Below are 71,797 nucleotides of genomic sequence, written 5' to 3' on the forward strand. Positions count from 1 at the left end.
AAAGGTTACTAGAAGCTATTACAACCAGAAATCAAGAACTATAAAAAATGAAGTCACCACAAGAGTAAATAGGGGTCGTGTTATAAATGGCTCGACACCCGCCTACTCTACAGTGTCCTCCTATGCTTCTTCCTCGGCACGGACCCGGACATTAGGAATCCCCATTTTTTCCATTCGAATGACATCGTGGACGGCTCTCGGTATGTCTTGGGCCTCCATAACTCGACAGTGGCTCACATCCACGCCAATCTTCGCAAGTAAGTCAGCCGCCTTGCCTTCTCGGTGGATGAAGTTTTATTTTTTTTATATTTTTTTTAACACACCCCAATGGGCGGAGGGTTGAGGCGGACCCACACCTGTGCATTACCAAAACCATTGGTTACAAACAAACATACACCGAGTTGCCCGAAAGTGACGACTCGCCAAGGCATGACAAATTAGAGTACAACGAGGGCCTCCCTAACAACTAGAGGTGGTCATCTATATACTCTCAAAATCCAATTACCATTTGATACAACCTTTGTATTCCCAACACTTCCGTCCATCACCTAGCTAAGGCCTGCAATAGGGATATCTCCGGTAGGTACATGCCCTCCTGGATCAAGGTCCTCGATGTGGCCATCTATCTCCCAGTTGGGGCGCCCACATGCGACACTCATGGAGCTAGAGCTCGCGTCATTCGCACCCGATGGGACACTCCCAAATGTCACCGTAGCAACATTCTCCTTCAAATGCCAATCATCAACGTGTGGAGCCTTGGTGTGCATATCGCCCTCATGCACTTTTCCTTTCCTCTTCCTCGACACCAATTGGAAGCCATCCTCATCCACACTTGGGTGACTCCTACTAGCCACTCTTGACTTCGACGATCCCGCACCCAATGTACCCTCGATGTACTCCGCGTGGTTGGTACAATCTTTGGGCTTCTCCAACTGTCCAATGGACGATGGAGTGACGGGCCGAGCATTCGCCTTTGGGCGCCACTCACGGTGGATGATCTTGGCAGCATGGCTTGAGAGGTTCTCCTTGTATGGTGCTCGGCGACCCTTGTCTCTACCCCGAGACTTCCTTCCCGCTGCATGGCAATCCTCTTTCTCATGCCCAACATGTTTACAATTATCACAAAACAAAGGAATACGGTCCCATGCCACTTTGTACCTCGAGTCTTTGCCTCGGATATTAAGGATGATCTCTTCCGTTGGGGGAGTAGAGATGTTAATCTCTATGATATGGATTGGGATAGGACGAAGGACCTGTTGGATATATTGATCCAAGAACCCCACATATAAGGTTTGGCAGCGGACTCCCTTGATTGATAATCTGGTTTGATCCACTTCCAGAGCTTGGAAAACCTCGACCCGTTGGCTATATGATCAGCCAAGAACCTCGGTACGGTTGAACGCCACAAGAACTTGCTCAAAGTATCTTGATAAGTTCCAAACAAGTGAAAAACTCTACAAAGAGAATTCAACTCACAAGACAAAGTCTATTTTCGTATTTGATCAATGGTCTCCTCAAATGACATGCTTACAAGCCTATTTATAGGCTAGAATGGACTCTTGAAAGTCTCATATCATTAGTACAACTTAAGACCTTTAGAATGACTCATAATAAGTGAAAAGTAACTCCTAAACTATTGGTGTGACTTTAGGACATCTAAAGTCACTTATTTAACTCAAAAAGTAACTTAAAAATGACTCCTCATATTGGTTGCTCCAACTTGGACGAAAATGCATCATGTATCTTCAATTTGGGCCTCCAATATGTGATATATAGTGACTCAAAACTTCATGCATTGGGCTGCCCACTAACTTGAATTAATATTCACCATTTGGCCCAATGTAGATTGGTCTTGGAATTGGTCTTTTATTTCATCAACTAAAAGCATCATGGACTCCTTTATCTTCTTAGCTCTAGCTCTTGTAATTGGTCCACTTTTTTTTTTTTTTTTTTTTTTTTTTTTAAAAAAATTAACTTCATATATTTATATCATATATATGAAGGAGGAAATTACAAATCAACTCCTATAACAAGGAGGAAAGACAAATTACGCCACCCAGGGTTCGAACTCGAGACCTCCAGGATGGACGCGGTATCCAGCACCCTTTACCGCTAGGCCAAGGGGCTTGGATTTGTAATTGGTCCACTTTGAATGAACAATGGATCCATCTTCTTGTCCTTGTAGATCAGCTTGGGTGTAGCTCCGTCACTCTACGCAAATCCTTGCGAAGGAGAGTCGACTTTGATGTATTGTGGCATGATCGGCTTGTAGTGGCTTGCCAAGGAGCTTACCGATTGCCAAGAGGGCCGATTCCTCATAGAGATGAGCCGGTATACCCAAAATGTTACACCACACGGCAACAATTGGCGACTCAAAGAACGTGTCAAAATCCGGCGCTCACTTGAACACCCTCATCGGATGGCTATCAACATACCAATTCGGACTCCCATTAGGGCAATTTAGCACCTTAGCATAATCGGCCACCTCTTGAAATTGGAGTAAAATATGCTTAGCATTCAAGTATTTCCATGTGAATGCTCCAACTAGCCCCATGCCACTAAGCCTTTTTTGAATTTGGATTGTGGACGGGAGTGAATGGGAGAACTTCCCGACAATAGCTAGCCCTAGCTTCTCCGAGAGAAAATCCGTTTCAAAATCGGAAAAGGAGAGCGATGGCGTACCTTCATAAGAGCCGGCTGTCCCCAAAGGCTTGGTCTTGCCGTCGTCCAAGGGGATTGGCTCGGGCTTTCGATTTGGGGCCGATGAACTCTCCACGGCCCCGGTCTCCCCGCGGTTGGAGTGATTCATTGCCGCCTTCCACACATTCGCCGGCGGTGTCAGCGTTTCCGGCGAATATTCAGGCGGTGCCAGCTTTTCCGGCGACGGCTCCGGCGGTTGTGCCACGGGGGCACGGTCTTCCATGCGTGCATCAGCCTCAAGGTGGAGGAGAGTAGCATATGGTGTTGCTTGTGAGTACAACTTGTCATTTTCCCCATTTGGAGCATTACCTTCTTCCCCATGCAAAGTGGTCTTTGTTTCTACCTCTTTTTGCAAGTTACATGATTCCAACACATCATATGCCACCCTATCATCTAGCCTAGGACCCATGTGATGCATTGTACTTGCACCGGTTGGGTGTTGGTCCAGCTCACTCCGGCTCGCCGGCGCCGGCGAAATTCCAGCCACCTCCTCGGAGTTGGGCATCTCCATTGCAATCTTGGGAGGGCGCCCTTCATTTGCCATTTGAGCTAACGAGCTCAACATCTCACCAATATGGGCTTGCCTAAGTTCCGGCGATCCCCTCCCTTCACCATGTGCCTCAGCGGCTAGGTTCTCTACCATTTCAAATGCCATCTTCTTTTTGGCCCTACAAACATCCGATCCAAATTCTGATCCGGCACAAGCGAGGCATCGTCGTGGCTTCTCCGGATGTGGCGTACCTGCCCGGTTTGTTTTGGGTCTTGCAATCGAGTGGAAGTTCCATTCCGTCAAAGAGAGGGGTTGCGTTGTGGAGCTAACCACCGTGATATCCCCCTCCGGTAGCTCACCACCGGATTTCACCATGGGATCAGGTGCAAGCACATGTCACCTCCGGACGGATGAGAGAAACCTTGGCCGAGAGACCGCGCGTGTCCCTCGGCTGCCCCGTCTGCGGGGAAGAAGCCTAGTTACCGTCGCCGTTGAGGAGTTTAGAGAGAGAAGGGAGAGCGTTTTTTTAAGTACCCCTTCTCGGTGGATGAAGGTTGTTCGAAGGGTGAGTAGATGCTTGTGTAAGGCCATGTGCGGCATGACTTGGCGAGTGTGAGCAGGCCCCAAGCTTTTTTTTTTTTTTTTTTTACCAAACACCCTCATGGTGGAGTGTTCGTGGGTCCCTCATCCCTATATTTCAAAGAGTGACGATTACAAAACGTGGCCACACCCGAAAGTGGTGTGTCCTCACAAACTTAAGAGTAGTATGCGGTCCCAAGCCACAAGCCCGGACCTCATCATACTCCCTTACAGAAAACAAAACACAATCAATCAAGGAGCTGGACCACTTGTTGTGCATCCGACTCAATCCAGATAGGCCGATTGAACTCCAGGGCAAGTTCTAACCCGAGTTGGATGGCTAGGAGCTCCGCCTCAAGGGCGGAGTGGGCCTCAAGTGAGGATGCGAAGGCTGAAAGCACTTTGCCCGTATGATCTCGGATGATACCACCTCCCCCGGCTTTATCCGACGCTTCCAAGAATGCACCATCGGTGTTGAGCTTGATCCAGGGGTCATCCGGCGGGTGCCACTTGATTGCCACTGCAAGCGGCCTAGGGCTCCGTAGTTCATCATGACTCGGGACAGTGATTTTTAGACGAACTCCCTTCCAATGCTTCTTCTTGTATATCCCGTTGGCCATACTATTCCTGATGTAGATTTGAACTTGCCAGATGACATTGAAAGGCCTAAATTGTACGGACTGGTGGCGGCTCCTATTCCATTCTGCCCAAATGAACCATAAAATGAGATACGGCATGGCTCTGCTTAGGTGTTTCTTGCCTGGTTGCCGAGCTCTTCTTGTCCAGACCACGAGTCGTTCCGGTATGGTGTCATTGATCCGAAGGGGTGGTGAGGAGCCCTCAAACCATGCGTCAAATTCCCTCCATATCCCGTGAGCCCCGTCCCCTTGAATGAAGAGATGTTGGAGGGATTCAATCCCTGGTCTATGTGGGCAGCATTGGCATTTGGACGCCAATTCCATTCATCTCCATTGCAGCTTTGTATCCACCGGAATGCGGTTGGAGAGAAGTCGCCATAAAAAGATGGCAATAGAGAACGTGAGGCCCGCTCTCCAAATATCGTCGAGGCCTTGCACAATTGGCCTTTGGCTTCGAAGGGTCTCCCAAGTAGTAGCGAGAGAGAACTCTCCATTGGATGATAACCTCCATATTGGTATATCCGGCCCATCCGAAATGACGGGTGTGTCGATGATCTTCTGGACGATGTGCTGTGCTAGGCCGGCTTGCGCTTGGAGATTCCGCAGCTTAGGCTCATCCCAGGCACCATCTTTAATATAGTCCGCCACATGAGCAAGAGGCCCTCCTCTATCATCAAAGCTAAGTTCTCTCAGGGGAGCCTCTCCTAGCCATAAGTCATCCCAAAATAGTATCTTTCCTTCTCCCACCACCCATCGAATGTGCGGTTGGGCCTGAGGCCGAGCCTTCAGCATCCTCTTCCACGTAGGGCTACCCCTCCCCAAGGGTCTAGCTGTAAGTGGGGAGACCTTATGGCAGTATTTAGCCATCAAGTACGTAGGCCAAAGGGAATTTTGTTCCCTGAACCGCCACCATAACTTGATGTTAAAGGCTCTTAAGACTTCCTTGATCTTCCGGATATCCAAGCCCCCTTCGGCCGTTGGTAGGCAGACCTGATCCCAGCTAATCCAGTGCGTCCTCTTCTTCTCATTAGTTGACCCCCAAAAGAAACGAGCCATTTGCTGATCCAATTGCTTGAGGGCACCACCCGTAGGCTCGATAGCTTGGAAAATATGTAGTGGGATCGCTTCAAGTGTGCTTTTAATCAGAGTAAGTCTCCCCCCAAAGGAGAGGTGTCGATGGGCCCACCCAGAGATCCTAGCCGAGATTTTCTCACGGAGGAACAAGAACATGCTCGTACGCTTCACACCCCGGTAAATAGGGACTCCAAGGTAAAGGAAGGGAAACGTACCTCGGACGAAGGCTCCTTCTCTTTGTATTGTGTTTTTTTTTTTATAAAGCACCCCGAGGGTGGAGGGTTAAGGCGGACCCACACCTGTGCATTACCAACAGCAATTGCAGCCAAAACAAACAACCATTGAGCCGCCCAAAAGTGACGGCTCACCACGACCAATTAGAGTACAACGAGGGCCTCCCAATAAACTAGGGTGGTCATCTAAATACTCTTAGCATCCCTATTACAATTATAATGATGCAGCCATCGCATCGTCAAAAACTTAAGTCCGTCACCTAGTTGAGGCCCGCGATAGGGGTGCCCCCACATGGGACAACCCCTCCCGGATCGAGGTCCTCGATGAAGCCCTCCATTTCCCGGCTTAGGAACCCACATGATACACTCATTGAGCCAATGCCCGGCTCATTTGCACCCGAGTCGTCGGCCCCAAAAGTAACCGTTGCTACGTTCTCCTTAAGGTGCAACTTATCATTGTGGAGAGCTCTGATGTACCCATCACCCTCGTGGACCTTTCCTTTCTTCTTCCTAGACACCACTTGGAAACCATCGTCATCTACCTGGGCTTGCACCCTCGGTGTTGCTTTCAAGCTAGGAGCCGCTTCCGCACCGCTCTTCTCTTTGTGTGTCCCCGGCTCGGTCTCCCCCTTTGGCATAGACCCTTGGCCCGGATCCGGGTTGTGGGTGCCATGCACGTTAGTTTTCAGCCTCCATTCCCGGCGGATGGGATTTGACGCAGAGTGGGGTCGGCGGGGTTGTGGTGGTCGGGTGGGATCCGTGGTGGCCTGCTCCTTTCTCCTCCCTAGGATAAGGCATGTTTCCTTGACGTGCCCAACATGCTTACATTCCTCACAAAATAGGGGAATCCGATCCCATACCACCTTGTACCTAGTGTCTTTGCCTAGGATGTTGAGGATGATCTCCACCGGTGGAGGCGTCGAGATATCAATCTCAATACACATCCGAGCAAAGGTGAGTCGGGTTTGGTTGAAGGTCGCATGGTCCACTTGGATTGGCTTCCCCAACAACTTGCCAATCGCAATGAGGGCTACTTGGTCATAGAGATGGATCGGGAGTCCCACCACCTTACACCAAACGGCGGCAATAGGTGTCTCAAAAAATGTGTCGAACTCCGGAGTCCATTTGAACACCCGCATTGGGTGATGCTCGACAAACCAAACCGGCGCTCCATTGGGACCATTGAGCATCCGGCCGTAATCTCGTACATCACGGAATTGGATTAGGATGTGCTTGGCGTTAACGAACTTCCATTTGAATCCATCGACGAAGTTGATGTTGGAAAGGGATTTTTGGATTTGTTGTGGTGTTGGAAGGGTGTGGGAGAACTTTCCGATAATGGCGTGCCCTACCTTGTCCACCAAGCACTTTGTTTCCTCGTTTGAGAATGTAAGCGAAGGGATCCCTTCACACCATCCGAATGTCCCCATCTCCGTGTCGTGATCAGCATCAAGGTTCACCGCGTCAGATTTCGGTGGTCCTCCACTATCCAGCCCGGCACCCGTGTTCGCGGGCTTTTCATCTAGATCTGGCTCAACAGGTTGGGTCTCGGCTTGAGCGGCCTTGTCCGTGATGAATTCCAGCGAGTGACCCAATGTCGGCGGACTCCCAACGGGGGAGGCCACGTCGATGCCTACCTCAGACGCCGAGTGCTTGGGTAGGATTTCCGGCTGGTCCCTGTCCTGGTCCAGCAGCTCGTCCGGCGGGTCCGACGGGTTATCCGGCGCCGACGGCATCCCGTTGAGCCCGGCCTCACCCCCTCCATTGTTATCCTCGGCCTTGAAATTTGTACCATCACCAGATTTGAATTGCAAGATGCTTTGACCCATAAGGGAGTCACATGTCTCACTAGCTAGTACATGCCTATCCTTTTCCGAAAATGGTGCAGCAAGAGTGGGTGGGTCAAAAAGCATGTTGGCACCATTCCTTTCCGAGGATGTGTCCTCGTCCAATACAGCTGCACTTGCAGCCGCCTCCACGCGCGTTGACCGGAGTACCCCTTGTGCAACGGCCTCATTCACCTCCGGTAATGCACCATCCAGCCGAGTTCCGGTCACGACTTCCGGCTGGTGCCTGGCCGAGCCGTCCTTTTTTCCCATGGAGAAACGGAGCTCCCCCGCGAGTAATGGGAGAACTCCCGGCACCACCTCAAACGCTCCGGTGCTGGCTTCAAAAGGGGCAGGTCGTGCCTTTCTCTTCCACCGGCCCTTCTCTCTCTCCCCGGGCAGGGAGCTCCAACCGTCTTTTCCGGCAATGGCGCTACCTCCACCATTAGTTCCGGCAATAAGCTCATCGAACTCAAAGACAATCTTCTTCCTCACCCTTCCGGTCTCCGTCAATGGCACACAAGCGCTGCGTTTTGTATTACCACCGTTTTTAATGGGGTGGGGAGTGGCTGACTTTTTCATATTCCGTTTCGCATTAGTTGGTCGGAAAACCCATTTCGGCGAGGGAGAGGGACTCGTGTCCTTGACCTCCTTCCCCGGTGAGTCCCTTCCGGGCTGGACCATGACCGACGTTAGGCCGGCCGCATATCCACCTCACCCAAAGGTGAGGGAGACCGTCGGCGTTGGACGTGAGATGGTTGGGGCAAGACTTTCTAGAGAGATGTGGGAGCTTCTCTCACTAGTTCGTTTAGGGTTAGATCTACAAGGCTCATGAAAAAATTTGGACCATTTCTCGATTTATGCGTGTCATCCATGCGCAGGGGCCATGCTAATCTTCTCTGTATCGTTCCAATTTTATCGGATGTCCCCGAAGGGACGTATTGTGTTTGTCCACCCTTCATGAGCATCGGCAATGTAGAAGTTGCTTTTGCCAAGGTTGATTTGTTGGCCTGACACCTCGGCGTAATGATCAAGGCATGCGCGTAGCCTCCGGAGGGGGTTCGCCGCCGCTTGCGTGAAGATGATGATGTCGTCTGCGTAGGCGAGGTGGCAGATCTCAATACTTCCCCGGGTTGCTTTGAACGTCATTTCTTTGTTGCCGAGGATGAGTTTATCAAATAGTCTCGAGAGATAATCCGCGGCAAGGACGAAAAGGGCGGGTGAGATGGGGTCCCCTTGCCTTAGACCACAGGTAGATTTGAAAAAACCCGCCGGCACCCCATTGACAAGGATTGAAAACCAACAAGACCCAATGCACCTTTTGATGAGATCCACCCACGGCTCGGGGAAACCCATGTGCTTAAAGACTTTTAGGAGGAACGGCCATTGAACCCGATCATAGGCCTTGGCCATATCGATCTTGATTGCAACATTAGGGGCCGGCGTGCTTCGTTGTAGCTCATGGAAGATCTCCTGTGCAAGGAGTACATTATCATTGAGAAGTCTCCCTTTGACAAAACCACTTTGATTGGGAGCTACCACGCGCGGGAGTAAAGGGGCAAGTCGCTTGGAGAGGATCTTAGTAATCACCTTATTTATCACATTACACAACCTAATGGGCCTGTAGTCTCCCCAGGTCTCTGGTAAAGGCTTCTTAGGGATGAGTACAATGCTTGTGGCCGTGAAACTTCGGGGAAGAAAAGCCCCACCGAAAAAATTGTCTAACCGCTTCCACCACATCCGATCCCACAATGCACCAGCAAGCTTGGAAGAAGAGAGCCGAGTATCCATCCGGGCCAGGTGCACTATTGGCCGAGATGTCGAAAACCGCTCTTTTCACTTCATCTGCATCTGGAGGTTCGGGGAGGGTCGCCAAAGACTCCGAGGGAGGAAGTCGGTGTAGGAGGCTAAGGTCCGGGTCCGTGGGTTCCGGGTTGCTTGGGGCAAGAAGGTTTTGATAAAACTCAACCGCCGACGCTTGGATGGCCGAGTCCTCCGTGAGTTCACACCCATTAACGTTGATCTTGTGTATACGTAACCGAACCCTCTTCTGCTTCACCCAGCTTTGATAGAATCTTGTGTTTTTATCCCCATCTTCCAGCCAACGTAGTGCCGCCTTCTGACGCCAGAAGTCTTCCTCCATCTTAAGAAGGAGGATGCACTCCGCAATTTGTTTGTTGACCTCCGTTCTATTCCGGGGCGAGGGGTCATCTTCGAACTCCGCTTGGGCCATCGCAATGCTTTCTTCACAGGATTTGAGGTTGGCGTGTATATTCCCAAATACCTCTCTATTCCATCGTTTAAAAGTTCTCTTGACCCTTGCTAGCTTGAGCTTCAAGTTGAGGAGACCCGTCGCCTCCGTGGGGGCCCCTCAATCTTCCCTCACCAAATCGCTAAATCCTTCATGTCGCACCCATATGTTTTGGAACCGAAAAGCTAAACCTCCCACGGGGGTATTAGGCATCTTGCATCGGACAAGGAGATGGCCATGATCCGATGCAATACGAGGAAGGTTCGTGATTCGTATTGCATCGAACAATTGAGACGCCACCTCACTAATCAACACCCTGTCTAACCTTTCCAGAAGTCCATTCTTAGCCCATGTAAAGTCTGATCCATCATACCCTGGATCCAAAAGACCACAATCTTCAATAGCCTCAGCAAAGTCCACCATTTAGGCCAGACGGTTTGTGTCACTCCCCGTTCTGTCTCTCGTGGAGAGGATTGTGTTGAAATCCCCTCTGATAAACCACGGCATTCCTTCCGAGATTTGGGTCAGCTCCCTCATTTTTTCCCACAGTGCAAGCCTCTCGCCTCTCGAGCATTTAGCGTACACGGCCGAGATCAAAATGGGTGTTGGGATCCGGGGGCAAGTGAACTGCCCATGCAAAAGCTGCTCCGAGTCATCCATCACCTCAAAATCCATCCCTTCCTCCACAAAAATCCATATTTTCCCATTGGCATTGGACCCCTTATATTGCATCCCCAACACTTTTGAAAACTTGTCCGGGTTAGGGTCGACAAGTGGCTCCATTATTGCAAGAAAACAAATATTATGAGATTTAATTATTCTTTTTAGGACGTTTTGGGTAGACGCATTTGCGATCCCCCTAACGTTCCAAAATAGAAAATTCAAAGACATCATTAACTAGAAGGGTTCGTACCCGGTGGGATTGACGCCCCCCCTTGGAATTCAATGATTTGGAGATTGCTCCCTCCATGGGATGTCTCGGCCTCCAGAAGAGCTGGATTGGCTTCATCTTCGTCTTCCTTGTGCGAGAGAGACTCCTGCCAATTTTCATCATCTTCCATATCATTCTCCATGAAGTTCTCGCGGGCTATGAGGGAGAAATATCGGTTAGTGCTCATGTGACTCGATGGTCCCGACCCCTCTGCCCCCGTGCGCACACTAGCCTTCGGGCTCATCCGGGTGTTGCTTTCCTTCCCCTTGTGTTTTCCTTGTTGTTTCCATTCCATGTTATTCTTGGCTTGCCTCGATTCATCAACGTTCTTCTTCGCGCCTATTCCTTCAAGATGTGGTTGCTTTGGTGATGCCATGTTAAGATTGTTGGGATTGTAGGCCTCGGCATCTCGGTTATGTGGCTGTCGCAAAGGATTTATGTTGTAGTTCCTCTTGGGAGGCCGCTCCGATGGCCATGCCGCATAGCACACCTCACTCTTGTGTCCCACATGTTTGCATTCCCGGCAATAAGACGGGATTTTATCCCACTTCACTTGCTGTACCGTTTCACGACCACAAATATCCAATATGATCTCCTCGGCTGGCGGCTTAGTGATGTCAATTTCGATACAAAGTCTTGCAAAGGAAATTCGTGACTTATTGGCCGTGGCTCAATCCACTTGGATTGGCGTTCCTAGCAGCTTACCAATGGCAAATAGTGCCGCATGATCGAATAGGTGGATTGGTAACCCGACCAGGTTGCACCATATTGCCGCAATAGGGGACTCACAGTATGCATCAAATTCAGGTGACCATTTGAATACTCTCATCGGATGCCGATCAACATACCATACCGGGGTGCCTTTGGGGCCACTAAGGAGCCGGGCATAGTCCGCAATATCCTCGAATTGCACAAGTATATGCTTAGCATTAATATATTTCCAAGTAAAGCCACGGCGAAATTTAATATTCTCAAGTGCTTTTTGAATTTAATGGGAAGCCGGGATGGAGTGAGAAAACTTACCAACAATAGCGTGTCCGAGGTTTGTGGCAAGCTTTTGAATTTCTGCCCCAGAGAAGTAAATTGCCGGCACTCCATTGGAAGTAGTTGCGTAGCCAATCTTTTGAATGCTCTCCGGGTCGAGACTTGTGGTCCGTCTATTGAAGAAGGTCCTCGGACCATGTCCGCCATGGACTTTTGGGCTTTGCCATTCCTCTCTTCCGGGACGCGGTGTCCCCTCGGGTTGTTGTGTTCGGCATTGTTTTCCTCGGTTTGGGCGTTCTCACCACCTTTCAATCCATGTTGTGCCAAGGCATCGCCCATAGGCGTGTCAATGGATGTTGTTGTGTCCGGCATCACATCGGGATTCTTGGTATTGGCCGAGACTCTAGTCATGGGCTCGGGGTCTTGGCTAAGACGGTTGGCCGACGTCGTCAATGTAGGCAACGTGTAGGCTACGCACGCATCTTTATGTTTCGGCCAATTCTCGAACGTAGCTCAGATCTTCCGAGTTCGTCCACGTTCAAGATGTGGGAAGTCTTCGCTAGGTGGCCCAATCTCTTTCCAAACGGTATTTGTGAGACTTTTGGTGCATGTCTCAATAGTGTTGGGGCATCCCGTCGAGTTGCGGCCGACCTCCGGCAGGTTTCCGGCCAGTAGTGGTTGCGCCGACGCAGTATCGAGTGTCTCCGACGAGTCCAAGGCTACTAGGTGTAGGATCTCTTTTACTTTTGGCTGCATTGGAGGGGATCCTAAAGGAACATCATGTGACTTACTAGGCGAGTATGGGACAAAGGCACTTTCATGAGTTAGTTTGGTCCCTATACCCATTTCAAGTAATTTGACTTTCCCATCTTCCAAGGCATCTTGTGTGTCTCTTCCATCCCCAACGGTCTCCAAAATGTCGCCGGAAACTTGGCCGGCCGTGGACTTTTCTCCGGCTACCCGGTTGTCACCATAGGACCCATCATGTGGTGCTTCCCCCTCGAGTTGGAGCAAGCTTTCGGTCTCAACACCGGGGTTGTGGCCCTCCTCGTCGGAGGTGGGGTTGGACGGGAAAATGGCCATTCTACACCGGGGTGGATCGGTGTCGGAGCTGGTGTCATTGTCGAAGAGGAGTTTCTTGTAAAGTTGCTTGTCCTCCGGGAGTGGAGAGGGAACAAACCGTTTTCGGCCATCCCCTTTGGTGGAGGGAGCCGGGGTGCTTTTCCTTGCTTTGCACCGGGATTTGGCGAGCTTGAGTTTCATAGCTTTGGTTAGGGCAGTGGGTGTCTCGTCCTCACACGACCGGAAGGTCATTTGCTGATCGGAGAGGTCCCGCGGAGCCTCGGCCCCTGGTTCGGGAACCGGTGGGGGGTCCGGCATCCAAGGCGGGGCCTAGTTCTTTGGTTCTGCCGAGAGTTGGTGTAGTGTCGTCGTGGGTGAAGGATAGTAGTTGCTCGTGGGATGACCGACGGCGGGAGTCAAGGTGTGTGACGATGTTGGGGGCGGGAGGGTGGGGTGTGACCAGACGGAGGGGTAGGGGGAAGACGGGTGGAGGGAATGGGCGGCGGGGGGAGATCACTTGAGACAAGGGAAGAATTCTAGAGAGAAGGGAGAGCGTCTCTCTCTAAACTTGGATGATGATGAGCAGGCCCCCAGCTTGGCCCTTTGATGAGATTAAGTGCTTGCTCGGCGTCCGATTCAAGCCTAATTGGCTTCCCGAGCTCCGAGGCCAGCTTCAAACCGTGGTGCATGGCGAGCAGCTCGGCTTCGAGTAGTGATTGTGCTTCGAAGGGGAGCGCATAGGTGAAGAATAACTTACCCGAGTGATCTCGAATGAGACCTCCTCCCCCGGCTTTTCCTGTTGTTTCAATAAAGGAACCGTCCGTGTTGAGTTTTATCCAGGGCTGATCCGGTGGTTCCCACTTAACCATCATAGCAAGACGCGGTGGCCTTTGAGGTTCGGCATGGCTTGGTATACTAACTCCGAGCTTCACCCCTCTCCAATGCTTCGGCTTGAGCCTGCCATTGGACATGCTGTTTCGGATGAATGTGAGGACCTGCCAAATCACATTGCTCGGTTTGAATTGAACATCGTGGTGGCGGCTTCTATATCTCTCTGCCTAGAGGAACCAAAAGAGAAGGTAAGGCATGGCTCGGCTTAGGTGCTTCCTTCCCGGCTGCTGCGATCTTCTCGCCCACACTCCAATTCTTGTTGGAATCGTGTCATTCGCCCCGAGAGTGGGGGTCGAGCCTTCGAACCACCCGTCGAATTCCCTCCATACTCTAATCGCACCTGCGCCTTGTATGAAGTGGTGTTGGAGGGACTCGGTACTTGGCCTATGTGGGCAGCATTGACATTTGGATGCAAGTTCAATCTTGCACCATTGTAACTTTGCGTCAACAGGGATGAGGTTAGATATGAGCCTCCAATTGAAGATAGCAATGGAGGTTGTGAGGCCAGCCGTCCAAATCTCCTCAAGACCTTGGATGATGGGCCGAGGCGACCGGATCATCTCCCACGTCGAGGCTAGCGAGAAATCACCTCGCCGTGATAGCGTCCATCGCGGGATGTCCGGCTCCCCGGGTAGGATCGGGGTTTTGCATATTTGATCAATAATCTGTTGGGGGAGTCCAGCCTGGTCATGAAGTACTTGGATTTTGGGGACGTCCCATGCACCATCCGTGATGAATTCCGAGACGGTTGTTGTAGGGCTACCACTCTCGTCGAAACAGAGCCCCCTAAGTGGGACATTGCCGAGCCATATATCATCCCAAAAGTATATCTTACCATGCCCAACAATCCATCGGATGTGCGGGTGAGCATGGGCCCAAGCTTTGGCCAGCCTCTTCCACGTCGGACTATTCCTTCCCGTGATCCTTGACGAAAGTGGCGAGGATATGGCGCAATATTCTTTCTGTTGTCGAGCCCCAAAAGAAGCGAGCCAGTTGCTGGTTAAGAAGCTTAAGGGTACCGGCTGTGGGCTCAATGGCTTGAAAGATGTGGATAGGAGCCGCCTCAAGAGTGCTCTTAATGAGAGTTTGCCTCCCTCCAAAAGATAGATGGCGATGCGCCCATCCGGAGATCCTTCTAGCAATCTTCTCTCGAATGAACATGAACATTTCCGTTCGCTTGACTCCACGGTATATGGGGACCCCCAAATATAGGAAGGGGAACAACCCACGAGCAAAACCTCCATCGCTTTGGATTGCATGCGCCCATTGCTCGTGTGCTTCGGCAATATAGAAATTACTTTTAGCGAGGTTGATTTGCTGCCCCGAGACTCCCTCATACCTGTCAAGGCACGCTCTAAGCCGACACAATGGTTTGCAGCTGCTTGAGTGAAAATAATGATATCATCGGCGTATGCTAAATGGCTGATTTCCATGCACCTCCTGGACGCTTTGAAGGTCATCTTTTTCTTGCCAAGAATAAGCTTGTCGAGGGCCCTGGAAAGGTAATCTGCGGCGATCACAAACAGTGCGGGGGAGATGGGATCTCCCTGTCTGAGCCCCCGAGTAGATTTGAAGAAGCCAGCTGGGGCGCCATTAATAAGGACCGAGAACCAACAAAAACCAATGCATCTTTCAATGAGGTCAATCCAAGCAGCCAGAAAGCCCATGCGCCGAAGTACCTCGATCAGAAAACTCCATTGCACCCTATCATAGGCCTTGGCCATGTCGATCTTGATGGCCACATTCGGTGCTGGGGAACGCCTTGCTAATTCATGAAACATCTCTTGGGCGAGGAGGACGTTCTCGTGTAGGAGCCGACCCTTCACGAATACACTCTGGTTAGGGGAAATAACCTGAGGCAAAAAAAGACATTGCATAAGCTTATGGGCCGAAAGTCGGCCCATGTCTCGGGCGTGGCCTTCTTCGGGATAAGGACAATGTTTGTGGCCGTGACACTTCGAGGAAGGTATGCCCCAAGAAAAACTTGTTTGATGGCTTCCACCACATCCGTTCCAATGATCCCCCAATATGTTTGATAGAAGACGGCCGAGAAGCTGTCCAGACCTGGTGCACTATCCCCGGAGATGTCAAAAACCTCTTTCTTCACCTCCTCAGGGTTCAGTGGGTAGTGTAACTCCTCTAGCTCTGTTGAGGGGGGGAGTTGGTGAATTAGGTCAAGGTCCGAATCCTCAAGCACCGGGGTGTCCGGGGCAAGAAGGCTCCGAAAGAACTCAACCGCCGAGTGCCGAATCTACGTTTCTTCCGCAATCTCCCTGCCATCCACATTGATAGAGTGAATTCGGAGTCTAACTCTTTTCTGTTTCACCCAGCTTTGGTAGAATCTTGTATTCTTATCTCCATCTGCAAGCCACCTTAGTGCCGCCTTTTGCCTCCAGAAGTCCTCCTCCATCCGGAGTAGGAGAATGTACTCGGTCATGTTCCACGGCATTTGGTCAGCCTCAAAATTGGCTTGAGCTTGCGTGATCCCTTCCTCCATTGCTTGGAGATTGGCGTGAATGTTGCCAAAAACCTCCTTGTTCCAAGCCTTAATGGCCTTTTTGCTCCTAGCTTAGTTTGGAGATTTAAGAGCCCACTCGCCCCGGTCGGTTGAGCCTAAATATCTTGAACAAGCTGCAAAAAGCCGTCGTGCCAGACCCACATATTTTGGAACCGGAAGGCACTACCCCTCGAGGGCGGCCTCGGCATCGTACACCTCGCAAGTATCGGACCATGATCTGAGGATACCCTTGGGAGATTAGTCACCCTCGTTACCTCAAACGCATTTGTCCATGCCTCATTGACAAGCAACCTGTCCAACCTTTCAAACAGGCCATTTTTAGCCCAAGTGAATTCTGCACCATCAAACCCAGGGTCCAGAAGCCTACAGTCTTCAATGGCTTCGGCAAAATCAATCATCTCTGCTTGCCGATTGGTTTCACTACCAACCCTGTCTTCGTGTGCAAGGATCGTATTAAAATTCCCTCCAATCAGCCACGGTGTTCCTTCCATCCGGGTTGATATCTCCTCAATTTATCCCACAGGGGATGTCGCTCCAATCTATTGCATTTAGCATATACCACCGAGATGGAAATATAGTTCGCCATGCGTTGCGAAGTTAGCCTTCCATGTAGGACTTGGTCCAAATCCTCCTCAATGATGAAGTTGGCTCCCTCCTCGGCAAATACCCATATCTTGCCGGACATATTTGATCCTTTAAATTTTAATCCCAGCGCCTTAGAGTACCGATCCGGGTCGGGATTAGTAAGTGGCTCCATTATAGCAAGAAACATGACATTATAACACTTATTAGTCTTTTTAGGACGTTTTGGGTCGGCGCATTAGCGACTCTCCTAGCGTTCCAAAACATGAGGTTGTAAGATATGATTAACAAGGAAGGGGCGTACCCGGAAGGATTGAAGGCCCTCCTTGGAATATGACGATCTGATGGTCATCCTCCCTCGTGTGCGTGCCGGCATCAATTTGTAACGGGGTGTCCTTGGGTTGTGCACCAACGGTTTGGATATCCAGTTCCACCGCATCCATCTCGCCACAACCTTCGACATCCAATTCCCCATTGGCCATGAGCGAGTAATACTTGTTTGTGCTCATAACATTGCCCATCCACTCGTCTCCACTCCTTCCATGGTTTGATGTGGGATATCGCCATCTCCATCTCGATCCCCCTCGTGACCCTCCTCGGGAGGTCGAAGCCAACTGACGAGTTGTGTCTTCATGTTCCCACGGCACATCCATTGATACCTCATCTTTCGATCTGGATCGGCTCTGCCCCATTGAAAATTTAGTGGCGGCTTCCTCACCTCGAACCGAACTAGTGCTAAGTTGGCCTTTTCCAAGCCCGTCATCTTCGTGAAGGTCCCCCACAATGTCTGGGCCCTCCCAAACCTGTTCCTCCCTTTTTTCCCCATTCGGCCTATCTTTCGGGGGTGTTCCCTTTCCTTTGTTTTTTCCTTGCCGTCTCCACTCATTGTTGTTGTTTGGCTTGGCCTCAAAATTTACTTGCTTTTAGGTTGGGCCGTTTCCGTCTTGAGTTGCTTTTTGAGGGGTTACATTGTTGTAATTTCTCTTCGGTGGCCTTTCAGTCTTCCCCACAGCATAGCAAACATTAATCGAGTGTCCGACATGCTTACACTCCCGACAATAGGCTGGAATATTGTCCCACCGCACTTGTTGAACCGTTTCTCTTCCACGAATATCGAGTATAATTTCTTCGGGGGGTGGTTTCGTGATGTCAATCTCGACGAAAATGCGCGCAAAGGAAAGCCTTGTTTTGTTCGCGGTGTCTCGGTCCACTTGAATTGGCGTCCCTAGGAGCTTGCGGATGGCGAAGAGGGCTGAGTGATCAAATAAATGGATCGGGAGGCCAACTAAGTTACACCATATCGCTGCAATCGGGGACTCACAATAAGCATCGAACTCCGGAGATCATTTGAAAACCCTCATTGGATGCCGATCAATGAGCCACACCGGCTTGCCCTACGGGCCACTAAGGAGCCTAGCATAATCCGTCAATTCCTCGCATTGAATGAGAATGTGTTTTTTTTTTCCAAAAGCACCACGAGGGTGGAGGGTTAAGGCGGACCCACACCTGTGCATTAAAAAAGGGGCAATTGAAACAACAACCATAAACACCGAGCCGTCCAAAAGTGACGACTCGTCACGACCAATTCGAGTACAACGAGGGCCTCTCTAACAACTAGAGTGGTCATCTATATACTCTTAGGGCACCTATTACAATTACTATGATGCAGCCTGTGCATCAACAAAATCCTGGGTCGATCTCCTAACTAAGTCCCGCGATAGAGCACTTTGTCCAATCTCTTTGCAAAAGGCTTAAGAGAGAGAAGCTCTCCCTTCTCTCTAGATTTCGTCCACTCTCCCTCCCTCCCTTTTGAGGGAGGTGAAATGTACTATTCAGCCACGACTATGGTGAAGGCCGGCAGAGAACCGGCGGTTTTTTTTTTTTTTTTTTTTTTTTTTTTTTTTTTTTTTTTTTTTTTTTTAAACACCTCTACGGTGGAGGGTTCGTGGGTCCCTCATCCCTATATTTCCAAAAGTGATAATTACAAGGCGTGGCCACACCCAAAAGTGGTGTGCCGTAACAAATTCAAGAGTAGTATGCGGTCCGATCCCACAAAGTTCGGACCTCATCATACTCCTTTCCAAAATACAATTAACCAAAAAGCTAGTCACTAGTGTCTCCCATCGTCTCATGATCAACTTTGATGCCCGTCCCCGTCTAGGTTTCGGATGTGCGACACTCCCATCTCGTCCAATCTAACCAAGTCCAACAGTTCTCTCGGTGCTGAGTTGTAGTGCATTCGTAGGCCACTGTCTTGGACTAGCCCCATCTTCGCAAGGAAGTCCGCCGCTTTGTTCCCCTCCCTGTGTATGAAGGTGGCTCGGAAATTGAGATGGCGTTTGAGAATGGTTAGTTGCGCCACCGCTTGCCGAGCTAGTGCCGGGCCCCATCCTGTCCCATTGACCAATTTGATTGCTTGCTCTGCATCTGACTCAATCCAGATTGGTAGGCCGAATTCCTTGGCTATATTTAGCCCGTGAATCATGGCCAACAGCTCCGCTTCTAAAGCCGAGTGGGCTTCAAGGGGTGTGCTGACGGCGGCGAGCATCTTACCCGAGTGGTCTCGAATAATCCCTCCAGCCCCTGTTCTGCCGTTCGCTTCATTGTAGGAGCCATCCGTGTTGAGCTTTATCCACGGCTGATCCGGGGGGTTCCATTTGATTGCCATGGCTAGGGGTAGCGCCCTGATTGCCGCCGCTTGTTGGGGAATATTGATTCCAAGTTTAACTCCCTTCCAATGTTTCGGCTTCAAGCTTCCATTAGACATAGCATTTCGAATGAACATGTGGACCTGCCATACCACGTTTTGTGGTTTAAACTGTGTGCCTTGGTGGCGGCTCCTGTTTCTCTCCGACCAGATAAACCAAAGGATGAGGTATGGAGTGGCTCGGCTAAGATGTTTCTTGTTCGGCTGTTGGCACCTTCGCGCCCACACTTCGATTCTCGTAGGGATTGTGTCATTGATATGGATGCGGGGGAACGGCCCTGTGAACCAGCCGTCGAACTCACTCCATACTCTGCGAGCTCCATATCCCTGGATGAAGAGGTGTTGGAGTGACTCAGTGTTCGGTCTGTGGGGGCAGCATTGGCACTTAGAGGCTAGCTCAATCTCCCGCCACTGAAGTTTCGTGTCAACCGGCACCCGATTGGAGAGAAGCCTCCAGATAAAGATGGCTATTGAGTTGGTGAGGCCTACCTTCCAAACATCCCCCAAACCATGGATGATCGGGTTTCGTCCTCGAAGTGTGTCCCATGTCGAAGCCACCGTGAATTCCCCATGCTTAGAGAGGTTCCACCTCAGGATATCCTGTTCGTCATGGAGGATCGGTGTATTAATGATGCCATCGATAACATGCTGAGGAAGGCCGGCCTGATTGTGAAGGAGTTGAAGCTTGGGCACATCCCAACCACCATTTGTAATGAACTCCGAGACCCGGGTGGTTGGTCTTCCCCTATCATCAAGACTAAGTTCCCTCAGAGGGCTATCGCCAAGCCAAATGTCATCCCAGAAATAGATGTCCCCTTGTCCCACTAGCCATCTTATGTGCGGTTGCGCGAGGGGCCATGCTCTTGAGAGCCTTCTCCACGTAGGGCTACTCCTGCTCGGCAATCTCAAGGTGAGCGGTGTGGAGTTGGAGCAATATTTTGCCATCATGTATCTTGCCCAAAGGGAGTTTTGCTCCCGAAAGCGCCACCAAAGTTTGATATTGAAGGCGCGGAGGACCTCCATAGTTTTTCGGATCCCAAGGCCTCCTTCATCAGTGGGCCGGCACATTTGTTCCCATCCAATCCAATGGGTCCGCTTCTTTTCATTCGTAGACCCCCAAAAGAATCGGGCCATTTGTTGATCAAGTTGCTTGAGGGTACCGGCCGTGGGCTCGACGGCTTGAAAGATGTGCAAGGGGATCGCTTCAAGAGTGCTCTTAATCAACGTAAGCCTTCCTCCAAAGGATAGGTGACGGTGTGCCCATCCTGAGATCCTTCTTGCAATCTTTTCCCGTAGAAATAGGAACATGTCCGTGCGTTTGGCACCACGATAGATAGGGACTCCGAGATAGAGAAAAGGAAAGGCCCCTCTAGAGAAGCCTCCTTCCGCCTGGATCGAGTTTGCCCAATGCTCATGGACCTCGGCAATATAGAAATTACTCTTGGCGAGGCTGACTTGTTGGCCGGAGACTCTTTCATATTTTTCGAGACAGGCTCTTAGCCGGCGCATAGGATTTGCCGCCGCTTGAGTGAAGATGATAATGTCGTCCGCATAGGCTAGATGGCTGATCTCCATGCATCTCCGGGAGGCTTTGAACGTCATGTCCTTTTGGCCGAGGATGAGCTTATCTAATGCTCGGGACAGGTAGTCCGCAGCGATTACGAACAGAGCGGGGGAGATCGGGTCTCCTTGCCGAAGTCCTCGAGTTGATCTAAAGAAGCCCGAGGGTGCCCCGTTAACAAGGACCGAGAACCAGCAATACCCAATACACCTCTCCATAAGTGAAATCCATGAATCCGGGAAACCCATACGGCGTAAAACTTTGAAGAGGAATGGCCATTGGACCCTATCATAGGCTTTAGCCATGTCAATCTTTACTGCCACATTAGGCGCTGGGGAGCATCTAGCAAGCTCATGGAACATCTCTTGAGCCAGAAGTGCGTTGTCGTTAAGGAGCCGACCTTTGACAAATCCACTTTGGTTTGGGGAGATGACCTGTGGGAGGAAAGGAGAGAGTCGAGAGGTGAGTACCTTGGTAATGATCTTGTTTAGAACATTGCAGAGACTAATGGGTCGGTAGTCGGTCCATGACTCCGGCGATGCCTTCTTTGGGATAAGGACTATGCTTGTGGCCGTGATGCTCCTTGGCAGGAAGGCCCCTCTGAAGAACTGGCGGTTGAGGCTGCTACGGTTTCATCTCACACGATCCAATCACCCCGCTCGCCGGAACGGAGTCTCCCTTTCATCCCACGGCCAAAGACGAAGAGGGCCGAGACTCCTTTCCCTGAGAGAGGCCGACGTGAGCTGAAACGCACAGGCCTTGAGACTATTTCGGGGGTTAGTCGAATCAAGAAAAAAATGATCTTCGAAATGGCCGAGGAGCTACTCGCCGGGAAAAATGATGAGGAGACGGCGTCGCCGCAAGGAGAGCAGCCTTCCGATGGGTATACGATGAGAACGTTTGCTCAAATGGCGAGGCCGGGCCCCTTCGAAGCAGCTACGGGTCACTTACTCCTTCTCGACCATGAACGGTATTTTGCTGTCGGAATCTCGGACGATGACCTAGTGGACCCACCAGTCAAATCCGGTTTTCAGGAGGTAGTTGAGCCGATGAAGGAGTCGACAGCAAAGATGGAAGAAAAGAAGAAGAAGATTGCAATGGAAATGCTCAACTCCGAGGAGGTGGCCAGAATTTCGCCGGCGCCGGCGAGCCGGAGTGAGCTGGACCACCACCCAACCGGTGCAAGTACAATACATCACATGGGTCCTAGGCTAGATGATGGGGTGGCATGTGATGTGTTGGAATCATGTGACTTGCAAAAAGAGGTAGAGACAAAGACCACTTTGTATGGGGAAGAAGGTGTTGCTCCAAATGGGGAAAATGACAATTTGTACTCACAAGCAATACCATGTGCTACTTACCTCCACCTTGAGGCTGATGCACGCATGGAAGACCGTGCCCCCGTGGCACAACCGCCGGAGCCGTCACCGGAAAAGCTGGCACCGCCGGAATCTTCACCGGAAACGCCGGAAACGAATCATTCCAACCGCTGGGGGACCGGGGCCGTGAGGGTTCATCGGCCCCAAATCGAAAGTCCGAGCCAATCCCCTTGGACGACGGCAAGACCAAGCCTTTGGGTACAGCCGGCTCTTTTGAAGGTACTCCATCGCTCTCCTTTTCCGATTTTGAAACGGATTTACTCTCGGAGAAGCTAGGGCTAGCTATTGTCGGGAAGTTCTCCCATTCACTCCCGTCCACAACCCAAATTCAAAAAAGTCTTAGTGGCATGGGGCTAGTTGGAGCATTCACATGGAAATAGTTGAATGCTAAGCATATTTTACTTCAATTTCAAGAGGTGCCCGATTATGCTAAGGTGCTAAATGGCCCTAATGGGAGTCCGAATTGGTATGTTGATTGCCATCCGATGAGGGTGTTCAAGTGGGCGTCGGATTTTGACACGTTCTTTGAGTCGCCAATTGTTGCCGTGTGGTGTAACATATTAGGTATACCGGCTCATCTCTATGAGGAATCGGCCTTCTTGGCAATCGGTAAGCTCCTTGGCAAGCCACTACAAGCCAATCATGCCACAATTCATCAAAGCCGACTCTCCTTCGCAAGGATTTGCGTAGAGATTGACATCTCTACTCCCCCAACGGAAGAGATCATCCTTAATATCCGAGGCAAAGACTCGAGGTACAAAGTGGCATGGGACCGTATTCCATTGTTTTGTGATAATTGTAAACATGTTGGGCATGAGAAAGAGGATTGCCATGCAGCGGGAAGGAAGTCTCGGGGTAGAGACAAGGGTCGCCGAGCATCATACAAGGAGAACCTTTCAAGCCATGCCACCAAGATCATCCACCGTGAGTGGCGCCCAAAGGCGAATGGCACTCCATCGTCCATTGGACAGTTGGAGAAGTCCAAAGATTGTAACAACCACGTGGAGTACATCGAGGGTACATGGGGTGCGGGATCGTCGAAGTCAAGAATGGCTAGTAGGAGTCACCCAAATGTGGATGAGGATGGCTTCCAATTGGTGTCGAGGAGGAGGAAAGGAAAAGTGCATGAGGGCGATATGCACACCAAGGCTCCACACGTGGATGATTGGCATTTGAAGGAGAATGTTGCTACGGTGACATTTGGGAGTGTCCCATCGGGTGCGAATGATGCGAGCTTTAGCTCCATGAGTGTCGCATGTGGGCGCCCCAACCGGGAGATAGAGGGCCACATCGAGGACCTTGATCCAAGAGGGCATGTACCTAGCGGAGGTATCCCTATTGCGGGCCTTAGCTAGGTGATGGATAGAAGTGTTGGGGATACAAAGGTTGTATCAAATGGTAATTGGATTTTGAGAGTATATAGATGACCACCTCTAGTTGTTAGGGAGGCCCTCGTTGTACTCTAATTTGTCATGCCTTGGCGAGTCATCACTTTTGGGCGACTCGGTGTATGTTTGTTTGTAACCAATGGTGTTGGTAATGCACAGGTGTGGGTCCGCCTCAACCCTCCGCCCTTTGGGGTGTGTTTGAATTAAAAAAAAAAAAAAAACTCCCGCGATAGGAATACCTCCACAAGGGACACATCTGATATGGATTGGGATAGGACGAAGGACCCGTTGGATATATTGATCCAAGAACCCCACGTATAAGGTTTGGCAGCGGACTCCCTTGATTGATAATCTGGTTTGATCCACTTCCAGAGCTTGGAAAACCTCGACCCGTTGGCTATATGATCAGCCAAGAACCTCGGTATGGTTGAACGCCACAAGAACTTGCTCAAAGTATCTTGATAAGTTCCAAACAAGTGAAAAACTCTACAAAGAGAATTCAACTCACAAGACAAAGGCTATTTTCGTATTTGATCAATGGTGTCCTCAAATGACATGCTTACAAGCCTATTTATAGGCTAGAATGGACTCTTGAAAGTCTCATATCATTAGTACAACTTAAGACCTTTAGAATGACTCATAATAAGTGAAAAGTAACTCCTAAACTATTGGTGTGACTTTAGGACATCTAAAGTCATTTATTTAACTCAAAAAGTAACTTAAAAATGACTCTTCATTTTGGTTGCTCCAACTTGGACGAAAATGCATCATGTATCTTCAATTTGGGCCTCCAAAATGTGATATATAGTGTCTCAAAACTTCATGCATTGGGCTGCCCACTAACTTGAATAATATTCATCATTTGGCCCAATGTAGATTGGTCTTGGAATTGGGCTTTTATTTCATCAACTAAAAGCATCATGGACTCCTTTATCTTCTTAGCTCTAGCTCTTGTAATTGGTCCACTTTGAATGAACAATGGATCCATCTTCTTGTCCTTGTAGATCAGCTTGGGTGTAGCTCCATCAACATCCTCCTGGGTCAAGGTCCTCAATGAATCCTTCCATCTCCCGCTCGGGGGCCCACATTCTACACTCATTGAGCCAGTGCCCGGCTCGTTAACGCCTGGTTTATCACTCTCAAATGCCACCATAGCAACATTCTCCTTCAAATGCCATGAATCAATGTGTTGCGCTTTGAGGAGCACGTCGCCCTCATGAACCTTGCCTTTCCTCTTTCTCGACACCAATTGGAATCCATCATCATCCACACTTGGTTGACACCTGATAGCCACTCTTGTCTTTGACGATTCTTCAACCGTTGATCCCTCCATGTTCCTCATTTGGTTGGTTCCTTCTTTGGCCTTCATCCATTACATGATGAAGTCCCTGCCCATGTGTCCACCTTTTGGCGCCACTCTTGGCGGGTGATCTTGGAGACATGGCTCGAGTAAAATGCCTTGGTCGGTACTCGGCGATCTCTACCACCACCCAGGTCCTTCCTTCCCGAAGCATGGTAATCTTCTCTCACGTGCCGAACATGTTTACAATTTGCACAAAACAAGGGGATACGGTCCCATGCCACTTTGTACCTTGAGTCCTTACCTCGGATATTGAGGATGATTTCTTCCGGCGGGGGGATCGAGATGTCAATCTCTACACATATCCTAGCAAAGGAGAGACGGCTTTGATGGATTGTGGCATGATCGGCTTGTAGAGGCTTGCCTAAGAGGTTACCGATTGCCATGATAGCCAATTCCTCAAAGAGATGCGCCAGTATGCCCACAATGTTGCACCAAACGGCGACAATCAGTGACTCGAAGAACGTATCGAAGTCCGGCGCCCACTTGAATACCCCCATCGGGTGACCCGTTTCTATGTCGGAAAAGGAGAGGGATGGTGTACCTTCAAAACAGCCGGCTATCCCCAAGGCTTTGATCTTGGTTGCGTCCAAAGAGATTGGCTCGGCTTTGTGGAAACTTTGCGTGGCTGGTGCTTCTTTCTCGGAACCCCACCCCTACACGAGAGAGGGATTCTTTCGCCGTCTTCCAAGCTCCCACCGGTGGCGCCACCAGCTTTTCCGGCGAGGATTCCGGCGAGGAAGCACCGGGGGGCCGACCCCCTTGACATTCACCATTGACTAGAGGGAGGGGGAGAGGGTGTGTATCACATGGGGTTGAATTTGAATTCAAAATGTCATTTACCAAGAATGGGCCAACATTTCCTTCCCCATGCAAAGTAGCTTTTGGCCTTTCCTTTTTTTGTGAATCACATGCAGCCATATCCAAGCATGCCACCCCATCTCCCTTAGGATTCACGTCAGGATTTGTACCATCTTTGACCAAATGGTTGGCCAACTCCATCCCCATGTGTGATTCACCATTATTCCGGCCAGCCGGCGCCGGAGAAGTTCCGGCCACCTCACAATCGGGTCCAGCCATGTCGCACGTTGGGGCATTCCCTTGTTTCGCCATTTGAGCTAGAGAGCTCAATATCTCCTCAACGAGGGAGTGCTCGGTTTCCGGCGACCCCTTCTCCTCACCATGAAGCTCGGCGAGAAGATTATCCGCCATGTCAAATACCATCTTCTTCTTAGCCCTACTCACCCCCGAACCTGATTCAAGACCGGCACGTTTGAGAGCTCGATGAGCTTTCTCCGGGTAAGGCGTGCCGCCCACCGTCTTTGATTTTGGCCGTGCAATCAATGGGAAGGTCCACTCCGGCGAGTATAAGGGCTGCCTCGTTTGTGACAAGGTCGTGCCCTCCCCCTCCGGTCGCTCACTTCCGGATTTCACCATTTTTTTTTATAAAACACCCTCATGGTGGAGGGTTCGTGGGTCCCTCATCCCTATATTTCAGTCAAAAGGTTACAAAACAAGGCCACACCCAAAAGTGGTGTGCCTACACCAATCAAGAGTAGTATGCGGTCCGATTCCAAGTGTCTCGGACCTCACCCTATTCCTTACAAAAGTGATCCTCATACAACACAACCCTCAAAAAGCGGCTATTCTTCCTCCCGAACCCGAACATTAGGGATTCCCATCTCGTCCATTCTTTTTTTTTTTTTTTTTTTTTTTATCAAACACCTTCACGGTGGAGGGTTCGTGGGTCCCTCATCCCTATATTTCAAAAGTGGTTGGATACAAAACGTGGCCACACCCGAAAGTGGTGTGCCTAAACGAAAATTAGGAGTATTATGCGGTCCGGTTCCACAAGCCCGGACCACATCATACTCCCTTTCAAAAGGTAAAATACAATTCAAAAAGAAAGGCTATAACCCTTTCCACCAAAACTCGAGCCTATTCTTCCTCTTCATTATGGACCCGAATGTTCGGGATACCCATTGCATCCATCCTAATCATCGCTGTGAGGTGCCTTGGTGCCGTGAGGGCATTCATACGCCAGTAGTCATTTCTTTCTAATCCCATTTTGGCGAGGAGATCTCCTGCTCTATTCCCTTCCCGGTGGATGAAGGTGATACGGGTGTCTTGTTGGCGCTTGAGGATTGCTAGTCGTGCCATCACCCGACTAATATGGGCCGGTCCCCAGTGCGTGCCATTTAGGAGCTTAACCGCTTGTTGTGCATCCGACTCAACCCAAATAGGCCTTCTGAATTCTGCGGCGAGCGTCAACCCAAATTGGATGGCCAGAAGCTCCGCTTCGAGGGCTGAGTGGGCCTCGAGTGGGGAGGTAAAGGCTACAAGCATGTTGCCCTCGTGGTCACGAACAAGACCTCCCCCCCCGGCTTTATCCGTTGCCTCCATGTATGCTCCGTCAGTGTTGAGTTTGATCCACGGTTCATCCGGTGGGTTCCATTTGACCACCATCGCGAGGGGCCTGGTCCTTCGTGGCTCGGCCTGACTCGGGACGTTGATCTTGAGGCGGACTCCTTTCCAATGCTTCGGTTTGTAGGATCCATTGGCCATGCTATTTCTAAGGAACATTTGCACTTGCCATACCACATTGAAAGGCTTAAATTGCACCGATTGATGACGACTCCTGTTTCGCTCAGCCCAAATGAACCAAAGAATAAGGTACGGCATTGCCCGGCTAAGGTGTTTCTTACCGGGTTGTTGGACTCTCCGTGCCCAAACTTCGAGCCTCTCTGGGATGGTGTCATTGATCCGGAGAGGTGGTGAAGATCCCTCGAACCAGGAGTCAAACTCCCTCCACACACCTCGGGCGCCAGCCCCTTGGATGAAGAGATGCTGCAGTGATTCGATGCCCGGTCTATGAGGGCAGCATTGGCACTTAGATGCCATCTCCATTCTCCTCCACTGTAGCTTCGTATCCACCGGTATTCGGTTGGATAGGAGTCTCCAAATGAAGATAGCAATAGAAGACGTGAGGCCTGCTTTCCATAAGTCATCAAGGCCTTGGATGATAGGTCTTTGAGTTCGGATGGTCTCCCAAGTTGATGCTAGTGAGAACTCCCCATTGTGTGAAAGCCTCCATCTCGGCACATCCGGCCCCTCCGGGATGATTGGCGTGTCAAGGATCTTCCGGACGATGTGTTGTGTAAGGCCGGCTTGCGCTTGTAGGATCCGCAACTTGGCTTCATTCCAAGATCCATTGATAATGTAATCAGCAACATGGACAAGAGGGCCTCCCCTATCATCAAGACAAAGTTCCCTCAAAGGAACCTCTCCTAGCCATAGGTCATCCCAAAATGATATCTTACCTTCTCGCACCACCCAACGAATGTACGGTTGCGCCTGTGCCCGAGCCTTCAAAAGCCTCTTCCAAGTAGGGCTACACCTCCCCGAGGCTCTGGCTGTGAGTGGGGACGCCTTAAGGCAATATTTAGTCATCATGTACGTAGCCCAAAGGGAGTTTTGTTCCCGGAATCTCCACCATAATTTAATATTAAAGGCACGTAAGACCTCCTTGATCTTCCGAATGCCCAAGCCCCCTTCGGCCGTGGGTAGGCAAACCTGATCCCATCCTATCCAGTGCGTCCTTTTCTTCTCATTACTCGACCCCCAGAAGAAGTGAGCCACTTGTTGATCTAATTGCTTGAGGGCTCCGCCGGTTGGCTCGATCGCTTGAAAGATATGTAAGGGAATCGCCTCAAGTGTGCTTTTTATCAAGGTTAGTCTTCCCCCAAAGGAAAGGTGTCGGTGAGCCCATCCAGATATCCTAGCCGAGATTTTCTCTCGGAGAAACATGAACATATCCGTGCGCTTCACCCCCCGGTAAATAGGGACCCCAAGGTAGAGGAAGGGGAACGTACCTCGTGAAAAACCTCCTTCACTTTGAATTATGTTTGACCAGCCTTCATGCGCCTCGGAGATGTAGAAATTGCTCTTGCCGAGGTTGATTTGTTGTCCGGACACCTCGGTATAATGCTCAAGACATGCACGTAGCCTCCGGAGGGGGTTTACGGCCGCTTGCGTGAAGATGATGATGTCGTCCGCATAGGCGAGGTGGCTGATCTCCATGCTGCCTCGGGTTGCTTTGTATGTCATCTCTTTGTCTCCGAGGATAAGTTTATCGAGTGATCTCGAGAGGTAGTCCGCAGCAAGGACGAAGAGGGCGGGGGAAATGGGGTCCCCTTGTCTAAGGCCACGAGTGGATTTGAAAAAGCCCGTCGGGGCCCCGTTGATAAGGATCGAAAACCAGCATGTCCCGATGCACCTTTCTATGAGCGCCACCCAAGGTTCGGGGAAGCCCATTTGCTTGAGGACATTTAGGAGGAACGGCCATTGAACCCTATCATAGGCCTTAGCCATGTCAATCTTGATAGCAACATTAGGGGCTGGTGTACTTCTATGGAGCTCATGGAACATATCCTGTGCAAGAAGTACATTGTCATTGAGGAGCCTCCCTTTGACAAACCCGCTTTGATTCGGTGCAACGACACTTGGAAGGAATGGGGCAAGGCGCCTCGTGAGGACTTTAGTAATCACCTTGTTGATCACGTTACACAAGCTAATGGGCCTATAGTCTCCCCAAGTCTCGGGTAAAGGCTTCTTGGGGATGAGTACGATACTCGTGGCCGTGAAGCTGCGGGGAAGAAAAGCCCCACCAAAAAATTGCCTAACCGCTTCCACCACGTCTGGCCCCACAATGCCCCAACAAGCTTGGAAGAACAATGCCAAGAAGCCATCCGGGCCGGGCGCGCTATTGGCCGAGATATCGAAGACAGCTCGTTTCACCTCATCCGCATCCGGGGGTGTGGGGAGGCCCTCCAACTGCTCCGAGGGAGGGAGTGGATGTAAGAGGCTGAGGTCCGGATCCACAAGCTCCGGGTAGCTTGGGGCTAGGAGGTTTTGAAAGAACTCAACCGCCGATTCTTTGATGGCCGTGTCATCCGTAAGCTCACGCCCATTAGCGTTAATCTTGTGGATACGTAGCCGAATCCTCTTCTGCTTCACCCAACTTTGGTAAAATCTAGTGTTTTTATCCCCTTCTTCCAACCAACGGAGGGCCGCCTTCTGACGCCAAAAATCTTCCTCCATCTTAAGGAGAAGGATGTACTCAGCAATTTGTTTGTTGACCTCTGTTCTATTCCGGGCCGAGGGGTCACCTTCAAACTCCGATTGAACCAGCGCAATGTTCTCTTCACAAGTTTTGAGGCTGGCGTGAATATTCCCAAAAACCTCCTTGTTCCATCTTTTAAGCGTTTGTTTGATCCTAGCCAGCTTGATCTTCAAATTGAGGAGGCCCACAGCCTCCGTGGGAGCCATCCAATCTTCTTGCACCAACTCACCAAAACCCTCATGCCGGACCCACATGTTTTGGAACCGGAAGGCTCTACCACCCCCGTGGGCATTAGGTAGCCTGCATCTGACGAGGAGAGGCCCGTGGTCCGAAGCAATACGGGGTAAGTTAGTGACTCTTATTGCATCAAACAAATGGGGCGTCATCTCACTAATCAACACCCTATCCAGCCTTTCCATGAGGCCGTTCTTTGCCCAGGTGAATTCAGCCCCATCATAGCCTGGGTCCATTAGTCTGCAATCCTCAATGGCCTCTGCGAAATCCACCATTTCGGCCTGACGGTTTGTGTCGCTTCCCGTCCTATCTCGAGTGGAAAGGATTGTGTTGAAGTCCCCTCCAATGAACCACGGTGTTCCCTCCGAAACTTGGGCAATATCTCTCATCTTTTCCCAGAGGGCATGCCGCTCTCCTCTCGTGCATTTAGCATACACGGCCGAGATCATAATAGGGGTTGAGATCCGGGGACAAGTGAACCTCCCATGTAGCAGCTGGTCCGTGTCATCCATCACATCAAAATCCATCCCTTCCTCCACAAAAATCCAAATTTTCCCATTGGTGTTCGCCCCCTTGTAGGACAGCCCCAACACTTTCGAGAACTTGTCCGGATTAGGAGAGGTAAGCGGCTCCATTATTGCAAGAAAACAAATATTATGAGATTTAATTAGTCTTTTTAGGACGTTTTGGGTTGACGCATTCGCGATTCCCCTAACGTTCCAAAATAGAAAATTTAACGACATGATTAACAAGAGGAGTTCGTACCCGGCGGGATTGTCCCCCCTCCTTGGAATTCAATGATTTGAAGGTCCTTCTCCCCATGAGATGCCGCGGCCTCCAAAGAGGCGGGATTGGCGCCCTCATCGATTTCATTATGGGAGATAGTATCATCCCAATTTTCCTCGTCTTCCATATCATTTTCCACGAAGTTCTCTTGAGCCATGAGGGTGAAATATCGGTTAGTACTCAAGTGACTTGATGGCCCTTGTGCCTCGGTTTTCTTTAGGTCGAAGGGTTTAAAGAAGCCTTTCGGTTGCACATGGGCCCCCGAAGTCGGGTTCACTTCTCGCCGCGCCATATCCGCTCCTCTTGGCGTACCCCCGCGCCCATTTCCAGAAGAGGGGAATTTAGCGAGCACCCCCTTAGGTGAGGAGGTGGTATGCTCATCATGGATGATGATCATGTCCTTACTCCCGGCACCTTGCATATCACCCAAAAAGTCCGGCCCCGACCACTCCGCCCCCGAGTACATATTGGTTCTCGGGTTCATCCGGATGTTTCCTTCGTTTCCCTTGTGTTTCCCTTGTTGTTTCCATTCCATGTTATTATCGGTGTGCCTCGGATCAGTATTGTTCTTCTTAGCTCCTATTCCTCCGTGTTGTGGTTGTTTTGGTGTTGCTAAGTTGTAATTTCGTTTTGGAGGTCGATCCGCCTTCCCAGAAGCGTAACAAACTTCACTCTTGTGACCGACATGTTTGCATTCTCCACAGTAGGACGGGATCTTATCCCACTTTACTTGCTGCACCAAAGGACGCCCACAAATGTCGAGGATGATCTCGTCGGGTGGCGGCTTTGTAATGTCGATCTCAATGCATAGCCGCGCAAAGGAGAGTCTTGATTTGTTGGCCGTCGCTCTATCTACTTGGATCGGGTTACCAAGGAGTTTCCCAATGGCATAGAGGGCCGATTGATCAAATAGGTGGATCGGGAGTCCAATTAGGTTGCACCATATAGCCGTAATCGGAGATTCACAATAGGCGTCAAATTCCGGAGACCATTTGAAAACTCTCATCGGATGCCGATCAATGAACCATACCGCTGTCCCTTTGGGTCCACTTAGGAGCCGAGCATAGTCCGTCATGTCCTCAAATTGAACAAGAATATGTTTGGCGTTAATATATTTCCAAGTATAGCCACGGCAAAACTTAATGTTGTCTAGAGCCTTTTGGATTTGATAGGAAGCCGGGATTGAGTGCGAGAACTTACCTACAATAGCATGGCCGAGGGACGAGGCCAACCTTTGAATTTCTGACCCGGAGAAGTAAATGGATGGCACTCCGTTTGCCGTGGAAGCAAAGCCGATATTTTGGATGTTCTCCGGGACAAAGACTTGCGGGCCTTCAACCACCGATGGTCCCCGCACCATGTCGGCCATGGATTTTGGCTTGGTGGGGTTCCCCACGCCCGGCTCGATATTGCCTCCTAAAAGGTTGTGTGTCGGCTTATCTTTTGATTTAGCTACACCGTTTGGGTCAGTTCGCGGATCATCACACGAGTCCCTCTCGACCCTGGGTGCGTAAGGGGGCCGCGGCATTTCTATGTCCATCTCGGTCGGCGTCGGGTCCATCGCATGCGTGTCCGAGGCCGAAGGCGCGGACGAGTCTCGAGGGGTGTTGCGGATTGCATTGGTCCTCGGCCATCCCGTACTCACTAACGCCGAGCCGGCTTCGAATGATGCTCGGATTTTCCGGGTCCTTCCCTTTTCGAGAGGTGGGAAATCTTCAAGGGAAGGGCCATGCTCAATGAGAGGCGTGCATTGTTCGGTATCTTTGTCTCTCCGGTCTGGGAGAAGGGCGACCTTCGCCGTGTAGTCCGTGGCCGGTGGGGGTTCGGCGAGGAGGGGCTGCGCCGCCGCCGCATCAAGCATCTCCGCCGCGGCCAGGTGAATGATTTGGAGGATATCACTCTTTTTTGGATTCATTTGCTGCATTGGTAGGGGTGAGCATGGCTCCACATGTGACTTCCGGTTTTGGTAAGGGGCAAAAGCACTTTCCGAAAGGTGATTTGTTCCCATGCCCAATTCGGGCAAGTTGACTATCTCACTCCCCAATGTACTTTTTGGCACACATGCTACGGTCAAATCCTCTTGGGATACGTTTAGGGGTCCGACATCATCCCCTCCAACGGTCATCTCGCTCATGACGGGTCCATGGTCGAAGGGTGGCGCCACCTCCGCCGCCGGTGCATCTCCGTGAGCCACCACTTCCATTTGGATCCCCTCCTCGAATGTGGGGGCTTTAGGAAGGGCTCCTAGGCCAAGTGCTTCCTTGCTATCAATGGAGCAAGCCGGAAAAAGATTTACCTTGGATTTAAGGCTAGCAAGGTCGGGGCTCGGGACGGATGACTCGGGCTCGGAGTTCTCCTCTTCTCCAAAGTCGAGCTTCTTCCTAAGTTGTTTGTCCTCCGGGAGTGGAGAAGGTACGAGCCTTTTCCGGCCATGACCTTTTGTGAGAGGTGCCGGCGTGCTCTTCCTAGCCATCATCCTATTCTTCTTGCTTTGCATTTTCAAATCTTTGGCCGAGACCTTTGGTGTTGGGTCATCGCATGAGTGGAAAATCATAAGTTGGTCCGGGATGGACCTAGCCTCCTCGGGGTCTGGTGGGGCCGGGGTTGGGTTCGTGGGGGGGTCCGGCATGGCCAGCCGAGGGTGTGACCGCAGCGCCGAACCAAGGTAGGGAGACGGTGGGGTTGAGGAGGGATGGTCTCGGCGGGTTGTGGGGGGGGTGAGGTGTGGTGGACGGCGTGAGGGAGTCGCGGCGGGTCGTGGGTGTGAGTGGGTGGACGGCGGAAAGGATCAAGGTGGGGGAATTGCTAGAGAGAAGGGGGAGCGTCTCTCTCTAGAATTTCATCATTAGTACATTCTCAGAACTTGCAACCCCATCTCGTCCATTCTGATCATGGCAGTAAGTAATCTTGGGGCTGTGTGTCTCGTCAAGTGGCTAAAGTTCTCCAACGACAACCCCATTTTGGCTAGGAGATCCGACGGCTTATTACCCTCTCGGTGGATGAAAGTAGCCCGGAAAGTGATTTGTCTCTTGGTGATCGTAAGGTGCGCCATGGCTCGGCAAGAGTGAGCCTGGCCCCATTTCGAGCCTTTCTGAAGATTGATTGCCTGTTCCACATCCGATTCAATCTAGATAGGTCGCTCAAACTCCTTAGCGAGTTCCAATCCAAGTTGTAGGGCCAAGAGTTCAGCCTCGAGGGCCGAGAGAGCTTCGAGGGGTGTTGCAAAGGCCACAAGCAGCTTGCCCTCGGCATCCCGTACCACCCCGCCCCCCACGGCCTTACATGTTTCCACATTAAAAGCCCCATCCGTGTTAACTTTGTTCCACGGTCGGTCCGGTGGGTTCCACTTGATCGCCATGGCTAGCGGCCTCTCCCTTCTTGCGTCGGCTAGGTTAGGGATTTCAAAAGTGACCCGAACACCGTTCCAATGCTTTGGTTTTAGGCGCCCGTTTGTCATGCTATTCCGGATATACGTTTGGACCTGCCACACTACATTGTACGGTTTGAATTGTACCTGTTGGTGTCGGCTTCTATTTCTCTCGGACCACAGGAACCAGAGGATGAGATATGGAATGGCATAGCACAAATGTCTTTTGTTTTGTTGTTGTGTCCGCTGGGACCACACCACAAGCCTCTCCGGGATTGTATCGTTGATCCGGAGGGATGGGGAGGCACCCTCGAACCAGCCATCGAACTCCCTCCACACACTAACCGCCCCACTTCCTTGGATGAAGAGATGTTGAAGTGACTCCGTGTTCGGACGATGTGGACAGCATTGGCACTTGGACGCCATCTCAATTCTCCGCCATTGGATCTTTGAGTCAACTGGGATTCGGTTCGATAAGAGGCGCCAGTTGAAAATGACAATAGAGTTAGTGAGGCCGGCCTTCCAAATATTGTCCATGCCTTGGACGATCGGTCTATGCGACCGGATGGTTTCCCACGTTGTGGAGAGGGAGACGTCTCTCAGTCGCGAGAGGGACCATCTCGGAACATCTTCTACCCCCATCATGATCGGAGTGCCAAGGATATGATTAATAACCTGCTGAGATAACCCAGACTGATCTTGGAGCATTTGCAGTCTAGAAACGTCCCAAGCCCCATCCCTAATGAAATCCACAACAAGTGCTTTGGGGTCCCCCCCTATCATCAATGCTATGGTCCCGAAGGGGGGAATCCTTGATCTAGACATCATCCCAGAAATATACTCTCCCTTGCCCCACCATCCAACGAATATGTGGTTGCGCCTAGGGCCGGGCTTTTAGGAGCCTTTTCCAAATTTGACTGTTCCTCCCAGAGGGTCTAGCTGTAATGGGAGAGGCATTATAGCAATACTTAGCCATCAAGTACTTTGCCCATAAAGAGTTTTGCTCGCGTAACAATTCTTTTGTTTTCCGGACACCAAGGCCGCCTTCGGCGAAGGGAAGGCAAATCTGATCCCAGCTGATCCAATGAGTCTTCCTTTTATCATTCTATGCCCCCCAAAAGAATCGGGCAAGTTGCTGGTCCAATTGCTTTAGTGCCTCGCCCGTAGGTTCAATTGCCTGGAAGATCTGAAGAGGAACCGCCTCTAGGGTGCTTTTGATAAGGGTGAGCCTCCCACCGAAGGAAAGATGTCGATGTGCCCATCCCGAGACCCTTCTAGCAATTTTCTCCCAGAGGAACATGAACATATCCGAACGTTTGCATCCCCGATAGATTGGAACACCCAGGTAGGTAAAGGAAGGGGAAGGTGCCTCGGGTGAAGCCTCCTTCTGCTTGAATTAAATTCGCCCAACCTCCATGCTCCTCGGCAATGTAGTAGCTACTCTTGGAGAGGTTGATCATCTGCCCCGAGACCCCCGCATAATCATCGAGACAACTTTTAAGTTTTCGTAGGGACCCCGCGGCTGCTTGAGTGAAAATGATTATATCATCCGCATGGGCAAGGTGACTTATCTCCATGCATCGGCGGGAGGCTTTATAGACCATATCTTTGTGGCCCAGGGGATAGCTTTATCAAGGGCCCTAGATAGGTATTCCGCAGCAATAACGAAGAGGGCCGGGGAGATGGGGTCGCCCTGCTTGAGGCCCCTGGTGGATTTGAAGAAACCCGCCGGTGCACCATTAGTTAAAACCGAGAATAAGCATGATCCAATGCACCTATTTATCAAGGAGACGCACGTTTCCGAGAAGCCCATGCATCGAAGAATCCTAAGGAGGAAGGGCCATTGTACACGATCATGTACTTTCGATACAAACACTCAAAGTTAGAGAGAGAAGCTCTCCCTTCTCTCTAGAATTCGTCCACTCCCTCTCCCTCCCCTTTGAGGGAGGTGTAATGTGATTGTTGCATCCAACACGTCCGGCGGTGAGTTGCCGGAGGGGGATGCCGATGCCTTGGAACACACGATGCAGCCACTCTCCTCGCCGGAGTGGAAGTTTCATTCGATTGCACGGTCTAAAACCAAAAGTGTTGGCACGCCTCACCCGGAGAAAGCTCGACAAGCCCTCAAACGAGCCGGCCTTGAATCTGCTTCGGAGGTTAGTCGGGCTAAGAAGATGATGGTCTTTGAAATGGTGGGTAGTCTCGTTGCGGAACGCCATGGTGAAAGGAAAGGGACGTCGGAAAACAAGCTCGCCCCTTTTGGGGATATGTTGAGCTCTCTAGCCCAAATGGCCAAGGAAGGGAGCGTCCCGACGAGTGGAATGGATGGGCTTGATGGTGAGGAGATGGCCGGAATGTCGCCGGCGCCGGCAGGCCGGAATCTTGGTGGATCAAGCATGGAGAAAGAGATGGTCAACCGGCTGACCATTGCAAGTACCATGCCCCACGTGAAGGATGATGGGGTGGCATGTGAGTTGGTGGGTGCATGTGACTCACAAAAGGAGGAAAAGACAAAGGCCACTTTTCATGGGCAAGATAATGTTGGTGCATTTGTGGAAAATGCCATTTTGAATTCAAAATCACCACCATGTACTATGCATCCTCATCTCGGCAAAGATGGAGGCAAGGATAACCATGGCTCCGACGCCCCACCGCCGGAATCCTCGCCGGAAAACCTGGTCCGGCCGGCGGTTGATTGGAAGAAGGAAAAACAATTATTCTCCCATGGAGGGATGGGGAATGTGGAGGGAGCTTCAACCTTGTACAATAACCAAAAGGCCAAGCCAATCACACTTGATGCCGGCAAGGCCAAGCCTATGGGAACGGCCGGCTGTCACGAAGGTACCCCATCTCTTTCATTTACCGATTTAGAAATGAAATATCTATCGGAGAAACTAGGATTAGCCTTAGTCGGGAAGTTTTCCCACTCGCTCCCATCTACGTTTCAAATTCAAAAAAGCTTTGGGGGTATGGGGCTAGTTGGTGCTTTCACATGGAAACACTTGAATGCTAAGCACATTTTAATACAATTCCAAGAAGTGGCTGATTATACTAAGGTGCTAAATGGCCCCAATGGGAATCCGAATTGGCTTATTGATATACTTTTTTTTTTTTAATAAACACCATCACGGTGGAGGGTTCGTGGGTCCCTCATCCCTATATTTCAAAAAAGGGGGTAGGTTACAATTCATGGCCACACCCGAAAGTGGTGTCCCGACAAAGAAAGAGCCATTAGAGTAGTGAGCGGTCCGCGCCAACATGGTGCGGACCTCGCCCTACTCCATTCAAAACTCAAAACGATAAAAACGACCTAGACTAGGTAGAGTCTTCATCTCGGACTCGGATATTCGGAATGCCCATCTCCTCCAAGCGGATCATTGCCCTTAATAGCCGAGGGGCTGTGCTATCGTTCATGCGGTGATACTCTAATTTCTCCGCACCCATTTTTGCTAGGAAATCAGCCACTTTGTTTCCCTCCCGATGAATAAAGGATGTGCGGAGTGTTATATGTCGTTTGAGGACGATTAGACGAGCTACTTCATGTCTAACTTGGGGCGGCCCCCAGCTGGCACCATTAAGGAGGTTAAGCGCCTGTTCAGAGTCCACCTCGAGCCAAATAGGTCGGTTAAACTCCTTCGCCAAGGTTAGTCCGTGATGGATGGCCTTGAGTTCAGCCTCAAGGGCCGAGTGGGCTCGGAGTGGTGTGGTGGAGGCGACTAACATTCGCCCTGCACAGTCACGGATAATTCCTCCCCCTCCGGCCTTATCCAAGGATTCCAGGAAGGCACCGTCCGTATTGATCTTGATCCATGCCCCGTCCGGAGGGTGCCACTTAATTGATACAACAAGAGGCCTCGGCACCCTATTCTCCGCTTCGGCCGGTAGGTGAAAATTGAATCTCACTCCCTTCCAATGTTTTTTCTTTATGTTCCCATTAATCATGCTGTTTCGGATATAAGTTTGTACCTGCCACACCACGTTGTACGCCTTGAATTGGGTCATTTGGTGACGACTACGATTCCTCTCGGCCCATAGGAACCACATGATAAGATAAGGCATAGCGTGGCTCAGGTGTTTCTTGTTATCTTGCCTGGTTCTTCTCGACCAGACCTCCAGTCGTTCCGGAATGGTGTCATTGACCTGGATTCGTGGTGCTGATCCTTCAAACCAAGCGTCAAACAACCTCCACACCCTGGTAGCCCCCGTTCCTTGGATGAAGAGGTGTTGTAGGGACTCAATGTTTGGCCTAAATTGGAAACATTGGCATTTAGAGGCCATCTCAATCTTTCTCCACTGGAGCTTTGTGCCGACCGGGATACGGTTAGAGAGCAACCTCCAAATGAAGATGGAAATTGAGTGTGTAAGGCCGGCCTTCCATAAGTCATCCAAGCCCCGGATGATAGGCCTCTGGTTACGGATGGTCTCCCATGTCGTGGCAAGGGAGAAGTCCCCGAGCCGAGAGATGTTCCATCTTGGGATGTCCGGTTCTCCATGAACAATTGTACTCCATCCCGGGTATAGTCCTCGATCCTATCCCTTGCGCATCTTCGATCATCAAGCGCTAGCTCCCTTAAGGTGCAATTGCCGAGCCAAATGTCGTCCCAGAAAAAGATCTTGCCTAGCCCCACCACTCATCTGATGTGCGGTTGTGCTTGCGCCCGAACTTTCATGAGCCGTTTCCAATTAGGGCTACTTCGTCCCGAGGGCCTAGCCACAAGAGGGGAAGCCATGGTACAGTACTTGGTCATCATATAAATAGCCCAAAGAGAGTTTTGCTCCCTAAATCACCACCACAATTTGACATTGAAGGCTCGGAGAACCTCCTTTGACTTGCGGATGCCAAGGCCGCCCTCGGCGGTGGGTAGGCAGATTTGATCCCACCCGATCCAATGTGTCTTCTTCCTTTCATTTGAGGATCCCCAGAAGAACCTAGCCAGCTGTTGATCAATCTGTTTGAGAGCGCCGGCTGTTGGCTCGATGGCTTGAAAAATGTGAAGGGGAACCGCTTCCAGGGTACTCTTGATTAGTGTTAGCCTCCCCCCGAACGAGAGATGCCTATGAGCCCATCCCGAGATCCGCGACGCCACTTTCTCCCGGAGGAACATAAACATATCCGTTCGTTTAACTCCTCGAAATATGGGTACTCCCAAGTAAAGAAAAGGGAATGTACCTTGAGAGAATCCTCCTTCCGAGTGGATTGATCCTGCCCAACCATCATGAATCTCGGCAATGTAGAAATTACTCTTAGCAAGGTTGACTTGTTGGCCCGAGACCTCCGCATAATCTTCAAGGCATGCTCTTAGGCGCCTAATAGAGGGCGCCGCCGCTTGGGTGAAGATGATGATATCGTCGGCATAGGCTACGTGGCTAATCTCCATGCAGTGCCGGGCCGCCTTGAAAGCCATCTCTTTGTGTCCCAAAATAAGTTTATCAAGCGCCCTAGAGAGGTATTCCGCCGCAATCACAAACAGGGCCGGTGAGATAGGATCGCCCTGTCGGAGCCCTCGGGTAGACTTGAAGAAGCCCGAGGGGGCGCCATTAATTAGCACCGAGAACCAACAAGTGCCAACACATCTTTCAATGAGGGAGATCCAAGCTTCCGGAAATCCCATTTGTCGTATGACCTTGATGAGAAACGGCCATTGGACGCGGTCATAGGCCTTTGTCATGTCAATTTTAAGAGCAACATTTGGGGCAGGGGAGCACCTTGGAAGCTCGTGGAACATTTCCTGGGCCAGGAGCACGTTATCGTTCAAAAGTCGACCTTTCACGAACCCACTTTGGTTTGGGGCAATGACGTGGGGAAGGAAAGGAGTAAGCCTTTTCGTAAGGACCTTTGTAATGATCTTGTTGATCACATTGCACAAGCTGATGGGGCGATAGTCCCCCCACGATTCAGAAGTGAGCTTCTTGGGGATCAGGACTATACTTGTTGCTGTGACACTCCGCGGGAGGAACGCCCCAAGGAAGAATTGTCTAACCGCATGAACCACATCTTGTCCCACGATACCCCAGCACGTTTGATAGAAGGTAGCCGTAAAACCATCCGGTCCTGGTGCACTATCCCCAGATATATCAAACACAGCTCGCTTAATTTCATCCCCCTCAGGTGGTGTAGGAAGATCCCAGAGTTGTTCCGAAGGTGGGAGCTGGCGGATCAAACTAAAGTCCGGCACGCCGAGGGCCAAGGGTGGGGGTGCTAGGAGGTTCTTGTAGAAATCAACCGCCGAGTTCTTGATCTCTTCCTCCCCAGTGATTTCCACTCCATTCACGGATATTCTATGAATCCGCAATCGAATCCTCTTCTGTTTAACCCAGCTTTGATAGAACCTTGTGTTCTTGTCTCCATCCGCTAGCCATCGGAGGGCCGCTTTTTGTCTCCAATAGTCTTCCTCCATTTTGAGGAGAAGGATGTAATTGGCAATGAGCTTGTTTACCAAGGCTCTGTTTTCGCCCGACGGGTTTATTTCAAACTCACTTTGGGCCTCAGCCACCTGATCTTCCATTTCCTTTAGATTGGCATGTATATTTCCAAAGACTTCCTTATTCCAAAGTTTGAGCATTTTTTTTGTTCGCGCAAGCTTGATTTGAAGATTAAGCAATCCCTCGGCCTCCGTAGGCTGGTTCCAAGTATTGCGTACAGTATCCAAGAAGCCCTCATGGCGGATCCACATGTTTTGGAATCGGAAGGCCTTTCCTCCGGGCTGCCGATTAGGACATCTACATCTTGCCAAGACCGGCCCATGATCCGATGAGACGCGTGGGAGGTTAGTAACCCTCGTTGCCTCGAAAACCTGTGGCCAAGCATCATTCACCAAAATTCTATCGAGCCTCTCCATAAGTCCGTAATTTGCCCACGTGTAGGCCGATCCGTCGAACCCCTGGTCAAGAAGCCTGCAATCCTCAATTGTCTCGGCGAAGTCAATCATCTCAGCTTTCCGGTTGGTGTCGCTCCCAACTCTCTCATGTGGGGATAGAATAGTGTTGAAGTCCCCGCTGACGATCCAAGGTGTTCCGTCGGTGATGACCGCAATCTCCCTCAACTTATCCCAAAGGTGGTATCTTCCCGTCCGTGAGCACTTCGCGTAGATAGCCGAGACCGAAATGTGTCTTTCAAGGCGAGGAGAAAGGAAACGGCCGTGGAGCATTTGATCCGAGTCCTCTTCCACAACAAAGTTGGCGCCCTCCTCAACAAAAAGCCAAATTTTTCCATTAGTATTTGAGCCTTTAAACACTAGCCCCAATGCCCTAGAGAATTTCTCCGGGTTGGGGTCTGTAAACGGCTCCATTATTGCAAGAAATTGAACATTATGAGACTTGATCAATCTTTTTAAAACGTTTTGGGTTGGAGCATTCGGAATACCCCTAACGTTCCAAAACATATAGTTTAAGGACATAATTAACAGTGAGGTTCCGTACCCGGCGGGTGTGAAGGCCCCCCTCGGAAATCGGTCATTTGTTGGTCGTGCCATTCGTGATCCGTCTCGGCCTCCAAGGTTGGGTTGCTCGCACCACCAGCATCATCACTATTGTGCGCGCCCCTCTCGAAGCTCTCATTGGCATCATGGTCACCATCCTCATATTCTTCATCTTCCATGAGGAAGAAGTATTGATTAGTGCTCAAATAGTTTGCCTTCTCTTGTTCTCTACTCTTGGCCACGGTGGTCTTTGTTGTTGAGCCGCTTGGGCCGATGGGTGCCGAGACGGGATTCCCACCCCGGACGGCCGAGACCCGGTTAACGACACCCGGTGTCGCTTCCTCGAGTGGATAGGCAAAAGGCTTGAAGCCTTTAAGATGGCTTGAGGCCTCTCGACCATTCCGAGTTCCACTCGCACGATGTGATTCCGACGAAGCTTCCTTGTTGTCATTGAAATCTCCTAAGATGTCCGGGCCTTGCCAATGTGTGTCCGCACCTTTGGTTCCTTTTGCTTTGTAGTTTGCTCGATCAGCACCACTATTCTTTTTCTTCCCTTGGCGTTTCCATTCATTAGGATTAGCATCATTAGGATTAGCATCATTCCCCCCGGTGTCTTGCATTTCTTTAACACCTCGGTCGTCCGAATGTGGCTGTTTGAGTGGGCCGATATTATAGTTTCTCTTGGCCGGTCGTTCCTTCTTGCCCGTTGCATAACAAACCTCCCTCGTGTGTCCAACATGTTTGCAATCTTGACAATAGGAAGGAATCTTATCCCATCGGACTTGTTGCACCGTCTCCCGCCCACAAAGATCAAGAATGATCTCCTCGGGAGGTGGCTTTGTAATATCAATCTCGATGCAAATGCGTGCGAAGGATAGCCGAGACTTGTTGGCCGTGGCACGGTAAATTTGAATTGGGGTACCGAGGAGCTTGCCGATGGCGAATAGGGCCGATTGATCATAGAGGTGAATTGGGAGGCCTATTAAGTTGCACCAAATTGCCGCGATTGGGGACTCACAATACGCATCAAACTCCGGGGACCATTTGAATACCCTCATCGGGTGTCGGTCAATGAACCATACGGGGGAGCCCCTCGGGCCACCAAGAAGGCGAGCATAATCCCCAATGTCCTCGCATTGAATAAGAATGTGTTTAGCATTAATATATTTCCAATTAAAGCCACGACTCAATTTGATGTTGTCAAGGGCCTTTTGAATTTGATGCCCCGTAGGGATAGAATGAGAAAACTTACCCACGATTGCGTGCCCAATGCCTTCAGCCAACTTTCGTGTCTCCGCCCCGGAAAAGTAAATGGTCGGGATGCCGTTTGATGCTGAGGCAAAGCCAATGTTTTGAATCTTCTCCGGTTCGAACACTTGCGGGCCGTTTGGGTCGGAGGAGCCTTTTAGCACTTCGGCCAATGTTATCGGCTTCCCGGCGATCACCGAGTGTGGCTCGTGTGTCTTGGGCAGGTTCGCATGGTTCAATCCTGTGCTCGGCCCCATCCCTGTTCCGGGAGTTTGTTGGTTCGGCCCATGCAAATCCGGGGGTGTATAGTTGTTGCTCGTCTCCGGGTCACTATCTCCAATTACCATCGGGATGGACGTTTCAATGCTTGGGACTCCATATCCTAATCGAAGAGGCGCTTTCGGTTGCGTTCCTTGTGGCACGGAGCTGCCCCATCTTAGTTTTGGATTTGTCGCGGCCATCTCCTCCTTCCGACTCGGTGATCCCTTCTCAAAAGTGTCCCGAATTTTGAGTGTTCTACCTTTCTCAAGTGGTGGAAACTCCTCAAGTGAGGCGAGGGTGAGGACCCCGGAGGTTCAAGTCTCGGCACCCGGCTGGCGCGCGCCACGTGGAGCTTACTTCCGGTCTCCGGTGGTCCGGCAATGATGAGGGGTTGGGCGGCCATTGTGTCGAGGGTCTCCGCCGAGTCCAAGGTGGCGAGGTGGATGAGTTCATGGGTTTGTGGCTGTATTGGAGCCTCAACGGCTAGCAACTCACGTGAGCCCCCATTGTGGTAAGGCACCAAGGCACTTTCAAAAGGTGATTTTGTTCCTAACTCCATTTCGGGCAAGTTGACTACTCCTTCTTTCAAGGTATTCTTTGCAGCACATGTGACACCTTTATTGGGAGGGTAAGGGACAAAGGAGCTTTTCTAAGGTGGTTCTGTTCCTTTATCCATATTTGGCAAGATGACTTCACCAACCATCTTGGAGAGTTGTGCATCACGTGGTCCAACATGAGGTGGTGGGGGAGCGTGCGCGGCTGGCTCGTCACTTGCTTCGACGGTCGACCGGCCGTCGCCGGAGTCCTGGCCGGAGGACGGAATCTCGCCGGCATAGTCGTAAGAGTCAAGAACAATGGCGATTTTCTCATCCCCTTCATCATAGGTGACGATTTCGGCCTCATTCCCGGGTGGAGCCACCTTCATATCGCGGCCGGGAGGTGCCGGAAAGATGGTTGTTTTGCATTTGGGACTTCCAACCGGTGAGCCACCTTCGGCCCCGAAATCAATCTTCTTCCGGAGTTGCTTGTCTTCCGGCATAGGTGAGAGTACAAACCTTTTCCGACCATCGCCTTTGGTGGAAGGGGCCGGGGTACTTTTCCTCTCTTTCACGTTTGTTTTCAAGGATTTCCTCGCCATTTTCTTGGAGGGAAGGCTTGTGGAGGAAGCCTCTTCCGACGTGAACGTCATTTGTTGGACCAAGGGAGGGTCCTCGGCCGCCCGGAGGACCATTTGGTGATCCGAGATGGTGCGGGGTTCCTCGGACCCCGGTGGAGGATCCGGCGGGTGTTCCGGCATGGCTGAAGGAGAGTCAAGACACCAGCCGCACCGGGGAGTTGAGCGGAGGTTGGTGAGGTGTGGCTCGAGACCGGAGGAGCGAGCCGGGGTTGTGGTTGTGGCCTTGGACGAACGAGGGTGGTGGTCGGAGATGAACGGAAGGTCGGCGTGGGGGGGTGGTCGGAAGGTGGATTATCGTTCAAAAGGGAGAATTGCTAGAGAGAAGGGAGAGCATCTCTCTCTAGAGATTTAAAGTTTTTTTGTTAAATAAGTGACCTTTTTGGCTTATTGATATACATCCGATGAGGGTGTTCAAGTGGGCGCCGGATTTTGATACTTTTTTCGAGTCACCGATTGATGCCGTATGGTGTAACATCATGGGAATCCCGGCGCATCTCTTTGAGGAATCGGCCCTCATGGCGATCGGCAAGCTCCTAAGCAAGCCATTACAAGCCGATCATGCCACAATTAACCAATCCCGATTCTCCTTTGCTAGGATATGAATTGAGATTGACATCTCTACGCCCCCTACGGAAGAGATTATTCTCAATATCTTAGGTCAAGAATCAAGGCACAAAGTGGCATGGGATCGTATACCTTTGTTTTGTGCCAATTGTAAGCATGTTGGGCACACCATTGATAAGTGTCATGCTTTGGGAAGGAAGGAACGTGATGGTAGTAAGAACCACCGAACGCCAACAAAGACGCTCTACTCGAGCAATGTCTCCAAGATCATTCACCGAGAATGGCGTCCAAAGGTGGATACTTGGGCCGGCACTTCGACGAGTTATGAGCATAGAAACAAGGATAAAGAATGTGCCAACCAAGAGAAGCGCAAGGAAGGTACAATGGATGTTGTTTCGTCGGCCCCAAGAGTAGCAAATCGAAACCAACCAAGTGTGGATAAGGATGGGTTCCAAGTGGTGTCGAGGAAGAGGAAAGGCAAGGTGCACGAGGGAGATTTGATTACCCAAGGCCACCACATTGATGATTGGCGTTTGAAGGAGAACGTTGCTACGGTGACGTTTGGGAGTGGTAATTCGGATGCGAATGAGCCGGGTATTGGCTCAATGAATGTCTCTTGTGGGCTCCCCAGCCGGGAGATGGAGGGTTTCATCGAGGACCTTGACCCAGGAGGAACCGTCCCATGCGGAGGTATCCTTATTGCGGGTCTCAATTAGGAAATGGTCTTAGGTTTTGGTTTTGCAAAGATCGCATCATTGTAATTGTAAAAGGGTTGTTAAGAGTATTTAGATGACCACTCTAGCTGATAGGGAGGCCCTCGTTGTACTCTAATAGGTCTTTGCGAGTCGTCACTTTTGGGCGGCTCGGTGTTTTGTTTGTTCGATGCAATGGTCTTGGCAATGCACAGGTGTGGGTCTGCCTTAACCCTCCACCCTCGTGGTGTTTAAAATAAAAAAAAATTGTACACGATCAAATGCTTTGGCCATGTCAATCTTGATCGCAACATTGGGAGACGGGGTGCACCGTGAAAATTCATGAAACATTTCCTGTGCAAGGAGGACATTGTCATTTAAGAGCCGGCCCTTAACAAAGCCACTTTGGTTCGGGGGAGATGACCTCCGGGAGGAGCGGAGTGAGTCTCTTCATTAGGATCTTAGTGATGATTTTGTTGATCACGCTGCAAAGGCTAATGGGCCAGTAGACCCCCATGCCTCCGGTAAGTCCTTTTTGGGGATGAGGACAATACTAGTGGCAGTGATAGTCCTAGGGAGGAAGGCCCAATGGAAGAATTGTCTAATCGCCTCAACCACATCCGGCCCTACGTACCCCCAACAAGCTTGGTAAAAGGTCGTTGTGAATCCATCGGGCCCTGGCGTGCTGTTTCCTGACATATCAAAGACGACTAGCTTAACCTCATCTGCGTCGGGTGGAGTGGTCAAGCCTTCCATACATGCCGATGGTGGGAGAGGTCGGATAATCCCAAGATCGGGTTCCGCTAACTCCATTGGATCGGGCGCTAGGAGGTTCCGATAAAATTCGACCGCCGAATTCTTGATCTCATTTTCTTCAGTAAGCTCTCGGCCATGGGCGTTAATTTTATGGATCCGCATTCGGATTCTTTTCTGTTTTACCCAACTTTGGTAGAACCTTGTGTTTTTGTCTCTCTCCGCAAGCCATCGGGGTCGCCTTTTGCCTCCAAAAGTCCTCTTCCATTTTGAGAAGGAGGATATAATTCGCAATGAGTTTGTTGATCAACGTCCTATTGTCCGGAGTCGGCCTTTCTTCAAACGCCTTTTGGGCAGCGGCAATGTCCTCTTCCATTAGCTTAATATTAGCGTGGATATTCCCAAACTCCTCTTTATTCCATCGCTTAAGGGCTTTCTTAACTCTAGCCAGCTTGATTTGTAAGTTGAGGAGACCCCCGGCCTTGGTTGGGCTTGTCCAATCTTGCCGGACAACATCCAAAAAACCTTCATGCCTTATCCACATATTTTGGAACCTGAACGCTTTACCTCCATGGTTTGTGCTCGGGAGAGTGCATTTGACGAGGACCGGCCCATGATCCGAGCCAACTCCGGGCAGGTTCGTCACCCTAGTGGTCTCAAAAACTCCCGCCCATGCTTCGCTCAAAAGTGCTCTATCCAATCTCTCAAATAAGCCGTTCTTGGCCCAAGTAAACTCGGCTCCATCAAAGCCCGGATCCAGGAGTTTACAGTCATCGATAGTATCCGCGAAGTCAATCATCTCGGCCTGCCGATTTGTGCTACTACCGACCCTTTCCCTGGACGCCAAAATAGTGTTAAAGTCGCCCCCAATCAGCCAAGGGGTTCCTTCCTTGAGTTGAGCAATGTCCTTCATTTTCTCTCAAAGTTGGTATCTTTCGGCCCTAGAGCATTTAGCATAGACCGCCGATAGGGCTATGTGGTTAGCCAGGCGAGGGGATGAGAAGGAACCGTGTAGGACCTGATCCGAATCATCCTTAATCTCAAAATCAGCCCCTTCCTCCACGAAAACCCAGATCTTTCCATTATTATTCGAACCTTTGAAGACCACCCCCAAGGCCTTCGAGAATCTCTCCGGGTTGGGCGATGTAAGTGGTTCCATTATTGCAAGAAAATGAATCAAGTGAGCATGTATTAATATTTTAAGAACGTTTTGGGTCATCGCGTTGGTGATTCCCCTAGCGTTCCAAAACAACAAATTGCATGACCTAATTAACAATGGGAGTTCATACCCGGTAGGCATGAAGGGCCTCCATGGAATGCATTCTTTTGATCACTCTTGGGAGCGTGCTTGCGTTCACCCTTGGTGCCCCGGGGATGATCCGTTGCACCTTCGCCTCCCTCAATCATGAGAGTATCCGTAAGGTCGGCACTCTCAAACTCTTCTCCCATGAAAATTCGCTAGCCATTAGAGAGTAGTATTGGTTGGTGCTAAGAAGGGTTCGGTCCTTTTGGGCAACTCGGCCCGTAGTCGCGTGATGTCGCCCCGAGCCTCGCATCCCTCCTCGTCTCGACGTGAAATCACCCCTCTTCTCCACAAAATTTCCTTTCGGGTCTAGGGGAAAGCAATCATCCCTCGAGCCATGTCTGGTAAGCGGAGAACACGGATGAGAATGGTCCGAGCCACCACTACACATAGCGGCCTTGGAGGTAGGGCCCGCGCCATGAGCGTGAGTCCCATAAAAGTTGCCCATAATGTCCGGCCCTCGCCAATCGTGATCATCCACACTAGGCACGTTTGGTTCGGCCACCACCATGCTAAGATCTCCATCGATGTTTCCTTGTTGGTTCCCATCCTTGTTGCTACTGTTTTGGTTCACTTGTCCTTGCTTTCCTTTCGTGGCTTGCTGTCCTTGTTGCGATTGTTTGGGTGCTCCCACATTATAGTTCCGTCACGGCGGTCGCACCCCTTTCCCGGCAGCATAGCACACACCTCACCCTTATGGCCACATGCTTACACTCATGGCAATAAGATGGGATTTTATCCCACTTCACTTGTTGCACCAATTCTCGTCCGCAAATATCCAAGATAATTTCTTCGGGAGGCGGCTCGGTAATATCAATCTCAATACACGGGCGTGCAAAGGATAACCGGGCCTTGTTGGCCGTAGCTCGATCCACTTGGATCAGAGTGCCGAGGAGCTTCCCGATAGCAAATAGGGCCGCTTGGTCAAATAGGTGTATCGGGAGACCAATTAGATTACACCAAATAGCCGCAATGGGAGATTCACAATAGGCGTCAAAATCTGGAGACCATTTGAAGACCCTCATGGGATGTCTATCGATAAACCAAACAGGGGTGCCCTTAGGCCCACTTAGAAGCCGTGCATAATCAGCAATATCCTCAAATTGAACAAGAATATGCTTTGCATTAATATACTTCCATGAGAATCCTCGACAAAACTTGATATGATCAAGAGCTTTTTGGATTTGAAGAGATGATGGGATAGAATGCGAAAACTTACCAACGATTGCATGTTCGAGGTTGGTTGCCAACTTTTGAATTTCGGCACCGGAGAAATAGATAGACGGGATGCCGTTCGAGGTGGATGCAAAGCCAATGTTGGGGATGGTCTCGGGAACAAAGACTTGTGGCCCGTCGGTATTTGGTGTTCCCCGGAGCATGTCCGCCATGGTTTTTGGACTTTGGTTATGCTTCTTGTTGATCGCGCCACAACCAGCCTGGTTCGGGCCATTCATGGTTTTGTTTGGCAATCCTCCTGTTTTGGCTGCATAGTCCCTGCTTGGTTGGCCGAGGTTAACTTGGGACTTCTCCGGGACATATCCCGTTTTGTTCGGCTCCAACGGCCCCTTAACAACCGATGCGCGTGGAGCTCCCGAGACGCCCGAGACACCATCCATATCCGCGCCACCCGATACGCCCAACGTGCCCGATACGCCCGAAATATCCGAGACACCCTCCATTTCCGCGGCACCCGATACAGCTGCCGTGCCCGAGACTCCCAAGATACCCGAAACACCCGATACACCTCCCATTTCTGCGGCACCCGATACACCCCACGTGCCCGAGACTCCCGAAACACCTCCCATGATGACACGGGTTGGATGGTCACCCGATTTAGACTTCGACCAACTTCCTACCTTTCCGGGCTGGGGCCGGCCAGTTTCAAAAGAGTCCTGGAGTCTACGGATTCTCCCCCCTCTCAAGACGAGGGAAGTCCTCGTAGGATGGTGTCGAGGATTCCAAAATCATTGGCTCCGGTGGTTCGTTGGCCATCAGCCGTAGAGAAGTTAGCTCGACCGATAGGTGTTCAATCTCCGATTTGTTGGGGGCAATAAGAGGTTGTGCCACCATATTGTCTAGCATTTCCGCCATGTCCATGGAGGCAAGGTGTAGAATGTTGTCCTTTTCCCCATCCATTTCGGACCCATCAACCAAAGCACCATGTGACTCATCAAGTTGGTAAGGAATTATGTGGCTTTCCAAAAGATAATTTGTTTCTTTTGCCAAATCGGGATTGTTGACTATCGTGTCTCCCAAGGATCCATTTACAGCACATGTGACCCCTCCACAAGGGTGGTAAGGGACAAAGGAGCTTTTCAAAAGGGATTTAGTACCTTTATCCATATTTGGCAAGTTGACTACTCCTTCCACCATGGGGTATTGTGCATCACGTGAGCTAGCAAGGGGGGTTGGGGTGGCGTACCAGGCACGGTCATCACTTGCTTAACGGTCGGCTGGCCGCCGCCGGCGTCATGGACTTTGCCGGAAATTTGAATGGGAGATGTAATCTCGCCGGCGTTGTCACAAGAGTCTAGAACAATGGCGATTCTCTCATCCCCTTCATCATAAGTGATGGTAGCGACCTCAATCCCGGGTGGAGCCACCTTCGAGTCGCTGCCGGGACTCGACGGTAAAATGGATGTTTTGCATTTTGGGCTTCCAACCGGTGAGCTACCTTCGGCCCCAAAGTCAATCTTCTTCCGGAGTTGCTTGTCTTCCGGCATAGGAGAGAGAACAAACCTTTTCCGGCCATCGCCTTTGGTGAGAGGGGCTGGGGTACTTTTCCTCTCTTTCACCTTCGTTTTCAAGGTTTTCCTGGCCATTTTCTTGGAGGGAAGGCTTGTGGAGGCAGCCTCTTCCGACGCGAACTTCATTTGTTGGACTGAGGGAGGGTCCTCGGCCGCCCGGAGAACCATTTGCTGGTCTAAGATGTGCGGGGTTCCTCGGACCCCGGTGGAGGGTCCGGCGGGTGTTCCGGCATGGCTGATGGAGAGTGAAGACACCAGCCGCACCGGGGAGTTGAGCGGAGGTTGGTGAGGTGTGGCTCGGGACCGGAGGAGACGAGGGCGTCGGTTTTGAGGGATTTGAAGGCTGGCCGGAGGCGGAGCGTTGTGAGTGGTGGGGGTGAAGTGGAGGGGGTTGGTCGGCGAAGAGAGCACCGTGAAGAGCTGTTGAGGGTGGGGAGATTGTTAGAGAGAAGGGAGAGCGTCTCTCTCTAAAGAACTAACCTCCGGATTTCACCATGCTATCGGGAGCCACCACATGTCACCACCGGCCGAAAGACTATTGCCTTGGCCGGGAGACCGCGCGCCCCCTCGGGAGGTTCGTCGACGGGGAGACCGCCTAGGTTGCCGTCGGCCACAAAGTTTAGAGAGAGAAGTTAGAGAGAAGGGAGAGCTTAGCACATTGAATGAGAATGTGTTTGGCGTTAATGTATTTCCAAGTAAAACCACATTGAAATTTCATGTTATTGAGAGCCTTTTGAATTTGTCCGGCTGTCGGGATAGAGTGTGAGAATTTACCTATGATGGCGTGCCTAAGGTTTCGGCAAGCTTCCGGCTCTCCAGCCCCGAGAAGTGGATTGATGGTATTCCATTTGAGACTGATGCAAATCCAATAGATTGGATCTTGTCGGGTACGAACACTTGCGGTCCATTCGGGTCGGGAGCCCCCTTGATCATGTCCGCCATTGAACGCCATGCATTTGTGGTTTCCGAGCCCGTCTCGGCACCATTGGCCGACAAGTTGCCGTTTGACCCGGCCCCAGCTCCCTCTTCTCTACTACGTTGTGGCCCATTCGGTGTGGCTGATGGATTGGCCTTAAAGAGGTCGGCCATTACCCCGGATTTAGGGGCCGACGGACTCACTCCATTTTTCGGGACCTCAGGCATGCTGGCCGAGGCCATGATGGCATCTCCTGCACCCGGCTTGAGATGGGTGTTAGGGAGTGCGTGTTGACTCGAACGTGAACTCGGCGCCATCCCCGCACCTTTCGGCCGGCTGCTCTCGAAGGAATCACGGATCTTTAGAGTCCGGCCTTTCTCCAAGGGTGGGAACTCCATTTGATATGCCTTGAAGGCGGACGAGGGAGATGGCAAGGAGCGGTTCGTACTTGATTGAGGTGCATAATTTGGCTCGGCCGCCGGCCGGCCGGACTCCGCCGTGCCGGCGTTGAGGAGTGGTTGCGCCGCCAGGATGTCTAGCATGTCCGCCGATTCCAAGGAGGCAACTTGGAGAAGATTGGTAGAAACCGGCTGCAAATAGTCTCCAACGGCTAGTGCATCATGTGACTCTCCATTGTGGCAAGGAATCAAACTACTTTCCAAAAGCATTTTTGTTCCCATATCCATATCGGGCAAGTTGACTCTCTCCTCCCCCAAGGCTCCTTGTAATTTTGCAGCACCAAGTACAATGGTTTTTTCATGGCTCGGTTGAGAGGACTCCATGTCGTGGTCCGCCGTCCCCTCTCCGGCATCTTGGACGGAATCTTGGCCGGAGAAAAGCACCAAGTCGGAAGTTCCAACTCGGACCTCAAATGGGATTACCATCTCTATCGCCTCTTCCTTTCCATCGTGCTCATTCTCCTCCTCCTGAGATGCGTCCTCCATGTCGGGGCTCACAATCGCCGGAAGATGGCGTTTCTACATTTAGGGCTCTCAATCGGGGAGCCATCATCCTCCCCAAAGTCGATTCTCTTCCTTAGTTGCTTGTCTATGGGAAGTGGAGAAAGAACATATCTTTTCCGACCGTCCCCTTTAGTAGCCGGGGCCGGAGTGCTCTTACGAGCATTGATTTTTGCTTCTTTTTTTTTAATCAAACACACCCCAAAGGGCGGAGGGTTGAGGCGGACCCACACCTGTGCATTACCAAAACCATTGGTTACAAATTAGAGTACAACGATGGCCTCCCTAACAACTAGAGGTGGTCATCTATATACTCTCAAAATCCAATTACCATTTGATACAACCTTTGTATCCCCAACACTTCTGTCCATCACCTAGCTAAGGCCCGCAATAGGGATACCTCCGCTAGGTACATGCCCTCCTGGATCAAGGTCCTCGATGTGGCCCTCTATCTCCCGGTTGGGGTGCCCACATGCGACACTCATGGAGCTAAAGCTCGCGTCATTCGCACCCGATGGAACACTCCCAAATGTCACCGTAGCAACATTCTCCTTCAAATGCCAATCATCCACGTGTGGAGCCATGGTGTGCATATCGCCCTCATGCAATTTTCCTTTCCTCCTCCTCGACACCAATTGGAAGCCATCCTCATCCACATTTGGGTGACTCCTACTAGCCACTCTTGACTTCGACGATCCCGCACCCAATGTACCCTCGATGTACTCCGCGTGGTTGTTACAATCTTTGGAATTCTCCAACTGTCCAATGGACGATGGAGTGCCATTTGCCTTTGGGCGCCACTCACGGTGGATGATCTTGGCGGCATGGCTTGAAAGGTTCTCCTTGTATGATGCTCGGCGACCCTTGTCTCTACCCCGAGACTTCCTTCCCGCTACATGGCAATCCTCTTTCTCATGCCCAACATGTTTACAATTATCACAAAACAATGGAATACGGTCCCATGCCAATTCCGTCGGGGGAGTAGAGATGTCAATCTCTACGCAAATCCTTGCGAAGGAGAGTCGGCTTTGATGAATTGTGGCATGATCGGCTTGTAGTGGCTTGCCAAGGAGCTTACCGATTGCCAAGAGGGTCGATTCCTCATAGAGATGAGCCGGTATACCTAATATGTTACACCACACGGCAACAATTGGCGATTCAAAGAACGTGTCAAAATCCGGCGCCCACTTGAACACCCTCATCGGATGGCAATCAATATACCAATTCGGACTCCCATTAGGGCCATTTAGCACCTTAGCATTTTTTTTAATCAAACACCTTTACGGTGGAGGGTTCGTGGGTCCCTCATCCCTATATATCATAAGAGGTTGAATACAGATCCTGGCCACACCCAAAAGTGGTGTGCCAACCCAAAGATTAGGAGTTGAAAGCGGTCCGGATCCCACAACCCGGACCTCATCATACTCCTTTTTTTTTTTTTTTTTTAAATCAAACACCTTCACGGTGGAGGGTTCGTGGGTCCCTCATCCCTATATTTCAAAAGTGGTTGATTACAAAACGTGGCCACACCCGAAAGTGATGTGCCTACACGAAAAATTAGGAGTAGTATGCGGTCCGGTACCACAAGCTCGGACCTCATCATACTCCCTTTCAAAAGGTAAAATACAATTCAACACAAAATAAAGACTATACAGATGCCTTTCAGCCAAAACTCGAGCCTATTCTTCCTCTTCATTATGGACCCGAATGTTCGGGATACCCATTGCATCCATTCTAATCATCGCTGTGAGGTGCCTTGGTGCCGTGAGGGCATTCATACGGCAGTAGTCATTTCTTTCTAATCCCATTTTGGCGAGGAGATCTCCTGCTCTATTCCCTTCCCGGTGGATGAAGGTGATACGAGTGTCTTGTTGGCGCTTGAGGATTGCGATTCGCGCCATCACCCGGCTAAAATGGGCCGGTCCCCAGCGCGTGCCATTTAGGAGCTTAACCGCTTGTTGTGCATCCGACTCAACCCATATAGGCCTTCTGAATTCTGCGGCGAGTGTCAACCCGAATTGGATGGCCAGGAGCTCCGCTTCGAGGGCTGAGTGAGCCTCGAGTGGGGAGGTAAAGGCAGCAAGCATGTTGCCCTCATGGTCACGAACACGTCCTCCCCCCCCCGGCTTTATCCGTTGCCTCACTGTATGCTCCGTCAGTGTTGAGTTTGATCCACGGTTCATCCAGCGGGTTCCATTTGACCACCATCGCAAGGGGCCTGGTCCTCCGTGGCTCGGCCTGACTCGGGGCATTGATCTTGAGGCGGACTCCTTTCCAATGCTTCGGTTTATAGGAACCATTGGCCATGCTATTTCTAAGGAACATTTGCACTTGCCATACCACATTGAAAGGCTTAAATTGCACCGATTGACGGCGACTCCTGTTTCGCTCCGCCCAAATGAACCAAAGAATAAGGTACGGTATCGCCCGGCTGAGGTGTTTCTTACCGGGTTGTTGGACTCTCCGTGCCCAAACTTCGAGCCTATCTGGGATGGTGTCATTGATCCGGAGGGGTGGTGAAGATCCCTCGAACCAAGAGTCAAACTCCCTCCACACACCTCGGGCGCCAGCCCCTTGGATGAAGAGATGCTGCAGTGATCGATGCCCGGTCTATGAGGGTAGCATTGGCATTTAGATGCCATTTCCATTCTTCTCCACTGTAGCTTCGTATCCACCGGTATTCGGTTGGAAAGGAGTCTCCATATGAAGATAGCAATAGAAGACGTGAGGCCCGCTTTCCATAAGTCATCAAGGCCTTGGATGATAGGTCTTTGAGTTCGGATGGTCTCCCAAGTTGATGCAAGTGAGAACTCCCCATTGTGTGAAAGCCTCCATCTCGGCACATCCGGCCCCTCCGGGAACCTCATCATACTCCCTCCCAAAAGACAAGATACAAATGAACAAAATCAAAAGATAAAACACTCCTTCCTTCCTCGGCAACTGTGCTACTCGTGTTCTTCCGACCGAACTCGAATGTTGGGTATTCCCATTTCTTCCATTCTAATGATGTCCTTTAGGGGTCTCGGCCGTCTTGAGGCAGGGTGGCTCGGAATACTCATGCCCATTTGCACTCCCTTCCAGTGCTTCGGCTTAATGATCCTTTTTTTTTTTTTTTTTTTTTCCAAACACCGTCATGGTGGAGGGTTCGTGGGTCCCTCATCCCTATATTTCAACAAGGCAATTAAACAGAACATGGCCACACCCGAAAGTGGTGTGCCACCAACATTACAAGAGTAGTATGCGGTCCGATCCAACATGGTTCGGACCCCATCATACTCCCTCAAAACATCACGAGCAGTTACACAGAGCTACAGAGTAAGGAAACAGAGCAAGAAGCAAGTGAAAACAATTCTAGTCCCCGTCCCTTCCTAGGGTACGAACATGTGAAAGGCCCATTTGATCCATGCGGACGAGGTCCGCAAGCTCTCTCGGCACCGAGTCTTGTTGCATTTGTTGGCCTCTATCTCTCCCTAGTCCCATTCTCGCAAGGAAATCCGCCGCCTTGTTTCCCTCCCGGTGAATGAAGGTGGCACGGAATTTAAGTTGACGCTTAAGAAGGATCAGATGCGCCATGGCTTCCCGGGCTAGCGCCGGTCCCCATCCTGCCCCATTAATCAAATTGATAGCATGTTCGGCGTCTGATTCGATCCAAATAGGGAGGCCAAATTCCTTGGCGATGTTCAGCCCGTGGATCATTGCCAACAGTTCCGCCTCCAGAGCCGATTGTGCTTCAAAAGGTATGCAAAAGGCCACAAGCATTTTACCCGAGAAATCGCGAATGACTCCTCCCCCTCCTGCTTTGTTGATCGCTTCATTGAAGGAACCATCCGTGTTCACTTTAATCCAAGGGGGGTCCGGTGGCTCCCATTTGATCGCCATGGCGAGAGGCAACGCCCGAATGGCTTCCGCTTGATGAGGGATGTTAATTCCAAGTTTAACTCCTCGCCAGTGCTTCGGCTTCAAGCACCCGTTTGCCATAGAATTCCGGATGTACATGTGGACCTGCCATATTACATTGTGGGGTTTAAATCTTGTATCTTGGTGTCGGCTCCTATTCCTCTCCGACCAGATGAACCATAGGATGAGGTAGGGCATGGCTCGGCTAAGGTGCTTCCTATTCGGCTGATTGCATCTTTGCATCCAAACTTCAATTCTCGTTGGGATTGTGTCATTGATTGAGAGGCGGGGGGATGTACCTTCAAACCATTCATCAAATTCTCTCCATACTCTACGGGCTCCGAATCCCTGAATGAAGAGGTGCTGGAGGGACTCAATGTTCGGTCGAATTGGGCAGCATTGGCACTTAGAGGCTAGCTCAATCTCCCGCCATTGAAGTTTTGTGTCAACCGGCACCCGATTGGAGAGTAGCCTCCAGATAAAGATGGCAATTGAGTTGGTGAGTCCCGCCTTCCAAACATCCCCCAAACCTTGGATGATCGGGTTTCGCCCTCGGAGTGTGTCCCATGTCGAAGCCACCGTGAATTCCCCATGCTTAGAGAGGTTCCACCTAAGGATATCCTGTTCGTCATGGAGGATCGGTGTATTAATGATGCCATCGATAACATGCTGAGGAAGGCCGGCCTGATTGTGAAGGAGTTGGAGCTTGGGCACATCCCAAACACCATTTGTAATGAACTCCGAAACCCGGGTGGTTGGTCTTCCCCTATCATCAAGGCTAATTTCCCTCAGAGGACTATTGCCAAACCAAATGTCATCCCAGAAGTAGATGTCCCCTTGTCCCACTAGCCATCTCATGTGCGGTTGCGCGAGGGGCCAGGCTCTTGAGAGCCTTCTCCACGTAGGGCTACTCCTGCTCGGCAGTCTCAAGGTGAGCGGTGTGGAGTTGGTGCAATATTTTGCCATCATGTATCTTGCCCAAAGGGAGTTTTGCTCCCGGAAGCGCCACCAAAGTTTGATATTGAAGGCGCGGAGGACCTCCTTAGTTTTTCGGATCCCAAGGCCTCCTTCTTCAGTGGGGCGGCACATTTGTTCCCATCCAATCCAATGGGTCCGCTTCTTCTCATTCGTAGACCCCCAAAAGAATCGGGCCATTTGTTGATCAAGTTGCTTTAGGGTACCGGTCGTGGGCTCGACGGCTTGGAAGATGTGCAAGGGGATCGCTTCAAGAGTGCTCTTAATCAACGTGAGCCTTCCTCCAAAAGAGAGGTGACGGTGTGCCCATCCTGAAATCCTTCTTGCAATCTTTTCCCGTAGGAAGAGGAACATGTCCGTGCGCTTGACACCACGGTAGATAGGGACACCGAGGTAGAGAAAAGGGAAGGCCCCTCTAGAGAAGCCTCCTTCCGCCTGGATCAAGTTTGCCCAATGCTCATGGTTTTCGGCAATATAGAAATTACTCTTGGCAAGGCTGACTTGTTGGCCGGAGACTCTTTCATACTTCTCGAGACAAGCTCTTAGCCGGCGCATAGGAATTGCCGCCGCTTGAGTGAAGATAATTATGTCGTCCGCATAGGCTAGATGGCTGATCTCCATACATCTCCGGGAGGCTTTGAACGTCATGTCCTTTTGGCCAAGGATGAGCTTATCTAAGGCTCGGGACAGGTATTCCGCAGCGATCACGAACAGAGCAGGGGAGATCGGGTCTCCTTGTCGAAGTCCTCGAGGGTGGAGGGTTAAGGCGGACCCACACCTGTGCATTACCAAAGTCAATTGCAACGAACAATCAAAACACCGAATCGCCCGAAAGTGACGATTCACAACAACCAATTAGAGTACAACAAGGGCCTCCCTACCTACTAGAGTGGTCATCAATGTACTCTTAGCAATCCTATTACAATTAACATGACGGTACCTTCCCATCACAAAATTTACCTCCGTCCCTCAATTGAGACCCGCAATAGGGATACCCCCGTGATGGGTAATCCCTTCCGGATCAAGTTCCTCGATGAAGCCTTCCTTCTCCCGGTCGGGGAGCCCGCATGAGACACTCATTGAACAAGTGCTCGTCTTGCTCGCGCTAGGTTCATCTCGAACAAATGAAACCGTAGCCACATTGTCCCTTGAACGCCAATGATCAATGTGTGGAGCCTTGGAGTGCGTTCCTTCGTTACCAGCCTTTCCTTTCCATTTCCGTGACACCAATTGAAACCCATCTTCATCCACACTTGGTTGACTCCCAAAGGACTCTCTTGAACCCAACGGATTGGCCTCCATTTTGCCCTTCTTGATCTCCTCGTGGTTGTCTCTTTCGTTCTCCTTGTAAGTGTGATCAATGTTTGGGGGAGTGCCATCCGTAGTCGCCACCTTCGGGCGCCACTCTCGGCGGATGGTCTTGGGGACATGGCTAGGATCAAACACCTTTGTAGATGCTCGGTGGTCCTTGCCTCCAACTCGTCCCTTCCTTCCCAACGCAAGACAATCATCGATGGCGTGCCCAACATGCTTACAATTCTCGCAAAACAATGGGATACGATCCCATGCTACTTTGTGTCTTGAATCTTTGCCTAGGATGTTTAGGATGATCTCTTCCGTCGGGGCCTTTGAGATATCAATCTCTACTCATAACCTAGCAAAAGAGAGTCGGGTTTGATTGATTGTGGCATGATCCGCTTGTAGCGGCTTGCCTAGGAGCTTGCCGATTGCCATGAGGGCCGATTCCTCAAAAAGGTGGGCTGGGATTCCCATGATATTACACCACACGGCGACGATCGGCGACTCGAAGAAAGTATCAAAATCCGGCGCCCACTTGAACACCCTCATCGGATGATTATTCAAATACCAAATCGGATTACCATTCGGACCGTTTATCACCTTGGCATAATCAGCCACTTCTTGGAATTGGAGTAGTATGTGCTTAGCATTCAAGTATTTCCAAGTGTAATCTCCAACTAGCCCCATGCACCCTAAACTTTTTTGAATTTGGAATGAGGATGGGAGCGAGTGGGAGAACTTCGAGATCCAACTAAGTGTAATCTCCAACTAGCCCCATGCACCCCACAATGGCTAGTCCTAGTTTCTTCGAGAGATGTTCCGTTTCAAGATTTGTAAAGGAAAGATATGGGGTACCTTCGACGCTTCCGGCCGCCCCAATAGGTGTGGCCTTGCCGGCGTCAAGTGGGAATGGCTCGGCCTTAAGGGTCGTGTGTGGAGTTGGAGCTCCCACCATGGGCCCCGTCCCCCCATGTGAGAAGAGGTCTTTAGCCTCCTTCCATGCATTCGCCGGTGACGCCACCTTTTTCGGTGGAGATTCCGGTGGCCGAGCACCGGGGCCACGTTCATATTTGCCTCCATCATTGTCGAGATGGATATGGATGGCACATGGTGCTTCATTTGAATTCCAAACGTTATTATCCACAAATGGAGCAACAATTTCTTCCCCATGTAAAGTGTCCCTTGTCTTTTCCTCCTTTGGTGAGTCACATGCACCCACACCATCACATGCCACCCCATCCTCACCCCTAGGCTGCACGTGAGAGGGTGTACTTGCAACATCCATCTTGTTGACCAAATCACACTCCAAGCTTGGAGCTTCAAGAATCCGGCCAACCGGCACCGGCACCGGCGACGCTCCGGCCGCTCCTATTGTCGTAGGGCCGCCCCCTTCTTTGGCCATTTGAGCAAGAGAAAGCAACATCTCCCCAATAGGGACATGCTCGCTTACCACCGGTTTCTCCCTTACACCATGGATTTCAGCGAGTTCATCAACCATATCAAAAACCATCTTCTTCTTCGCCCGACTAACCTCCGAACCAGATTCAAGACCGGCTCGTTTAAGGGCTTGTCGAACCTTCTCCGGGTGGGGCGTGCCAGCCCTTTTTGTTTTGGGCCGTGCAATCGAGGGGAACTTCCACTCCGGCGAAGAGAGGGGCTGCATCGTGTGAACCAAAGCCGCGGCCTCCCCCTCCGGTAGTTCACCACCGGACTTCACCATGTATCGGATGCAACAATCACATTTCACCTCCCTCAAAGGGAGGGAGGAAGAGTGGGCGAAATCTAGAGAGAAGGAGGAGCTTCTCTCTCTAAACTTTTCCGGCTCGAAGGCTTGGCTATAATGTACATCTGAACTTGCCACACCACATTGTACGGTTTGAATTGGACTTGCTCATGCCGGCTTCTGTTTCGCTCCGCCCAAAGGAACCACAGGATGAGGTATGGCGTTACTCGGCAAAGGTGTTTTGGGTCTTGTTGTTGCATCCGATGCGACCAGGTCTCAAGCCGATCCGGTATGGTGTCGTTAATCCGTAGGGGAGGTGCCGATCCCCCGAACCACCCGTCGAATTCCCGCCACACACTAGTTGCTCCCCGACCTTGGATGAAGAGGTGCTGAAGGGATTCGGTGCTCGGATTCCTTGGGCAGCATTGGCGTTTTGAGGCCAAGTCGATCAACCGGGATTCGATTCGACAGAAGGCGCCAGTTGAAGATTGCAATAGAGTTGGTTAGGCCAGCCCTCCAAATGTCTTCGAGCCCTTGTATCCTCGGTCTATGTGTGCGGATAGTGTCCCATGTTGTTGCTAGCGTAAATTCTCCGAGGCTAGAAAGGGACCACCTCGGCGTGTCTGGCTCCCCTGCAATGACGGGGGTGTCGAGGATCTGAGAAATAACCTGTTGTGGTAGCCCGGCCTGGTCATGGAGTTGTTGGAGCTTGGCTTCATTCCACTCACCATCCCTGAGGAATTCTTCGACCCGGGAAGTGTGGTTGCCTCTATCATCAAAAGTAAGGGACCGAAGAGTGGAATCACCCACCCAAATGTCATCCCAAAAGTAGATTTCCCCTTTACCCACCACCCATCGAATGTGAGGATGCGCCTGATGTCTTGTGCGCATGAGTCTTTTCCAAGTTGGGCTGTTATGCCCGGAGGGGTTGTCCGCAAGGGGGGAGACCTTCTTGCAATATTTTATCATTATATATCTAGCCCAGATTGAGCTTTGCTCTCGGAATCTCCACCATAACTTAATGCTAAAGGCTCGGAGTACTTCTTTGGTTTTTCGAACTCCGAGCCCTCCTTCGGACGTCGAGAGGCATATCTGATCCCAACCGATCCAGTGTGTTTTTTTCCTCTCACTTGTCGATCCCCAGAAGAACCGAGCCATCTGCTGATCCAATTGTTTGAGCGCCCCGGAGGTTGGCTCGATGGCTTGGAAGATGTGGAGTGGCACCGCTTCGAGCGTACTCTTGATGAGGGTGAGTCTCCCTCCAAACGAGAGGTGGCGGTGAGCCCACCCTGTGTGACCCTCGCGGCACGCTTTTCCCGAAGGAACATAAACATGTCTGTACGCTTTACACCTCGATAAATAGGGACACTGAGATAAAGGAAAGGGAAGGTACCTCGAGTGAATCCCCCTTCGGCCTGGATTAGGCCGGCACACCTCTCATGTTTTTCGGCAATGTAGAAGTTACTCTTTGCAAGATTGATCTGCTGTCCGGAGATTCCCGCGTATTCATCAAGACAAGCTCTGAGCTGCCTCAGAGGGACTTCTGCCGCTTGGGTGAAGATTACAATATCGTCGGCATAGGCGAGGTGACTAATCTCCATGCATCCCCGAGAGGCTTTAAAGATCATCTCCTTCTTTCCCAGAATGAGTTTATCCAGAGACCTTGAGAGGTAATCCGCAGCAATCACAAATAAGTAGGGTGAAATTGGTCACCTTGTCTAAGGCCGCGAGATGTCTTGAAGAACCCGGATGGAACTCCATTAATTAAGACCGAAAACCAGCATGAGCCCACACACCTCTCAATCATGGAGATCCATCTGGCGGGGAAGCCCATTCGGTCCATGACCTTGATCAATAGGGGCTACTGGACTCTGTCGTAAGCTTTAGCCATATCAATCTTGACCGCAACATTGGGGGCCGGCGCGCTCCTCGGAAGTTCATGGAACATCTCTTGCGCCAAGAGGACGTTATCATTAAGCAGCCGGCCTTTCACAAACCCACTCTAATTTGGCGCAATAACCTGAGGGAGGAGGGGAGATAATCTCCTTGTGAGGATTTTGGTGATGATCTTGTTTGAAACAATGCACAAGCTAATGGGGCGATAATCACTCCATGAGTCTGGGCCAAGCTTCTTCGGAATGAGTACGATGCTCGTGGCCGTGATGCTTCGGGGTAGGTAGGCTCCCACAAAAAATTGCTGGATAGCGGCCACAACATCAATACCGACCGTATCCCAGCAAGATTGATAGAAGGTGGCTGTGAAACCATCCGGTCCAGGGGCGCTATCTCCGGAGATGTCAAATACGGCTTTTTTCACTTCCTCTGCGCTTGGTGGATTCGGTAGGGCTTCCACTTCAGGAGAAGGTGAGAGGCGCTGAATCAAGCCCAAATCCGGCTCCAGGAGAGAGAGGGGTCCCGGGGCAAGGAGGTTTTGGAAGAAATCCACGGCAGAGTTCCTGATCTCCAATTCCTCCGTGAGTTCTCTCCCCCCCCCCCCCACATTGATCTTGTGGATGCGCATCCTTAATCTCTTTTGTTTGACCCAGCTTTGATAAAATTTGGTGTTCTTGTCGCCCTCCGCAAGCCATCTAAGGGTCGCCTTTTGTCTCCAGAAGTCCTCCTCCATCTTGAGAAGACGGATATACATGGCAATGCTACGGTTAACTTCTGCCCTGTTATCCGGGGAAGGCCTCTCCTCAAATTCTGCTTGGGCCATCGCGATTTTTTCCTCCATTTCCCTAAGGTTGTCATGAATGTTCCCGAAGACAGCCTTATTCCACTCCTTAAGGGTTTTCTTAACTCGGCCAAGCTTAATCTGAAGATTGAGAAGTCCTCCAGCCCCGGTCGGTTGGCTCCAGTCACCCCGAACCAAATCAGCAAAACCATCGTGCCTAACCCACATATTTTGAAAACGGAACGGCCTGCCCTTAGTGTGGGTACGTGGGGTTCTGCACCAGACCAACACGGGGCCATGGTCCGATGAAACCCGAGGTAAGTTTGTTACTCTAGTCGCTTCAAAGCATTGTGCCCAAGGTTCATTCACTAACACTCTATCGAGCCTCTCGAAAAGGCCATTCTTGGCCCATGTAAATTCCGAGCCATCGAACCCCGGATCAAGAACTCTGCAATCTTCAATAGCCTCCGCAAAGTCCACCATTTCAGCTTGTCGGTTAGTGTCACTACCAACTCTATCGCCCGTCGAAAGAATGGTGTTGAAGTCTCCCCCAATGATCTAAGGCGAGCCTTCAGTAGCCAATGCAATTTCCCTCATTTTGTCCCACAAATGGATCCTTTCGCCCCTTGTGCATTTAGCATAAACCGCTGAAATGCCAATGTGTCCCACAAGGCGAGGGGACTCTACCCGGCCATGAAGAACTTGATCCGTGTCGCATTCAGCACAGAATCTTGTGCCTTCTTCAGCAAACACCCATATCTTTCCATTCAGATTTGATCCTTGGAAGACGAGCCCCAAGGTCTTGGAGAACTTCTCCGGGACGGGAGCCGTTAGTGGTTCCATTAATGCAAGAAAATTAATATTATGAGACTTAATTAATCTTTTTAGAACGTTTTGGGTGGGCACATTCACAATCCCCCTAACGTTCCAAAACATGAGATTGAAAGACATAGTTAACAGTGGAGGTTTGTACCCGGCGGGTGTGAATGCCCTCCTTGGAATTTGGTAAGTTGATGGTCTTGCGGAGGGTAGCATGTATCACCCTTCGTGATTGACATGGTGGTATCCTCGGTATTTTTGCTCGGCGTCCGCTCCACCTCAATGGTATCGCAATGTTCGAACTCATCCCCATCAACCTCCGACAAATTTGGGGGTCTAGGGGCATTTCCAACATCGACACCGTTGGGGGGATTGTATGCTTCCCACACACCCATGTCCTCAAGCTCATTTTCCACAAAGTTTTCCCGAGCCATGAGGGAGTAGTACCGATTGGTGCTCATGTGGTTTTCCACCGTTTGTGACTCAGCCCGATCGAGATTAAAAGGGAGGAAAGAGCCTTTCGATTTCTCTCGAGTACCCGATGTCGAGGGCGCACGGTACCTTCCCTTATTCGCTCCCTTCGGTGTGCCTCCTCGGCCGCCTCCGGAAGAGGAGGGAATAGCAATCGGATCTCTAGTGTGTTTAGCGCAATGATGAGCGCTATGATCCTCCTCATTGGGGTGGATGACTAGCTCCATGCCCCCTTCATTTTGCATTTCCCCCATGATGTCCGGCCCCGACCAATTCGGGCCATTGTGCGCATTTGCCTTCGGGTTAAGCCGTTGTTGGTGTACCTTTGTCTTGTTCTTCCCTTGTTGTATCCATTCCGAGTTCCCATCATGCCTTGCACCCTCACATACTTTCCCGGCTTGACGGTCCCCTTGTTGTGGCTGTTTCGGAGGAGCTACGTTGTAGTTACGTTTGGGGGGCCGTTCCCCTCTACCAGCCGCATAGCACACGTCGCTTTTGTGGTTCACGTGTTTGCATTCCCGGCAATAGGATTGGATCTTGTCCCATTTCTCGGCCACAAATATCTAAGATGATCTCTTCCGGGGGTGGTTTGGTGATGTCGATCTCAACACAAATGCGGGCGAACGAAAGTCGTGACTTGTTTTTTTTTTTTTTTAATCAAACACACCCCAAAGGGCGGAGGGTTGAGGCGGACCCACACCTGTGCATTACCAAAACCATTGGTTACACACAAACATACACCGAGTCGCCCAAAAGTGATGACTCGCCAAGGCATGACAAATTAGAGTACAACGAGGGCCTCCCTAACAACTAGAGGTGGTCATCTTATACTCTCAAAATCCAATTACCATTTGATACAACCTTTGTATCCCCAACACTTCTGTCCATCACCTAGCTAAGGCCCGCAATAGGGATACCTCCGCTAGGTACATGCCCTCCTGGATCAAGGTCCTTGATGTGGCCCTCTATCTCCCGGTTGGGGCGCCCACATGCGACACTCATGGAGCTAAAGCTCGCGTCATTCGCACCCGATGGGACACTCCCAAATGTCACCGTAGCAACATTCTCCTTCAAATGCCAATCATCCACGTGTGGAGCCTTGGTGTGCATATCGCCCTCATGCACTTTTCCTTTCCTCCTCCTCGACACCAATTGGAAGCCATCCTCATCCACATTTGGGTGACTCCTACTAGCCACTCTTGACTTCGACGATCCCGCACCCAATGTACCCTCGATGTACTCCGCGTGGTTGTTACAATCTTTGGACTTCTCCAACTGTCCAATGGACGATGGAGTGCCATTCGCCTTTGGGCGCCACTCACGGTGGATGATCTTGGCGGCATGGCTTCAAAGGTTCTCCTTGTATGATGCTCGGCGACCCTTGTCTCTACCCCGAGATTTCCTTCCCGCTGCATGGCAATCCTCTTTCTCATGCCCAACATGTTTACAATTATCACAAATCAATGGAATACGGTCCCATGCCACTTTGTACCCCGAGTCTTTGCCTCGGATATTAAGGATGATCTCTTCCGTCGGGGGAGTAGAGATGTCAATCTCTACGCAAATCCTTGCAAAGGAGAGTCGGCTTTGATGAATTGTGGCATGATCGGCTTGTAGTGGCTTGCCAAGGAGCTTACCGATTGCCAAGAGGGCCGATTCCTCATAGAGATGAGCCAGTATACCTAATATGTTACACCACACGGCAACAATTGGCGACTCAAAGAACGTGTCAAAATCCGGCACCCACTTGAACACCCTCATCGGATGGCAATCAACATACCAATTCGGACTCTCATTAGGGCCATTTAGCACCTTAGCATAATCGGCCACCTCTTGAAATTGGAGTAAAATATGCTTAGCATTCAAGTATTTCCATGTGAATGCTCCAACTAGCCCCATGCCACTAAGACTTTTTTGAATTTGGGTTGTGGACGGGAGTAAATGGGAGAACTTCCCGACAATAGCTAGCCCTAGCTTCTCTGAGAGAAAATCCGTTTCAAAATCGGAAAAGGAGAGCGATGGCGTACCTTCAAAAGAGCCGGTTGTACCCAAAGGCTTGGTCTTGCCGTCGTCCAAGGGGATTGGCTCGGACTTTCGATTTGGGGCCGATTAACCCTCCACGGCCCCGGTCCCCCCGCGGTTGGAATGATTCGTTGCAGCCTTCCACACATTCGCCGGCGGTGCCAGCGTTTCCGGCGAAGATTCCGGCGGTGCCAGCTTTTCCGGTGACGGCTCCGGCGGTTGTGCCACGGGGGCACGGTCTTCCATGCGTGCATCAGCCTCAAGGTGGAGGTAAGTAGCACATGGTATTGCTTGTGAGTACAAATTGTCATTTTCCCCATTTGGAGCAACACCTTCTTCCCCATGCAAAGTGGTCTTTGTCTCTACCTCTTTTTGCAAGTCACATGATTCCAACACATCACATGCCACCCCATCATCTAGCCTAGGACCCATGTGATGTATTGTACTTGCACCGGTTGGGTGGTGGTCCAGCTCACTCCGGCTCGCCGGCGCCGGCGAAATTCCGGCCACCTCCTCGGAGTTGAGCATTTCCATTGCAATCATCTTCTTCTTTTCTTCCATCTTTGCTGTCGACTCCTTCATCGACTCAACTACCTCCCGGAAACCGGATTTGACTGGTGGGTCCACTAGGTTATCGTCCGAGATTCCGGCAGCAAAATACCGTTCATGGTCGAGAAGGAGTAAGTGACCCGTAGCTGCTTCGAAGGGGCCCGGCCTCGCCATTTGAGCAAACGTTCTCATCGTATACCCATCGGAAGGCTGCTCTCCTTCCGGCGACGCCGTCTCCTCATCATTTTTTCCGGCAAGTAGCTCCTCGGCCATTTCGAAGATCATTTTTTTCTTGATTCGACTAACCCCCGAAATAGTCTCAAGGCCTGTGCGTTTCAGCTCACGTCGGCCTCTCTCAGGGAAAGGAGTCCCGGTCCTCTTCGAATTTGGCCGTGGGATGAAAGGGAGACTCCGTTCCGGCGAGCGGGGTGATTGGATCGTGTGAGATGAAACCGTAGCAGCCTCAACCGCCGGTTCTCCGCCGGCCTTCACCATAGTCGTGGCTGAAGATTACATTTTACCTCCCTCAAAGGGGAGGGAGGGAGAGTAGACGAAATCTAGAGAGAAGAGAGAGCTTCTCTCTCTTTAGGCGCCGAGCATTGATTTTTGCTTTGGCAACCTTCAACACCATTTTCTTAGAAGGCTCCTTCGGAGAGTTTGATTCCTTCGAGGTAAACTTCATTTGATGATCCGAGGGGGTTCGCTCTCCCTCGCAAGGGGGTGGTTCACTCGGCGGTTCGTCCGGCATGGCCGGAAGGACGGAAGGTTGCTCGGGAGATAGTTTGGGCTCGGAACGGATGTTGAGGCAGGCGAGAGCCGGTGGGATGGTGGTTAGCGTGGGGCAAGGTGACGGTCGGCCGCCGACGAGTGGTGGGTTGGCGGAAGAAGGAATAACGTGGGACAATAGGTGGAAGGCTCTTAGAGAGAAGGTGGAGCTTCTCACTCTAGGATATCTTGTACTGACCTCGAGGAGCCGGTTGTGATTGTTGTTCGTTTGAATCGACGGGTTGAGGGAAGGTGTTGGAGATGGTACCGTACGGAGTAAAATGGGAGTGCGGCGAGGATGGGAGCGGGTGGTTCGACGCCCGGTGGGGAAGCAAGCCTTGGGACGGATGGGTGGAAGGGGTGGCGTGGTCTCCGACTTGGTGTTCGCCGGAGTGGAAGGGTCGAGGGTGTGTAGGGGTGAAGAGCGGCGGATGTTAGGTGGGAGGATTGTTAGAGAGAAGGAGGAGCATCTCTCAGAAAAATGCTACAGTTTTTCCTTCGTTCTTCGCGTTGTCGAACACGGGCTCGCCATTTGACTCCTTAGAAGCAACCGTCATGTCCGGTGAGGGGTGCGCTGGAAAGATTGAGCCCTTACATTTCACGGACTCGGAGGAGGAACCTCCATCCGTTCCGAAGATGAGTTTCTTCCTTAGTTGCTTGTCCTCCGGGATGACACGAACCTTTTCGGACCATTTCCTTTGGAGGGGGGTGCCGGAGTGCTCTTTCTAGTCACCGTCCGATTCTTCTTGTTCTTTAGTTTCAATTCTTTGGCCGAGATCTTCGAGGTTGCATCATCGCTCGAGAGGAAGACCATTTGTTGGTCCGGGATACTCCTCGCCTCCTCGGGGTCAGCGGGGCCGGGGAGGGGTGCGTTGGGGGATCCGGCATGGCCGGCCAAGAGGCGTCCTCATGGGGCCGGTCGAGGGAGGTTTCGATGTAGTTGGCTCTCGATTACCGGCCAAAGTTAGGTGCCAAGGTTCGGAGCTGCGAGGCGGGATGGGTGTTGGTGAAGACGGCGTGCGGAGGTGGGTGGGGGGCGGAGCGGTTGGGAGCGGGGTGGGTCTAAGTCCGGCGGAGGAGCGAGCCTTGGGAGGGCGGGGAGGTGGTCGGAGGAGTTGTTAAACCGTGATGCAATGAGGGAGGGATTTTTAGAGAGAAGGAGGAGATTTTTGAATGATCAATGGATCCATCTTCTTGTCCTTGTGCTGAAGTGACTCCGTGTTCGGTCGTGTGGGCAACATTGACACTTGGACGCCATCTCAATTTTCCGCCATTGGAGCTTCGAGTCTACTGGGATCCGGTTCGACAGGATGATATAGATTGGGATACGACGAAGGACCCGTTGGATATATTGATCCAAGAACCCCATGGAAATCAGCCACTTAGCATATGCCGATGACATTATTATCTTCACTCAAGCAGCTGCAACCCCATTGCGTCGGCTTAGAGAGTGCCTTGACGGGTATGAGAGAGTCTCCGGGCAGCAGATCAATCTTGCAAAAAGCAATTTCTATATTGCTGAAGCGCACGAGCATTGGGCGCATGAAATCCAAAACGAAGGAGGCTTTGCTCGGGGGTCCTTCCCATTCCTCTATTTGGGGGTCCCTATATACCGTGGAGTCAAGAAAACCGAAATGTTCATGTTCATTCGAGAGAAGATCGCTAGAAGGATTTCCGGATGGGCGCATCGTCATCTATCTTTTGGAGGAAGGCTAACTCTCATTAAGAGCACTCTTGAGGCAGTTCCTATCCACATCTTCCAAGCCATTGAGCCCACGGCCGGAACCCTTAAGCTACTCGATCAGCAATTGGCTCGCTTCTTTTGGGGCTCGACGACTGAGAAAAAACGGACACATTGGATCAGCTGGGACCAAATGTGCCTCCCCACCAAGGAGGGAGGGCTCGGGATCCGAAAGTTCATAGAAGTTCTAAGAGCATTCAACATTAAACTCTGGTGGCGGTTCAGAGAACATAACTCTTTATGGGCCCAGTACATGATGAGAAAGTATTGCGCCAATTCCTCGCCACTTTCGCCAAGGATCACGGGAAGTAATAGCCCGATGTGGAGGAGGCTGGCCAAAGCTTGGGCCCACGCTCACCCGCACATTCGTTGGATTGTTGGTCAAGGTAAGATCTACTCCTGGGATGATATATGGCTTGGAAACGTCCCTCTTAGGGGGCTATGTTTCGACGAGAGGGGCAGCCCTACAACGATTGTCTCGGATTTTATCACGGATGGTGAGTGGGACGCTCCAAAACTCCAAGTTCTCCACGACCAGGCGGGCCTTCCCCAACAGATCATTGATCAAATTTGCAAAACCCCGATACTCCCCGGGGAGCCGGACATCCCACGATGGACGCTCACGAGGCGAGGAGATTTCTCGCTAGCCTCGACTTGGAAGACGGTCCGGTCGCCTCAACCCATCATCCAAGGGCTCGAGGAGATTTGGACGGCTGGCCTCACAACTACCATCGCTATCTTCAATTGGAGGCTCATATCTAACCGCATCCCTGTTGACGCAAAGCTGCAATGGCGCAAGATTGAACTCGCATCCAAATGCCAGTGCTGCCCACACAGGCCAAGTACCGAGTCTCTCCAACATCTCTTCATTCAAGGAGTAGGTGCAACAAGAGTGTGGAGGGAATTCGACGGGTGGTTCGAAGGCTCAGCCCCCACTCTCGTGGTCAATGACACGATCCCAACAAGAATTGAGGTATGGGCGAGAAGAGTGCAGCAGCCGGGAAGGAAGCACCTCAGCCGAGCCATGCCTTACCTTATCTTCTGGTTCCTCTGGGCAGAGAGAAATAGAAGCCGCCATCATGATGTTCAATTCAAACCGAGCAATGTGATTTGGCAAATCCTCACTTTCGTCCGAAACAGCATGGCCAATGGGAGGCTTAAGCCAGGCTCGGAGTCAGTATCCCAAGCCATGCCGAACCTCAACGGCTACCGCGACTCGCTATGATGGTTAAGTGGGAACCACCGGATCAGGCCAGGATCAAACTTAATACGGACGGGTCCTTTAATGAAGCAACAGGAAAAGGTGGGGGAGGCGGCCTCATTCGAGACCATTTGGGTAAGGCGCTCGTCGCCTATGCGCTCCCTCTCGAAGCACATTCACCTCTCGAAGCCGAACTACTCGCCATGCACCACGGCTTGATGCTGGCCTCGGAGCTTGAGAAACCAATTTGGCTCGAATCGGACGCCGAGCAAGCACTCAATCTCATTAAAGGGCCAAGTTGGGGGCCTGCTCACACTCGCCAAGCCATGGCCCACATGACCTTACACAAGCGTCAACTCACACTCCGAACTACCTTCATTCACCGTGAAGGCAATAAGGCGGCTGACTTACTTGCGAAGATTGGTGTCGACTTGAGTCACAGTCGAGTCTTGGAGGCCCAAGACTTACCGAGAGCCGTCCAAGATGTCATTCGAATGGAACAAATGGGGATTCCGAACTTCCGGGTCCGTGCCAAGGAAGATGCTTAGGAGGACACCGTAGAGTAGGCGGGTGTCGAGCCATTTGTGACACGACCACTACTTACTCTTGTGGTGATTTGGCCTTTTGATTGTCCTTGTTTTGGTTGTAATAGTTAGTTGTAATTGTCGCTTGTAACCCTAAGCCTCGAGCTAGGCTAATTGTAACCGAGAAATATTTTGCTATATAGGGATGAGGGATCCACGAACCCTCCACCGTTAAGGTGTTTGTCCAAAAAAAAAAAAAAGGCAAAGGATGAGAAAGCTTCGACAAAAGATTTGGAAGGTCTTGATGGTGAGGGGATGGCCGGAATTGCGCCGGCTGGCCGGGACCTTGATGTCTCATGCTTGGAGTATGAGATGGTCAACAAGGAGACCAATGCAAGTACACCTCTCCATGTGACGCCTAGGCTAGAGCATGGGT

At 51.1% G+C, this 71,797-nt stretch overlaps 1 protein-coding gene and 1 non-coding gene across 2 annotated transcripts; both read right to left on the minus strand.

Annotated features, from left to right (window-relative positions):
• Positions 1-8,375: 8,375 nt before the first annotated feature.
• LOC121778012 lies at positions 8,376-8,478 on the minus strand. The gene has a single exon (XR_006045586.1). It is a non-coding gene; the product is annotated as a U6 spliceosomal RNA (small nuclear RNA).
• A 7,794-nt stretch (positions 8,479-16,272) lies between these two features.
• Positions 16,273-16,668, minus strand: LOC121776767. The gene has a single exon (XM_042173936.1). The coding sequence runs from the start codon at positions 16,666-16,668 to the stop codon at positions 16,273-16,275; it is 396 nt and encodes a 131-aa protein (XP_042029870.1).
• Between the last annotated feature and the right edge of the window lie 55,129 nt (positions 16,669-71,797).

The sequence above is a fragment of the Salvia splendens genome, chromosome 18 (genome assembly GCF_004379255.2).
Source record: "Salvia splendens isolate huo1 chromosome 18, SspV2, whole genome shotgun sequence".
In the NCBI taxonomy this organism is placed as follows: domain Eukaryota; kingdom Viridiplantae; phylum Streptophyta; class Magnoliopsida; order Lamiales; family Lamiaceae; genus Salvia; species Salvia splendens.

Excerpts from the sequence above, each read along its gene's own strand:
- LOC121776767 (XM_042173936.1), bottom strand. The coding sequence starts at position 16,668 with ATGGAAGGAACACCGTGGCTGATTGGAGGGAATTTTAATACGATCCTT.